Source organism: Protobothrops mucrosquamatus, unplaced genomic scaffold (genome assembly GCF_001527695.2).
Source record: "Protobothrops mucrosquamatus isolate PMUCROS unplaced genomic scaffold, P.Mucros_1.0 scaffold7, whole genome shotgun sequence".
NCBI lineage: Eukaryota > Metazoa > Chordata > Lepidosauria > Squamata > Viperidae > Protobothrops > Protobothrops mucrosquamatus.
In genome coordinates, this window is record NW_015386394.1 from 125,349 (window position 1) to 189,390 (window position 64,042).

A 64,042-nucleotide genomic window follows, 5' to 3' on the forward strand; every position below is an offset into this window, starting at 1 on the left:
TAGGGGGGGGATTGTATAGGGATTTTAATAGGGATTTTATAACTTTTCTAAAAATAACAGGCTTATTTAATATATATTTTAATTGTTTTTAGATATTTATTGTATAGTTCCGTTTTTATTGCCTGTAAGCCGCCCTGAGTCCTTCGGGAGAAGGGCGGGATATAAATTAAAGTAATAATAATAATAATAATAATAATATAATTTAAATAATGCTTGAAAGCTTTTAATTTCTTATTAGTCATTAAATTAGATTGAGATTTAAGCATGCTTAGAATATTGTGGGATTCATAATAACCTAAATATAATAAAATTCAGTCTATTGGACTAGTTTCAAACTCCCCCCCCCCCTCTTAGGAGACTCTTGTTTGTTTCTTAAAACAATATTTCCTTCATTGTATGAAGAGAAGAATTTAATCCCCCGAAGTGTAGAAGCCTTTTATACCTGGGATTAAATTTTTTGGATCCATCTGGTACTCGAATCAAATGAACTAAATTGTGATATGACCTTTGCAATTGCATTATGAGCATGATTCAATGTCCTTATTTCTAGAGAGTGGTCATTTACAGAAGTTTGGCTGCATCAAAAAAAATATGAGAGAGACAGAAAGAAACACATAGAGAGAAACACAATGCTCTTTCTCTCTCTCTCTCGCTCTCTCTCCCTCCCTCTCTCTCTCGCTCTCTCTCACACACACACACAGAGGGGGAGGGAGGGAGAGATGAATGTGTGTATGTATGCACACAGATTCTGACAGCCCAACAAGGTAGACAAGACTAAGAAACCAATGTCATACAATTCAAAATTACTTTTATAATTACAGCCTCATTAACAGAATTTTAAAAGTTTGAATATGTTTCCATCTTTATTCATTTTATCTTGTCTGACAATTACCTTGGTAGAAGCTCTTCCTCCTGTCCTTCCTGACTTTTCCTCTTCGTTTCACAAACAGACTTCTATTATTATGCCTATATGCATGCTTACATGTTTAGGAGCTTTTGTCATATTACTACTCTAGGATTTTGTTTTTATTTTGGATGTTCTAATGCTGTTAGAATTACTTTGGAGATTTTTAACCATTGTTAAACACCAGGAGTCCCTAGGATTATTCTTATACACAAAATAAAGAAATAAATTATTCTTAAAGAATGCTTCACTATTTTTGATAATGTGAGGGGGAAACCCTTCAAATCTTTTGTGCGGTCCTAGGAAGTAAAGCCTATATTATTGCAACCAAATTTAATCTATCAGACTTTGGACATTCAGATTTGGGAGTAAAGTCTTCAACTATTTAAAAGAAATATAACTTTATGCCATCAGAGGTTGTGTCCTAAATGATGTACAGACTTTTCAGAAATGCTTGTCTACTTTATGGATTAATCTTCAATTAATGTTGCTTTACAAGCTTAGCAATTAGTGATATCACAAACAGATTTTGAACTCAGATTTGGTATCAGTAGAGAGATATTTATTCATTTATGGTTAACAATATCAAAATTGTCAATGGGACACTAACAAGAACCAACAAGCTACCGGCTAGATTGGAAAATAACAAGATAATAAAATATCTTGGAAGATTGCAGTGGCAAACCAGTTGCATATTGTTGCCAAGCTGCAAGGTTTTGCTTAGGAAATCATCAGGAGTTGAACTTAACTTGAGTGGGTCTCATTTTTTTTAAATTCATGAATTACTTCCACCATATTTACTGATTCTGGGCTTAAAAATTTCTTTTCATGAGATCACATAAATTCTAAAAGTTTTTTTCAGCAGTATTCTTTATTATAACTCAAGAGTGACCCTTAATGACAGGTAATGATACCTAATGATAAAAGTATCTGCTACCTTTTAACAGTATGCCCCCTAAATATATTGTCACTTCTCCAGATTTTTTTTATCCACTTCAAGTACTGAGAATGGCGGGAACATTGTCATGTCTTTCACTAATCACTGCTGATTACTATTAAACGTTTTTTTAATTTTAATTCTCTCTTCCCAGATGCTCTACTCAAACACTTCAATGGGGTCATAAAATCATCTACTTCCAAGTGAAAAAGAGAAAGTGAGAAATTAATGTGGTCAACATGACCAAATCCTTCAGTAAATGTGAAATATTAAGTTCCTTGGTGGCCATTCTTTGAGCTGGGACTGAATTAACACTAGATTTATTAATTAAGAATGAAAGCTAAGGCAAAAATGTTTGTTCATTGTTTTCAACTACATCCATAAAAAGAGATATATTTTACTTTTGTTCTATGAATCCTTGATAGTTTCTTCCATATCAAATGATTGTTTCTTCAGCTGTTTCCTCAGGATCTAAGGAATTGGGAAAAAAACTATTTCAAAGACATAAAAAATGATGAGTTCCAATATAGAACAATATCTGAGGTTTGATGTTATCTAATTTAGCTTACAATTACTATTAATTCTACAGATTCATTTGAACTCATTCAAAAGTAATTTAAATAAATTTATTTTTGTTTCCTAATTAGGATCTCCTGAGATTTAACTCTAGAGATTAGATATTCAGCAAAGGCAATAAAATGAGAGACAAACCAAGTAGGTTAGGCACTTTTTTCTTCCTAAAAGAAACCCAAAGATCAATGAAAGAAGAATGTGACAAGTATATTAGTGTGTAATATATATGCAAAGATGCAGCAGTTGAACTCTACATAGGTTCTTTTCCTCAGTTACCTGCAATGGAGGTATTTCCTATAATTTTCAGTTATGCACATCTTATATATAGTAGATAATCTTAGCATTTTTTGAAATGTTGTGGCAGGGATGGAGAGAAAACAGTCCTAATTCCTCATTTAATCGGCCTTTGGATTATATTAAATAATTAATTATGGATAGAATAGAAGAGAGCTGGAAGGGGCCTTGGAGGTCTTCTAGTCCAGACCCCTGCTTGAGCAGGAGAATCTATACCATTTCAGACAAGTGACTGTTTAGTCTTTTCTTAAAAATCTCCAGTGATGGAGTGCCCACAATTTCTGAAGGCAAGCTGTTCCACTGGCATTGTAACAATTCTAATATAAAATGATATGTCAATCATTTTTCCCCCTTGGTAGAATAGTTCTTTCAAAATATATGGGTCATTGAATGATACTAAATGATACTGCTACTACCATTAGGAAATTAAACAAATGTTTACTTATAGGATCTCATTAAAATTGCCTGCAGTTTTAAGCATTACTGATTACTCATCCAATGGGGGGAGAGATGATACATAGATAATAGATGATAGACAGACAGACAGACAGATAAATAGACAGACAATGTATAGGTATATCTCCCATCTCTATTAAATAGATAAAATCAAACAGATTTCAGAATTCTGCAGTGGCACATGGATTGTTAAATAAATACTCTTAATATATTCAATCAGCAGGTTGTCTACTATCAAAAACAAAACAAACAGAGAAACAAAAGGAATAGCCTATATAACAAAAAAAAAGGATAGGCAATAGCAGTAGTATTAGGATAGAAAGATATTCCTTAATGTCACATTGAAAGTTGAAAGAATGAGGAAAAGAAGAGGGAAAGGGAGAGGGAGAAGGCACTTGCATATTTGAATGTAATCTCAATGTTTCAAAAATTATGGCTTGTATAATTTTACCAAATAAGATGAAATGCCAGGACAGAAATTGAAAGAGATGAGTTGATTCAAGTAATATCTCTTCTTTTAGGCAGAAGAAACTTTCGCCCAGACATGATGGCAACCTGTATAAAATACAATCCGTGACATCATACATCTCTTGGTGTATCATCTACATTTAGCTGCATCACTTGGTAAAGTCTCATTTTCTCTTCCAATCTCTGGTATCCATTCAATTTCACATTGTTTTCCTTTCCTCATTAAATAGAATGGAATATCTTTATTGCCACTGTGTATCTCACAACAAAATTAAGTGCTGTCCACAGTGCACAGTACGCACAAGTAAGAACCACAAGTAAAAACATTATATACACACATCCTTTACATTCTATTCACCATTGTGCTGTCCCTAATATTGCCTTTCAATGTTGCACTATACAGTAGTATTTAATATGGTTACAGCTCTGGGATAAAAACTATTTTTCAGCCTATTTGTCTTTGTATTTATTATCCTGTAGCATCTGTCAGATGGTAATAGTTAAAAAAAAAATGACTGGGATGAGATGAGTCTTTAAGAATGTTTTGAGCTTTCCTAAGACAGCAGGAACTGTACAGTTCATCCAGAGGGGGGGAGGAGAGGGCAGCCAATAGTCCTCTGGGCGATGGTAATGACTTTCTGGACTGCTTGCCTATCTGCTACTGTGCAGTTAGCAAACCACACACAAATGTAATGCTCTCTATGGAGCAGCAGTAAAAGGTCACCATAGAGTGTGTTTCAAAGAATTATTCCTAAATTTGTAAAAATTAAAATATATGACAATGTGGAGAAAAGAATCAAAGAAAAATATAAAGCCCAAAACTATTTAAAGTCAATTAATTTTTCAAAAGATAATTTCAAGCTTTCATGATTGTATCTATCTAGCTGAAATAGGACTTAACTGCCTTTGTGAAACCTTGGTGTTTGCAAATTCACCATCCCTCCCCCCAAAGTTTCATGAATTTATCTAAAACCAAAACAGAATTCAAAGGGGTATAATGCCAAGTTTTTTTTAAAAAAAAATGGGCCATCTTCATGTCTTCATGTTTAATTTTCTTATAAAATGTAATGAGACAAAAAATGAATTCCCCCTCCCAAAAAAAGAAAAAAACCTAGAACACCGTTGAGGTTTTCTAGTCCAACCCCCCGTTCAAGCAGACAAATAGCTGTCAAGTATCTTTTTGAAAGTCTCCAGTGATGGAACACCCACAACTTCTGAAGGCAAACTATCCCATTGATTGATTGTTCTCATTGTTAGGAAATTTCTCCTTAGTTCTAGATTGCTTCTCTCCTTATTTAGTTTCCATCGGTTGTTTCTTTTCTTGTCTTTTGGTGCTTTGGAAAATAGTTTGATATCTCCCCTTTTGTCTTTGTAAGAGTCCCTCATATATTGCTGCTATCATGTCTCTATATGTCTCTATGTCTCACTGCTATTATATCTGCTATCATGTCTGCTATAACTACTTTTAGTCAATCACATCTTTTCCAAGATATTCAGAGCACTGAATAGAAGCACACATTCTTATTTAGCCCAAGCTGAAACATAACATTTGTTAAAGTGATAAAACTGATTTAATCCAGAAATTGTGAATATTTTATTTTCAACCGGTAAAAATAATAACACTTACTGTTATTGTACATTAAAAAAAATACAAGAAAAAGAAACAATGGGGGATTTAGGGTAGAATTGGCTTTATCTGCTTCTTGTAATGTTTTAAATGTGTATGTATGCATATATGTATGTACACATGTATATAATTCTTCAATTCCTTTTCTTTAGAGTTATATAATATGTTCTTGTGCTATGAATAATTTTATGAATTAAGAACAATCCTTGTATTTCATGGTAAATATAATTAAAAAGAACACATTTAAGTTCTAAGCATATGACACAAAACTGGTTTACTTGTAATCAGCAGGTCTTTTAACAAAACTAGTAAGAAATGCAATACAATACAATACAATATAATACAGTACAGTACAGTACAGTATAATACAATACAATACAATACAATACAATACAATACAATACAATACAATACAATACAATACAATACAATACAACAAGCTACCTAATAGAGGTATAGTGGTAGGAGTTCCAAGAAATTTCCAAGTGTTTGCCATAGTGATACAAATTCATTCTATAAGATTATCTTGTTTGTTTGTTATAATTAAAAATTTAACCAACTTATTTTTAAATGCAGTACTAGTTGTTGCTAAAATAAAACAATGGTAAAACCATAAATATATATTATGTATTTATTATAAGCACATGTCTTAAGTTGAATCTGTTTTTCAGAACAGCTGATACCATCACTATTGATATATTATGAGAAAGGCAGACCAAGGAAACAGAACTGCCACCATCACTGCTTTCCTCCTTCTGGGTTTTGGAGAATTACATGGTCTTCAGATCATCTTATTCTTTGTATTCTTGGTTGTCTATATTTTGACTATTATGGCAAATTTTCTCACCATTTTTCTGATATTGACTGATCTGCATCTACACACACCCATGTATTTTTTTCTTGGGAATTTGTCCTCTTTGGAAATGATATACAGTTCTACTATCCTCCCCAAAATGTTGGCCAGTCTCTTGACAGGGGACAAATCCATCTCTCTCAAAGGATGCATGACACAACTATATTTCTTTGGTTTCTTGGCTAGCACAGAATGTTGTCTTCTCTCTGTAATGTCTTATGATCGCTTCCTAGCCATATGTAGACCTTTACATTATGCTACTTCAATGAAGGGTAGGCTTTGCATCCAATTAGCAGCTGGCTCTTGGATCAGTAGCATGGCATTAACTTCTATATACTCGGTCTTGATGTCAACACTTTGGTTTTGTGGTTCTAATGAAATAGATCACTTCTTTTGTGAATCGCTGCCATTAATAAGACTCTCATGCAGTGACACAACCCTTGTGAAATATGTCAGTGTATTTATGACTTTTATATTAACTTTTCTCCCTTTTATTTTGACTGTAATATCTTACGCATGTATCATTAATACCATTTCGAGAATCCCATCCACTACTGGAAGGCAAAAGGCATTTTCCACCTGTTCTTCTCACTTGATTGTTGTCTCTCTTTTTTATGGGACACTATTCATCACATATCTGATGCCAGAAAGCAAAGGAATGAAAAACCCCAGTAAAATATTTTCGGTTTTGTACACTGTCCTTCCACCTTTTTTCAACCCTCTGATATATAGTCTAAGAAATAGAGATGTCAAAGAATCTTTGAATAAACTATTACACCAATTTTGGAAAGATGTATTTTGACTTGAGGATAAAACATATTAAAAACTGTCATCCTCCACATGGTCAGGTATAAAAGTCCCATTCAACAGAATAATTTATGCAATAATACCATATATGCTTAATTGGTAAATTCCACTAAATTGAATAGTGCTTATTGTCATACAAATAGTGCAGACTTACAGAGTAAAAGATACTTTACAAAAATTAAAAAATTAAAAGCAACAAAAGTAAGACAAAATAAGTTTTGAAGAAACATGATTCTTTCCAATCTGATTTGGAGGAAGGAGAAGGAGAAGGAGAAAGACAAGAAAGATTTTAGGTATCAGGTTAATCCACTTTGGATTCTCATAAGCATTCTTATGTTGCTGTTGCTATTGCATAAAGATGCAATACAAATTTCCAACCTCAAAATGTTTATGAACAGTGAAGAAAGTGACAATATCACAATAATAAGTCTTTGTGTAGAAACCAGACAAGAGGTATGTAGGGAAATGTAGCAACTGTTACTAAAATGCCTCTTTACCAGGAAACACTCTAACCTCTATTTCTGTAAATAAATATTATGCTTGGGCTTTTGCATTGATTTGTAGCATGTCAGTATATGCATATATTACAAAGTTGAACACAAAGGACAGAGGACAGTGTTTGTGTGTCCACTTTAAATATCATTAAAGATGTCTCCAATTTGGTTATATATTTGGTACACTTCATTAAGAAAGTTGGCAAGTGAGAAGGCAGAATTTAAAGGCTTACTTCCATAATTTTATTTTTCTTCCAGAAATAGAAACAAGTGAGAGATTAGCTTCAAAGAGAAACTGGAAGTTACTTTAGATCCAATTGATTACTCTTGTGAAATAATTTTAAATGGCACAGATTAGTTAGCTGCAGGGAATGGAAAACTACTGAAACTACTAGCTGTATCTTGGATCCTGTTAGGAAATATTCCACTTGTACAGTTCACAATATATTGAACATAAATGGAAGAAACTCAAAAGGTTATGTGACAGTAGAGTGATTCTTGAGATTTTTTTAACAGAGTTAAACCTGCATCAATGACACTGTTTGTTCCTGTGTATAAATACCGGTTATTTTGAATGTTTTCAGTTTTCCACTAACACTAGTGGTTTTAGTACATACTATTTGTGTTTGAAGCATTTTGAATTATAATAAAGCCTATTGATTTGCTTTCCTATAGTCTCTTGGCTCAATTGATTTCCATTAAGTGATGATCCTTATATTCTAAGTATTTTTTAAAGGGAATTGGAATTCCTAGACAGTCCAAATAAAATGAACCAACTTTTTTATTTTTATTTAGAAGATTTGCCAAGATATCCAATTTCAAATAATACATATTATTAGACGAACAAATGAATTTATCCCCAACGTTCTCTTCTTCAGAGATTCCATTGAATCATGATATATTCATATACTTTTCAATCTAAATTTAGATTCACTCTAAATCCATTCACATTACTTCATATAACAATTCAAAACTAATTGCAAACATGTATTTCACAATTTGTCAAAGTCCCTTTGAGGTTGTAGTTATTTTCCTGAAGCTTAAATAATCACCAAAGGGAGACTTAAAGAAGACAAGAGATGTGAAAGGAACAGAATGGGAGAGGAATAGGTTTGCTAAGTATTTTCAAGATTGGTGAAGAAAGATATATATGCATGGAGAGATGTATCAGAGTGAAAGCACATGGAGTCATTTCAAACTTGATTTTTCCCCCCTCTATTTATAACTGAGGTATGCAGCTCTCCAATTTTCTGCACAATTTCAATTTTCAGCTATATGCATGCTATAATCAATCTACTCTTCAAGATATTAGGAGGACTGGAAAATTAATTAATTCATGATGAAACATCTTTCATCTGTCTCTAAGTTAGTCAACCAATAATTTTCCAGAACATGAACAAGGAGATGAAATTTCAGTAGCATTTTATGAATTATTTTATGCAGTTCCAAAGAGTATCTGATATCATTTTAATTTTAATCCACAATTTTCTTATAATCAAGTGTATTATAGCAATATAATATTAAGAAGTCTTATGCAATTTGCCAAACAGGATTATTTATTTAATTAATTGTTTGTTTGTTTGTTTGTTTGTTTGCTTGTAGCTATCAATGGAAAGAGACATTTTTGGTGACACCGTGAACTTAGCTTCTTAACTGCTTGTAGAATGAAATTATGATGGATATTTCTGAATTTCAAATTCCACAATTTTTACAAGTGTGTAAATTGATTTTTTCTGGATCAGTATACATGAAATGTGAAATGCAATGCTGGGCAATCAGACTGTCATCTCTCATGTCATCCTTCTGGGATTTGGGGAGCTTCATGATATGCAGATGTTCCTTTTCCAGTCCTTTTTACTTATCTACATTTTTACCATACTGGCCAATTTCCTCACTGTTCTTTTAATTCTGGTGGATCAGCATTTGCATACACCCATGTATTTCTTCCTAGGAAATTTGTCCTGTTTGGAAATGATGTACAGCTCTGCAATCTTGCCTAAGATGCTGGATAGTTTTTTAACAGGGGAAAAATCCATCTCTTTCAAAGGATGTATTACACAGCTCTATTTCTTTGCTTTCCTATGTAGTACAGAATGCTATCTCCTCTCTGTGATGTCTTATGATCGATTTTTAGCCATATGTAAACCTCTGCATTATGCTACTGCAATGAGAATTACACGCTGCATCCAGCTAGCTGCTGTGTCTTGGATCAATGGCATGGTTTTTACAATGGTATATTTGATCTTCATGTTACAGCTTTGGTTCTGTGGCCCCAATGAAATTGACCATTTCTTTTGTGAAACCTTGCCATTAATAAAGCTGTCTTGCAGCGATACCACTTTTATGAAACATGCTGTTGCATTCTTGGCTTACACATTCACTTTTCCTCCATTTACATTGACCTTTATGTCTTACATATTTATACTGAGAACCATTTTGAGAATTCCATCTAGGACTGGGAAACAAAAAGCTTTTTCCACCTGTTCCTCTCATCTGATTGTTGTCTCATTTTTTTATGGGGCAATAGCAGTTGTATACTTGATGCCAGAAACTGAAGGAAAGAAAAATCCTAGTAAATTCTTTTCTCTGTTATACACAGTCCTTCCCTCATTATTCAACCCTTTAATATACACCTTGAGAAATAAGGATGTCAAAGAAGCCCTGAAGAAGCTATTATGTAGATTTTGGAAGATAATATATTTTAATCTTCATTTAAAAGAGTAATGAACAATCTTATACTTGATGGGACCTATCTCTAAAAATGGGGGCTAGGAATGCAGCTCAATTAAAACCAATTAAGGGAGGATAAATGCTCCTTAGAAAATTTCTGTGATAAATTTCATCATTGTAAAAGTGGATAGTTCCAGTTCCTGGAATCATCAAGAATAATCTTATATTATACTTTGATTATTATAATCAAAATATAGTATAATAATTCTACTTGCTTTATATTGACTAAAAGCACTTTGATTGTTTTTTTCCCTCATGTTAATTCAATACTCTGTTAAAATTAATTTTAAAATCTTATTGTATGACATATTTGGATGGAAGATGACAATTATAGCTTGGATTAATTGATAGACTGAAATACTGAATTTTTAAGATTTTCTATTTTAAAGTATAAATATAAAGTATATAATGATAAGATATAGATATTAACTGCTAGCATATCTGTGATAGCACTTACAATATCTAATGGCAACCCAATTTGTTTTTCAGCATTTTCAGCTTCAGAGAAACTTAATTACAAACACCTAAGTGCTTCAAATAATTATTAAATTTGATACAAAAACACCAATACTTCTTGTTCAGTTTTGTAGGTCATCAATAAATTTGATATGCAAACTTTAATTCTTCAGTGGAATAAAAATACATATTTTTATTTTCTCTACATAATAAAAAGTGCTACTATCAAGATAAAAATGATCAGTTGGGCTTAGATTATGATTTGCTCAACAAAATATTTTTTGGATTTATTGAATTCTACTGTATACAAAACACTTGAATAAATCATTAGACTACGGTATTTTGAGAGTATTTAAATGTATCCTATATATGAGATGAATACTTCATTTAAATACTGTCTCATATTATTTTATTTGGAAAAGAGGTTATTACATATCTTCATGCATTTAGCAAAAAAGATGATTGTTCAATTTTTAGAAGTAAAATGCTTATTCTTCTGTGTTGGAAAGATAAATATATGGACTCAATAACTCATTTCTGTACAAAATCGATAGTATTGCCTATTAACATGGATGATATTATATCAGAATATGTTTAGTGTTCATTGGAATGTGAAAATGCAATTTGTATGAATACATCCTTATACATATACATATATGTATAGATAGATAGATACAGATATAGATATAGATACACATACACATACACATACACTACACATACACATATACAGAATCTTAGTGGGGAATCTTACTGTAAAATTCCTTTCATGCTCCTATAACAAAACAATTCTCTGTGATCTCTTCAGGAAGAACTTTTCTTGTTAAGGAAATCTCTCTCTCTCTCTCTCTCTCACACACACACACACACACACACACACAGAGAGAGAGAGAGAGAGAGAGAGAGAGAGAGAGAGAGAAACACAACACACATATTTAAAAAATCTTTCTACATTTGTCCATTGGAAATTTTTATTCATTGTTTATATCAAGATTTATACTTTTTATTTTAAAATGCATCAGAAAACAAAATAATGATTATATAATTATTTTTAAGAAACATAGAGATACTGTATTTCAGTCCTAATGATCTGTCATTAAGATCTGAATTGAATAATAAGTAATTAAAGCTGAGATGTGATGTTTCAATACCACATCATTACATATTCAAAACAACAAGAATAACCAGTGACTGGTTGTCTTGCTAGTAGATGATGCTGGGTGAAACATGGACTAATCACTAGGAATTCTTCAATCTTTTGCCTGAAATTACTCCATATTAAATTGTGTAAGAGCAGTCATCCTGTCCAGTTTGGCTGTAGGACACACAATTTATTTCAATAGATTTTCCTCCTCATATAACGGTTGAGGGAAAACACTTTGATATAGTGTGAGGAAAGCCCTATGAAAGGTCCAGAAGGAATATTAAAATACAGACAGATCAAATTAATAACAAAGATGCATATTTTCAAGGCCATGATTTTCAATTGAAAAAGATGCTTATGAAAGCTGGATCATTAGAAACACTGAATGAATAAAAATGATCCTTTTGAATTGTGATGCTCAGAATATTGTTCAGAATATCTTGTCCTCTGTAAAAAAAAGTGCTAGAATATAGATTTGTTTCCCTTCACAATGCATAGAGAATAGACACAAAGAAAGAAAATACTGAAATAGTGCCACAGAAATGTATCTTATCTTATGTCTTATCTTATTAAGATGTATAAAAATAATTGGGGAAATGATTAAGTGAAAAAATATGGATGAGAAAAAATGCATACAAGATAATATTTCTTGCAAAATAAAAAAGAGAATATGGTCATATATTGTAAATAGGATTGGATCCTAAAATATGAGAAACTATTATATTGGAGTTTATTTATAAACTTAATAAATGTGCCATATCATAAAGTTAAAAAAATAATGTTTATGGAGTGTTCACAGGTTGTTGTTTTTTTGTAGGAATGTACTTTTTTTTAATGCAGACAATGCTGTGCTTTTGCCTGAAAACCAAACAATTTGCAATAATTGTTGAGCAGGTTATATGATTCAACAAGAGCTAGGAATTTGAAAATTGAAAATTAACAAGCCAATATAGAAACCAAATAATTATGCTTGACAGGAATACAATAAGTCAATTATTTCAAGTCATATTCAAATGTTGAAATCTTTTATAGTGTCCAGGTCAGAGGAAGTGACTGTACTGCTCTATGCTACGCTGCTCAGATCACCCTTGAAATATTGTTCTGGTTGTCACAATACAGAGAAGGGGCTTAGAGCCTGAATCCCATTAAAAATGGTTACAGGATCATGACATCAGCTAGAATACAGAATAACTGAAAGAAATATGAGGGCAATTCAGAAATAAATTTCCGTTTGGTTATCAATGATAGACACTCACAGATACAGAGCTTTTATTATACACATTAGAAAACTATAACATCACATTACTTTTGACATAATCACCGTTCAAATTGAGGCATTTGTCATAACATCTTACAAGGTTTGAAATTCCTTAGTAGTAGGTCACTTGGCGCCAAATCTGGGCTATGGGATGTGTGATCAAAAACATCCCAACGGACTTGCTTCAAAAGTTCTTGGGTGTGTCTAGCAGTATGTGGATGAGCAATATCATGAACCAACACCACACCAGAAGTGGTGCCATAGAAAATCCCACCAAATGTGAAGATGCTAAAGGAGTACTTGGCTAGTGAAGTTCATGGAATGTGGTTTGACTATCAATTCAGAAGTCTACTGTGAAACATTATGAAAACTCAGACGAGCCATCCGTAACAAGTGTCAGGGCATGCTGACTTCCAGTGTGTTGTTGGTTCATGATAATGCTCACCCGCACATTGCTAGACGCACCCAAGAACTTTTGAAGCAGTTCTGTTGGGATGTTGTTGTTTTTTTGAAACACATTTTATTGGTTTTTTAATTCTTAGAAAAAAGTACTCAGGACACACCATGGTGTTTGGGTAATCAAACATTCAACAATAAAACCATATATAAGTAACTCAACTCAATACAATCAATGTCCCCTCTCTATTTCCCTCAAATAGCATAGTACATTTAAAATGTTCCATTTCTAATTTGAATTTCTATAACTGCTAAACCTGTTTTAAAACTTTTGTAAGTTTACAATTACCATAATCAAATTTGACTTTAAATCAAGAAATTATCAATTCAGGTATCCCTTTCAGATATATTCTAATTCTTAATCCCTCATATCCCTCATTTTATCACAAGTCTCATTTACATTTCTTCTTCCACTACACAATACATATCATAATTAAGATAAAAAATTAATCTACCCTATATATATATAATCCATCAATCAATCAGTCTCTTTAAAATAACAAAATAATGTTAAGCCTTAACTCATTTCAATTCATTAAACACAATTCAAATTTCATCCAATTGATTATCATGCCTTATCACATCTATGTTATCATACAAAATCATCATCATCTTACTAATTTAAAACACTCAATTAATTATTGAAATAATCCAAATCTAAAAAGCCAGCATTTTTTCCATTCCAATACACAATGATTTTCATGAAAATAAGCCTATTATTCCAAAAAGTACATTCTTAATCTATTTGAAACATGTATTCTAATAATCACCCTCCTATTTTTTTCTTACTTCTAACTCTGAATCTTAATCCTTAAAACTGTCCATATATTAACATTGCCTTTTCATCCATTACACAATTTTAAATTTCTCTTTTCAGTCTTATTCTGGCTTTTTTCTGTGCCAGGCAGGTTTCCATAACCAGGCTTCCCTTTCTGCCAGTAGATCTCTCTTTGCTTGTAGTGCCCTTTGAAATGATAGGAATCCCATCCTCTGCATTAGGCATCTATTTCTCTCATCCTCAAAGCTTCGTTGCTTTAAAGTTTCCAGTCTCAATCTTTGATTCTTCTGATCCTTAAAGTTGTAGATGGAGTTTTTATAAGATAAAGTAAGTTCCTCTTTTATCTAAGTTGTTTCCTCTTCTAATATATTTTAATTTATAGAATAGTTAGATGTAGTCTGTAAATCAGTTTGAAGGTTTGACATGAGACTTCTAGATCTTAACTCTGTAGTAAACTCTTTCATTGTAGCACATATTTCTGCAGTAGCTTCAGAAATCTTTTCCAATATAAGTTTGCAGTTTAATTGTAGATGAGCTTTCTCCATTTTGATAGTAATTAAAGAGAGTCTCTTTTTTTTCTTGTGGAGGCTGTATTTAATAAAAGTTAAGCAGTATCCACCCCCACAATTCTCACAGCTGCATCAGCTTATCTTTTCTCTTCAAAAATAATTTGAAGTTCAAGTCTATTCCATCTCCAAAGAATAACTAGAAGCTGCAGTATTAGGTTTTTGCCACTAGATGTCTTCAGTAAATTAAAAAAAATCTTTTCCAGACACCATTTTCCCCTTTTTCTTTCTTTTAAAATATAATATGAAAAAAGAAATAATATTCCAGCATAAAATTATAGTACAGCTCTTAGAAAAAAAAAACAATTTTTTTTTCTGTACCCTAAAGCATGTAAAAATAAAGTATAGTCTTTAAAATTTTATTCTATTCTTTTGTTCAACACCTTTCTTCCCAAACATGTAGAAGCTGCTTTTTCAAGCCAGGGAAATAATTCCAGCAAGGCTCTTACAGGCAAAAAAAGAGCAAGATAAAGTGAAGAAAGGAGCAAAAAAAAAAAAAAGCCTCACCTGGATTCACCATGGTGGTTCTTACAGCTTAGATGTTCTTTGACTTGCGGTTTGGAGCAGCAAGGTGATCGGCCATTTTACTCGCCGATCTTCTTCTCCGTCGGCCCTCAGAGATGGCTCGGACAGCTGGAGGAACCGCCGCTCCTCCGCAGCCGAGCAGAGCCTCTTCAACAGAAGTTGCACCCTCCAGGGTGACTTTCGACCCGCATAAGGGTCTACCGGCGGAGGGAAGCTAGCCAACGAGGAGACAAGTCTCTTCATACGGCTAGAGGTGCCGCGATCTGGAACCGGAAGTCCCGTTGGGATGTTTTTGGTCACCCCCCATAGCCCAGATTTAGTGCCGAGCAACTACTACTAAGAAATTTCAAACCTTGTAAGATGTTATGACAAGTGCCTCAATTTGAATGGTGATTATGTCAAAAAGTAATGTAATGTTGTAGTTTTCTAATGTGCATAGTAAAAGTTCTGTATCTGCGAGTGTCTGTCATTGATAACCAAATGGAGGTTTATTTCCGAATTGCCCTTGTAGTTCAAGATCAGAAGATGTGGAGAATTGCCTATAGAATTGCCAAGAATTGGACAACTGAATAAATAAAATCATCATTATTATATTTGGCTTAAAGAATAGAATGCTAAGGGAAGCCATGTCTTCCAATAAATAGAGTAGAGAAAGGAATATTTTCTCCATAGCACCAGAGGGTAAGAAAAGATGCACTGCATCTTTATAATAAGAGTTGAATTAAGGAATTGCCTGATTGTCTCAAATCAAATAAAATCAGTAAGCAAATAAACAATTTTGAATTTTTATGAAGATTCCTACATTAGGCAACGAGAATGATTTCGCACACTGAATCTAATCCCACACATATGCAAATGTGTGCATTCATCTAATCCCACACATATGCAAATGTGTGCATTCACCCACCCCTTGTGCCACCCAGTTTCCAACAAGCCACGGATTAGTAACAGTCTGAGGACCAGGGGTTGGAGACCACTGCTTTATCTAACATTACTTACCTCAGAAGAGAATAATGTGATGTGGTTATAATTTATTACTTTAATAACTTGGCATTTGTATTAGTTAAATAGTTAAAGAAAGCAATTTAACACTTAAAAATAAGGGATTAAGTTGTCACATTCTATAAAAAGAAAATACTCCAACCTGGATCTGGTCCAGTAGGTGTGAAGTAACCAGAAAAAATGCCTTTGAGATCAGTCTGCCCACCTGAGAGGCAGGGGCCAAAGTCAACTGACACTTCCAATCACAAGAGAAAAGAGCTTTAATTCCTAATTCAGTCTTCCTGCTGTATTTCAATGGAATACAATGGAACAAAGCTAATTCTTTCCCTTCCCCATTTTTGCATTCTTCCATTGCCTATGAATGGTAACCTTGAACAGGCATTTTACTTACACTTATGACACATTTTACTTACGCTTATAATTTCCTTTGCTGGTAAGTGAACTTCTATATATTAATATAACCAGAGATAAGAGGAACATCAGCTCATCTTACTGTAATACCCTCATTGTTGGAAGCTGAACTTTATCTAAAATGTCCACTAAAATATAGCACATTTCTTTGTGATAGAATACCAGGAATTCTAATGATTTCAGTGGAAAGGTTAAGGAAATCTTCAGAAATGTATAGCTGAAATTTATGTAAATTAAATTCATTTAGTCTTCTGGATATTTTGTTCATATTTTTAAAGGAAGGTTAAAAAATAATCATACCATTCCACATAGGAAGTAAACCACTGTTTAAAGACATACATTAACAATTATATATGAGCCTGTTTGAATATAGAATTAAAGTATCAAGATACTATCAAAAATGCAATAATGGTGATTATAAAATTTGATATCCACTACAGTAATATTAATTCCTTGAATGTATTTGGATTTCTATCATAAATACTTTGTAAAAATGATGCTATATAAAGACTTTATTCCAAAGTGTTTTTCAATTATAAACATGGATGTATATTTTTGAAAATTCACTAATAGGACCATCTGTGCTTTCTTTGATGTAAGAGCAATTAATATTGGCATGATTGAGCCTTAGCTAGTATTCAAATAGGTATTTAATAAAAGTGTTATATTAGCCTGAAAAACTTTCAAAGACTAAACAAAGACTTTCAATATATATCTCTTCAATATTTTTTTCCTAATTCAATGTGTTAGTGACTGATGTGCGATATATATTATTTACATGTAATATGTACTTATATTTAATAAATAAATTAATAGATTTGACAGACATTGATAGATGTTGACCATACCAACACAACAGGCACTAAGCACCAGATCCATATAAACAGCAGTCTACTCCACTACAGAGGATACAAGGTACAAATTGTGCAGAGAGACCAACACATAGTGGCAGGATCTTAAATGCAGGAAGGAAGAGCTTAAATTGAATGACATTGAATTGAATGGACTAGACTCTCCCAAGTCCAGATGGAAGATTCCACAGAAGGTCATGGAGAATAACAGAGCTAAGACCCCGTGAACTTCCAGATCCAGACAGTCAGGCTAATCAACTAGATATTGTAGTAGTTGTCAAGCTAGAGGTTAGTGATGGTGATAGATGTAGCTGTGCCAAGTTACAGCAATGTCATGAAGAAGTGTGAGAAGCTGGAAAAACTATTAGAAATTAAAGAAGGAACTAAAGAGAATGTAGAAGGTAAGGTCAAAATGATCCCAGTTGTGATAAGAATATTCAGAGCTGCAATTCCTAAACTGGGAGAATGACTCCATCAGATCCCAAAAATATCTCTGTGTGTGCACATATGTGATGTGTGTGTGTCCTATGCATGATAGCAAAAATCCCATTGACTTGGATACTAGGAGAACTACCTTTGTGGAAGAAAAATTACTGAAGCAATTACCAAGATCATGCAGTTATAGCTATACTAACTGCATTTTTAACCACTGTGATCAGAATCACCTCTGGGGAATCAAAGTTTGATTTCTAAAGCTGCCATACTTGATGTAGAAAAATATGTAATTTTTTTCTGTCTCTTAACCCAAAAGGCACCATTCAGGGGGAAAAAAATAAGTGAAAATTGAATATGGGATTTCTGAAATTTTGTTCAGACAAATCACTTATTTTCCTGGTTTTTATACAACCATTTTTATACAACTACAGTATTTGAACTATTCCTTCTCTCCTCTTTAAAGCCATGTCTTAAATCATCATATTTTATTCTGTAAAAAAAAAGCAATCCAGATATTTAGGAACCTTATTGAATCAGTAGCAGTTTATTAAAGCAATTTATACAGATCCAAAGAGTAAATGGATTCCTGTTAGTTCTAATCTACTATTTTTATATGTTCAAAAATATTTTAGTAATACAATACTTAATTTGTGCAATTTTTTAAATGGAACTTGTTTTTTTTTCATCTACAGTGTAAAACAGAGCATTTTTGGAGACAGCATGAACTGAGCTTGTTGACTGCCTGCGGAATGCAATTATTATGGATTCTTCTGAATTTCAAATGCTACAAATGTTTTCTACCACAAATATATAAACTGACTTTCTGGACAAGTATACATGTAATGTGAAATACAATGCAAGGTAACATGACTGTCGTCACTCATTTCATCCTTCTGGGATTTGGGGAGCTTCATGGTATGCAGATGTTACTGTTCATGTTATTTTTAATACTTTACATATTTACTATGATGGCCAATTTCCTTACTGTTCTTCTAATTCTGGTTGATCACCGTTTGTATACACCCATGTACTTCTTCTTAGGCAATTTGTCATGTTTGGAAATGATGTACAGCTCTACAATCTTGCCTAAGATGTTGGACAGTTTTTTAACAGGGGAAAAATACATCTCTTTCAAAGGATGTATTACACAGTTCTATTTCTTTGCTTCCCTGGGTAGCACAGAATGCTATCTCCTCTCTGTGATGGCTTATGATCGATTTTTAGCCATATGTAAACCTCTGCATTATGCTACTGCAATGAGAATTACACGCTGCATCCAGCTAGCTGCTGTGTCTTGGATCAATGGCATGGTATTTACATCGGTATATTTGATCTTCATGTTACAGCTTTGGTTCTGTGGCCCCAATGAAATTGACCATTTCTTTTGTGAATCCTTGCCATTAATAAAGCTTTCTTGCAGTGATACTACACTTGCAAAATATACTATTGCAATCCTGGCTTATACATTTACGTTTCCTCCTTTTATTTTGACTTTTATGTCTTACATATTTATACTAAGAACCATTTTGAGAATACCATCTAGAATTGGGAGACAAAAGGCCTTTTCTACCTGTTCCTCTCATCTGATCGTTGTGTCTTTTTTCTATGGGGCAATAACAGCTGTGTACCTGATGCCAGAAACTGAAGAAATGAAAAATTATACCAAATTCTTTTCTCTGTTATACACAGTGTTTCCCTCACTACTCAACCCCCTAATATATACATTGAGAAACAAGGACGTCAAAGAAGCCCTGAAGAAGCTGTTTGGTAGATTTTGGAAAAATAGGTTTCTACCTTGTATTTAAGAGGTGCAATAATGGGGCTTACCTCTAGAAAGCTTCTAGAAATACAGTTCAATATATATTTTCAATGTGCAGGTGGATAGCTCCACATTTTGAACTAGCAATTGTTATTTGAATTTCTCCTTCATGAACCCATTAAAATAATCATATATTATAGCTTTAACTAGCTGGATTTCATTAAGATCAAAATAAAGAAAACTAGTTCTTCTTAATTTTCCACCTTAATACCTTAATATTTTAGTCTTCAAAACCTGGTAGGCCATGAGGCCTAAAGAGTCCAGGGAACTGGTAAGATATTAAGGTGGTTATATGGTTATTAACATTTGCTGTTTGCCTAATGTTTGTCTTTTATAGTATGTTTTTAACAGCTTTTAAAGGTAACAACAACTATGATGATGATGATGATGATGATGATGATGATGATGATGATGATGATGATGATGATGATGATGATGATGTGTATATTATGTTTTTTTTAAGTCTTTCTGTATGCTGGCCAGGCATTCTTGTCCTCCTGAAAATTTAATGTTGCACAGTAATATGGATTTTAATTTAGTATTGATTTAAAAAGCATCCTGTTATATTAAGAATTTGGATATTAGATGAGTTATAGTTTGGATTAATTAGTAGATTAACAACCATATATATATATTAACTGTTTTGTATGCCTCAATTTCAACATTTACAATATGTGTTGTTATTATTATATTATGTTAGCTCATATTTTTAAATTATTTTACTTTGGCACTGTACATCCAGAACAACTAATTCCTGCAGGATGGGCATGGGCAATCTGAGCTAGGAAAGAGTATCCTAGGAGGCTATGTTGGACATCAGGGGAGGGGCAATTGTGTCAACATTTTTCTTTATTCTTCAAAAAAGAAATATAAATTATTTTTTCTTCAAAATAAATAAAAAAAGGTGCAAGGAAAGTGAATGTTGAAGCTGTTTTCATAGAATGCCACAGACATATGTGACCTTGTATTATTAATATGCATGAAAAGGGGGCTTGGGATATTTACTGATTGAAAGATATTAGGAATAAGAAAAATGTATATACAATAATGATTTTTGCAAATAAAAAGGAGGTTAGATATTGTAAAACAAATAACATTGAATTGGGGATGTTGGATTGTTTATTGGGGTGGCTCTCTTTCTTCCTATGGTGCGGGTACCAGTTAATGTTGATTGGGAGTGAGATGTCTCATCTGTGGATACTATTATGTGGGATTGGTACTCTTTTCACTCCTATTTAACATCATTTGTTGCCACAGGGTGAGGTATCATAAAAATGCTTGTATATCTCTGGCCCTGACAAATTAAGTGATGCTTTTAATGTTCTCTCCCAGTGCCTGGAGGCTGTGGAGAATTGGATGTAAAAAAATAATCTATATAAATAAAAATGTAAATGTTCGTTTGTTCAAAATCTTAAATCTCCGAAAGTTCTTCACCGATTGCTTTGAAATTGTGACACAACATTGCATTCGAATACGCACGTGTTTTTATATATCTACTATTATATAGATGTCACACCTGTGACAGGTAAAAACATGCTTTTTTTGAAAAACAGCACCATCTGTTGGATGTAAAAGCAACACACGCTTTTACCAGACTGAGCAACAGCAACGCGTGGCCGGATACAGCTAGTATAATGATAAATTTATAAATAATAATGTAATGATGTCATGTAAGGTAAATATGATATATTATAATATAATGTTATATTTATATTAATTTGTTGTTTGTGCATACACTGAGAGCTTATGCACTGGAGACAAATTCCTATTCTATTCTATTCTATTCTACTCTATTCTAATTTTGAACTTTAGCTGAATCTTGGAAAACTCAATGTGTTTGGGGGTTCTGCCTCTAGATGGGTTGGTGCTACCTCAGATGGTTCTGGTACCCTCTTTGAGCATCCTTCTAAACTCACAACTCTTGCTTGCGAAATAGGTCGCAGCGGCTAGAAGGCCTTTGCAGATTTTAATGTTAAGTGTCAGTTGCATTCTTTTCTGGACTATGGAGCTCTAGATCACAGTCACTCATGCTGCTATCACTTCTGGAATGTATTACTACAATGTGCTGTCCTAGGAGAATATCTGATGGCTATTGAATAATATGGCTGCACAGAGAATTATGTGTTCCCCTAGGAACCTCTGTTTATGAATTGTTTGGAGGGCCATTTATGAGTACAATCTAAAGTACTTGTTTTGATCTTTACATGGCATGTGTCTAGGTTATTTGAGGCATCCCCTTTTTCCAATCATGTATCAGATGAAGCAGGAGGTGTATATTCCAGGCCTCATCTGCTAAAAAGTTCCATTTTATGGGACCCAGATGTTCTGCTGTGCCTCCAGCCCTCTGGAAACTTATTTCCCCCAGGTGGATTAGTCTCAACATCATTAGCCTTTGGAAAAACATGAAAATGTGAAAAAAAATCCCATGATTTTGGGGATCTCATGGAGAGCATGCAAGATGGTTGTATAGAGCAAGGCTTTTCAATGGGTGGTACGCGTACCACCTGTGATACATTGGCACTTGGCAGGTGGTACATGACCATCCTAGTAGGGGAGGGAAATGAGTTGAATCGGCGGTAGCATCGCACAAGTCTGAGCGAGAGATGGCTGGAACTGCAGGGCTGTCAGGGCACAGAAGAAGCACCAGGATCAGTGCCAGGTTCCAGCTGATCGGCACTTCTTCTGATTGGTGCTTCTTCAGGGCTCAGTAGAAGTGCCAGAATCAGCACCAGATTTCAGTTCTTTCCTTCATGGAGAAGGGGGGGATGAGGCTTCCATGTTCCCCAAATCTGGGGCAAAGCAAAGCAACGGGAACTGGAAGTTGCCAATGGCCTGGCCGACAGTGGCGAGCTCAGCTGTGCTGGAAGCGCAAGGCAGAGGTGCTCTGAAAATGGACCGAAGGGAAAGCAGAGCAGAAGGGAAATCTGAAACCACCACACCCCCAAAAACAACCCAACTCCAGACAACATTTTCCCCTCCTTTCTGAATGCCCTGATGGTCCCCTGTGATGGGTGAGGGGGGCAGCAAGAGGAGGAGGCTGCAGCCTGCTACGGGGGCTTTGACCTGTATTTCATTTTGGACAAGTAAGTGGCGGGGTGTTGCGGCAGCTGTGCGGGATGAGGCTAGGCTGCATAGGGCACTTTGTTTTGGGAAGGAACACAGCAACCCTGGCAGTTTTTCAAAACTCTGCAGTAGTTTTTTCCCTTTGCTTTGGGTGCCAATTTGGACAAAAAACGCCTGGCGGATGCCGCATTCCTCTTTCCTCCAGAGGAGGTTGAAGGAAAAAGTTTGGCTCCTTCACTGTTTTTTCTTTTTGCAATTTGCTTTTTTTTTGGGGGGGGGTAGCAAAGAGTAGCTGTCAGCTGTGGCCTGTTTGGTTAGACTTACAAATGCCCATTTCCAAAGTAAATTCCTTGCTCAGCTCCCCTCATGGGATTCAATTCCCACAAAGCAGCCATTTAAGACGGGGCAGGGAACCTTGGCTCTTTTATGACTTGTGGACTTCAACTCCCAGAATTCCTGAGCCAGCCATGCTGAGGGGAAAGGAAGAGGTTTCCAAGCTGAACCATGCTGGCTCACGAATTCTGAGAGTTGAAGTCCACAAGTCATAAAAGAGCCAAGGTTCCCCACCCTGGTTTAAGATCTCTGAACTCTGGAGTCAATTTGAAACTTGCTCCATGGCAGTGATGCATTATTGATTCAATCAATAATTAGAAGTTAGTATCTCCATACCCATGAAAAAGAAATATATTTGGGAAATATTAAACAGGCAGGAACAATAGGAAAAGATGTAGAAAACCTAACCCCAGAAACCAACTATTACAAATACGAAAGGCTGCTCCAAAAGAAACATCCATTTCCCTTCTCTTAGAAAAGTCAAGCCAAAAAAATAAAAGTACCAGAGAAGAGGGGATTTTCTCTCTCTCCCTCTCCCTCTCCCCCACTCTCTCTCACTGGGGTACAAAATAACAAGTACTTGTTTAAATACCCTTAATTTGTCAGTAAACAAGGCCTCTGTCAGGGATAAGCCTGCCTTGACATCTCAGTTGCAAAAAAAAATTTCTTGAGGAATTTTTGAATGCAATGCTCAAACTATCTTTCTTCATGATTGTCATTATTGCTTTGCTTTGTATAAATGACATTTCTAACTCTAAAAGATTGAGGATACTTGTTAATGGTGCTTTTATTTTTTTAGTGGATAATTATAGTAATTATAGTAATGTACAGTATAGTAATTCTGTGAATCGTTCCTGTTTCTCTGATGTTGTAGTAAATTATCTAATGTTTTATATAAAAAAGGAGATAGTCAAAGTGGTGTTAAGATAGTCATATGCTATTAAATTAACCAATTACCTTTGTAATAAATGCACCTTATCAAGAAAAATAAATTGTCAATACAACCATAGAAGCATAAAGGCTTCAGGTATAAAGGCTTAAAACACTAGGAGATAACAGCAGTGCTGGGCAACAAGTTTGTTGAGATATAACTCTTAGCAAATTAACATAGCAGTAACTCATATTTAAACAACACATTCTTTGTCTAATCCAATAAACTATGGTGTCTATATTTCCTCATGCTATTCTCATTGACTTTTCTAATGTATTACTAAATGAAATCAAATACTTTCTTCCTTTAGCCAGTCAGATGTATATTCAGATTTGCATGAAACTATCTTGTGAGTTTGCATCCTACCTCTTTTCAGCTTTTAATTTAGCTGATTCCAGTATTGTAAATAAACAATTTATACTTCAGTGTAAGAATGTATCTCATACCAATTACTAGGAAAATGCAAAAAAAAATAAATCCTATATCATCTTGGGTATAAATGTTCTGTTGTGTAATAAGAATAGCATTCCTCTTAAGTGAATATAACCTATATAATTGTAGCATTACCCCCTCTGAAGAAGGTTGAAGGAAAAAGTTTGGCTCCTTCACTGATTTCTCTTTTTGCAATGTTGCTTTTTTTTGGGGGGGGGGGTTAGCAAAGTGATAAGCAAGTATCTGTGTCATCATATTATATAACACTTTTATGATGTGGCACTTGTGTCTATAAAATAATTAAGCATTGAAACAAATGTTAACAGACACTGTTGCTACATTCTGCATAATGGGGGGACAAGATCAATATCTCACCTTCAGCATCTCCATTTACATGATTATTTATCTTCAGAAGTGGTTTAACATTAGCATGTTGTATTCTGATTACCTTCAATCATCTTTTTAATATTTCTTTTTATATATATTTTATTTTATATTTTATTCACCACTGGAATAATTCATAATCATTTTACAATGATCAAAAGCAATTAATCTTTCAGTTCACAATACTGTAGAATTAACAATTAAAATGATTTTTATTTATCAATTTTGCTATGATTAAACTGCATTAATCAATGCCCATATTTTTAGTTGTCACCAATATGATTCTTTCAAAATAAGTATTATAATAATGAAAATGAATCATATTTGAAATTAGCATATTAATTCCAGATCCATAATGATCTGTCCATTAAGGTCTAGACAGAATATCCTACTATTTCATTAAAAAGATCACACTTGCTACATGGGGGCCTAAAGAAAGGGGGTGGGAGAAAGTCTCCAAGATGACAAGGTCCATTTTGTTCATTTGTATGACATCATTGCACTTACAGAAGCAAGGGAACTTTTTAAAGATGTTGCACATGCCCTCTTGCAGTTTTTGACATGCACATACCACAGATTCTGCCGATTTGCTGCCAGATTGTAATAACGAATGTCAGCTGCCAAAAGTATTTAATTTAGTCTATCTAAAGATCATCCTAATATACAGATGCAGGTTCCAGTAGAGGTTATAAAGCATTTTTATAGCTGACCAGTGATTCCTTTTTATTTAGAAACCATTAAATCTCATTAAATCTCATTAAAGTCACTAGTGCTTTCTTCTAGGAAACTGATACTTAAGGAGAAGGCCCACAAAAACCCCACATATACTGTTTATTTGTTTATTTGCTTACTTACTTAGTATCTTTGATAGAAACAGTATGCAATAATGCATATAAAGAAAAAAGACACTTTTTTTCAAATTATATTAAAATATACACATTTGAACCATAAGAATTACATTTTTATGGCTTACAATTTTACGTTTTACAATTTGTCGTGAAGCATTCCTTGGAATTTTAAGAATGCTATCAAAATTTGTATCTATCAGTATACTTCATTTGATTTATCCTGCTTCCTTCTAGGCCTTAGAAGTCAGTGAGAAGATGGTCTCTTCCAAGCATTTGATAGCACTCTAGCATTCTAAATATATAACTGTCGAACATTTGCTTTTATGTACACCAAAAGGATGGGAAAATACAACCATGGCTAAGTATGTTGAGAAAAAAAGTATACCACTTCCACATAGATTTATAAGTAATCTTTTCAGAGCAGAATGAAGTAGACTAGGTTCCAAGCTATTTATGAAAGGTCTCTGCATAAGTGATATAGCCTATGCGAAACTTTTATATCTTAGAATTCTCCTCAGTGCTCCTTTCACTTCATGGTTCCTCAGAGTATAGACAATGGGATTTAGCATGGGAGTAAGGACTGCATAGAACAGAGATAACATTTTTTTAACTTCTGGTGAATAGGTGGAATTGGGCCTTAGATAAACAATGCTCCCACTTCCATAGAATAATATCACCACAATTAGATGAGATGAACATGTAGAGAAGGCTTTTTGCCTGCCTACTGCGGAAGGTATTGTGATGATGGTGATGATGATACGGGTGTAGGAAATCAAAATCAGTACAAAAGGAAACATAAGGAATACAAGTGTAGAGACTATGGCTTGCATTTCAAAAAGAGAAGTATCAGCACAGACTAACTTCAGTACAGGAGGGGCATCACAGAAGAAGTGATTAATTTTTTTCATGCCACAGAATGGAAGGCTGAAGATCCAGACTGCCTGCAACAATGAGACAGGAATACCAATCAGCCAAACTCCACCAACCAACTTCTGACATAAGTTCCTGCTCATGATATTGGCATAGTTCAGTGGGTTGCAGATGGCAACATAACGGTCATAAGACATGGCAGCTAAGAGGAAACACTCAGCACATCCAAAGTAGAAGAAGCAAAACATTTGAATGGCACAACCTGTGTAGGAGATACTTTTATCTCTCAACAATAGGTTAACTAGCATTTTGGGGATTGTATCTAAAGTAAAGCATATCTCAATGAAAGATAAGTTTCTTAGGAAGAAGTACATAGGTGACTGAAGGGCTGGGTCTTTCATAACTATAAATATGATGAAGATGTTTCCAGTCATTGTAACAAAGTACATCACCAGGACTATTGGAAATAGAAGCAATTCAATATTTGGCATGCTGGAAAACCCAAGAAGGATGAACGCCATTTGAAATGTTTCATTTTTCCACTTCATTTCTTCCAGATGATTTTATAGGATTATATACTAAAAGGAAAGAGATAAGCATTCAAAATATTTTTTTAAAAAATATATAATGAATTTGCAATATATTTTCACACACTATCTGGCCAACAAACTTATTTTTGTAAGAATACTTCAATCTCTTTTTAATCTCCCATCATCCATTTTTTGTTATGTAACATTCTCACTATAATTAATTATTTTATTTACCTAAAGAGTATTTTATCATTTAAATTTCTCATGTTTGTAATGTATTGCTATAATCTCAAAATAATTTTGCAGTCTAGCATTAATATGGCATGTACAATGAATTAAGATTTTTAGAATTACTATAGAGACTTCATCTGTAAAATTGTGAAAGAGAAAACTGGAAGGTATTAAAAGTCCACCACAAAAATATTAGATTGATGCAGCTCAGCTTTTGCTACATGAAGAATTATAAAAACAAATACAAGTTTTGATTCAACATAAAAGGATTAGGGAAAAGTGTAAATATTTAAGTGTTATTTTAAAAGTAAAATATCAGTTTAGGATATTCAGTAAAATGGTACTCCCCCTTTTTTCTTGCACCCCAGACTTAGCAGTCAGAAACAACTCCATATAAACACTACCAAACAAACAAACAAAAAACTGGTGATTTTCAAGATTCTTTTTAAACCATATTAAAGATTCCATGATAAATCGAAAGGAATTCTCTTTTGCCATCTCTGATTCTCTCTTAATCCCAACCAATAAGCAAATGTGCAACATATTCTCAGTCATTACTTAGAAATATGAAGGATTACATTTATTTATATTTAAATATCAGGAATATATTTATTTTGTATAGGGTATTACAATTTATGCAGTGATATTTTTAGGCATTTGTGCAAAGAATATACTGAAATGCTTACTAAACACTTTTAAAATTATGTGAAATAATAAATACATAAAATATTTTTAAAATATAATCATTCTTGAGTTAAGTTCATCTTGATTCTGGACACATTATCCAAAATATTTAGAACAATTTTGGACACTCTAGCCAAATAATTTTCATTTGCGCTGAAAGCAATGTCAGCAATACAAAATTTGATTTTTTCCCCTCTTCTTGCTTAATTTCCTCTTCTTGCTTAATCCTCTTAATTAAGAGGATTTTTTCCCTTTTCTTGCTGGTTTAATACTTATATGGGATGTATTTTAATTTGTATTGTAGTGTATCTTCCTAGCAGTATATTGCAATTTTATAGATACTGTTTTGATTTTGAAAAAAAAAGTTTGATAAAATATACTACTGAGCCAAGAAAGTTCCAAGACTTTCATTTCTGATCATTCTCTTCCTCATTGAAGGGTGATGGTATAAAACATACCCTTAACATTATTTAATGAATTAATTAACTTCAGCATTCTCCAGGTGACTTTCAGGATGTTTGAATGAAAAAAAGAAAATCTAGTTATAAATCTTTTCCACAGTATAATTTGGTACATTAAAATAAACTTTAAGAGTTGCCTTATAGGGGATATGGGTGGCATAAAAAGGTAAATAAGTAAACAAACAAATAATTTACTTATTAAAATGTTTTACCATAGATCAGAACAATTTAGCATGACAAAATATAATAATAATAATAATAATAATAATAATAATAATAATAATAATAATAATAATAATAATAATAATAATAATAATAATAATAATAATAATAATAAAGTTGGAAGGGACCTTGGAGGTCATCTAGCCCAACCCCCTGCTCAGGCAGGAAACCCTATACCATTTCAGATAAATGGCTATCCAGTCTCTTCTTAAAAACTTCCAGTCTTGGAGCATTCACCACTTCTGGAGGCAGATTGTTCCACTGGTTAATTGTTCTAACTATCAGGAAGTTTCTCCTTAGTTCTAGGTTGCTTCTCTCCTTGATTAGTTTCTATCTGTTGCTTCTTGTCCTGCCTTCAGGTGCTTTGGAAAATAGCTTGACTCCCTCTTTCTTGTGGCAGCCCCTGAGATATTGGAACACTGCTATCATGTCCCCCCTCATCCTTCTCTTCATTACACTAGACATACCCAATTCCAGCAACCGTTCCTTATATGTTTTAGCCTCCAGTCCCCTAATCATCTTTGTTGCTCTTCTCTGTATTATTTCTAGAGTCTCAACATCTAAAAGCAAAATAGCAATACAATAAAGCAATAAAAGTGTTAGAAACAAAAAAATATGATAAGGAGGAAGAGGATGAGGATAATAGATGATAGATAGATAGATAGATAGATAGATAGATAGATAGATAGATAGATAAATAGACCACAATAAACAACATAACCTTTATTTTTAATTTTAAATAATGACAAAAATAAAAATAGCAATCTGATTACTGACAATAGGAAACATATCTGCAAGAAAATAATCACTTCAGGTCTGAGGCCTTGAATTCACCAACCATGAATAATTTGTCAATGGTCTCATTTTTTATTTATTTTTATTTATTTAAAATAATTATTTTTATTTACTTGAAACATTTATATAGCTGCCAAGATAGGCTACCAGTCAAATAAATAATGTCCTCCATTTGACCAACCCCACCAGGACAGAGACACTGTTCAAGAGATCATTTACAAAATGATCTGTTGAACAGTGATATGTTGATCTCAAGCAAAAAGCTATAACAGCACATCTGAGTGGGACACTGGCAATATTAACATGATACTGGGAGAGGCATTTATTAAAATCAATATGAATATATAGATGCTCTATGTAGTAGCATCTGTATTGGCACCCTTTTCAAGAAGCTGTTTCCTTAGTCATGTATATAAAGGTAGTAAAAGCATACTATGTCTAAGGGGGAAAATGTTTTAGACAAAAATGTTTTACATGCTCTTGTATTAATGCAGTGAGAAACTTTTATGAGTAATACAATATGGCAATGGTCTTCTGTCCATGAAATTTACTGTCTATTTGTTTTATTGGATATATGCCTAAATCTTGCAGATGCAGGGCTTTGATAGTTCACATGATCTTGTTAAAAAACAATGTAGTTTTGTAATATATTTTCTCACTCACTACATTCTGAGAGTTAGTAATATACAGCCAAATACAACTGAAAGAATATAATCTCCATTGAAACAAAATGATGAAAACATAAAACCTGAAACCCTGATGTAAAATAAAACAAAGCACTTATTTCATCACTGTATAAAACTTTTTCTATTCCTACACCATTAATGAAATTAATGCTTTAAAAATGATGATCTTATAATGAGATTCACCTCTTTTGTACCCCTTAGAAATGGGGGGGGGGGGAATCCAGAAAAATAAATATCTCTTGAGTGATTAAGAAGCCTGTAATTCTTGATTTCTTCTGTGAATGTTTAAAAAAATATATAAAAGAGCTCTATATTATAAAATATTTTTACAACATTTTAAATATGTATATGCATATGCATATATACAGGAATGTATAAACATAAATCTAGTTCTATACTGTGGTAATATAATCTCTAACAAACAGATATCCATTTTTTTCCTTACCTAGGTTTGAACTGGTCTTATTTTTTGTGAAGATATATCTATAGTTACTCGCTTCTGTGTAAATTACTTTTAAGTTATAGCATTATTATGCCTTTTTCAGTAGCAGCTAAGTAGAACTAATTGATTTTTTCCTCTCAATTTGCTTCCATACGTGACATTAGCAAAAAAAGAAAAGAAAGAAAAAAAGCATGCTCTTAATATCTTAATCCCCAAACACCAAACAACCCTAGAGAATAAAATGAATAATTGGAACTAGCATGATTAAAATCTGTCTTCTAAATCAAATATATATTTATTGTTTGAGTAGTATTCTAAAAATGTGAAGTCAAAGATGTGGGTGCTACCAAAACAAAACAAAAAGTAATTTGATTTAAATTAAGTTTACTAGAATTATTGATTACTCACAATATAGTCCATTTCCCCTTTTTAAAAATGACAACTTTTGGAGAGAATTTTGGGAATTATGTATAATATAACACTAAGGAGGGAAATGTTGATAGATGATAAGAAGAGCAAGAGGTTTTCTGTTACTTTGTTGAAACATTCTTTTGTAAAGGATACAGCTATTACTCTGAGAATCTTCTATGACTTTTTTGGATTAGAACTTTGAGCTATTTATTATATCAACTTTTGACTTTCTCAATCCAAAAGAGTATCTAGAACAGTGATGGCGAACTTTTTAGAGACCGAGTGCCCAAACTGCAACCCAAAGCCCACTTTTGCATTGTCGGGTGCCGGCTGGGTGTGGCCCATTGGCTGGGTGTGGCCAATTAGGTGGTGTGGCCCATTGGGTGGGCATAGCTGTGATGGTAATGGCAGACTGGGTGGGACTAAAAAGTTCAATCAATCAATTCCAACTTTGCAAGGTCTTTTTTTTCCCGCAAGAAGTTGAAATTGATTGATTGAACCTTTTTTTTTTTTGCACAGGCGGCAGAGGCCTAAAGCGAAAAGGTTTTATAAAACCCAGCTGAAGGCCTAAGACTGGGGCGATGGCACGCATGCCCACAGAGAGGGCTCTGAGTGCCGCCTCTGGCATCCGTGCCATAGGTTCGCCACCACTGATCTAGAACAATAGTTGTATACCTTTGCTCTATTGTGTGTCCTATTTTCATCCATGATATTAGAGAACAGAATGGAAGAGAAATAGAGCTTTCTCCAAAAAAGTTCAACTTTTGTGAAGAGAATCAAAATAATAACAGCATCCTTGATATTTCTGCTCCAGATGAATTAGTTTTTGACACACAGCTTTTGTCATGGTCTCCTCACTAAACAATGGGAGGGAGCAAAAATGAAATAGGAGGATCAAGTAAGCCACCCATTTGATGATAAATAATGTGCTGAATGTCTTTTTCCCATCAAGGAGTCATGGGCTGGACTATAGCTGCCATGCAACTATATTCAAATGATACTATCATAACTTTTCAAACATTACAACTTCAAGTAGGGCATATATTTATGGATTTATATGATGATGTCAACTTTCTCTAAGTCCTTAAGCCTATGAAAGTGTCAGAATACAGCATAGAGATTGATTGGCTTGAAGTGGACAGCTAAGTTTTTACATTCCTTCTCCTATTAATATTTTTCAATATGGCTGAAGTTGGCATGAGGAGCAGCTGTAATACAGATAGGCAATGGATACCAAAGTCATGATACAAACCAGAACCCTGGGAATAGCCAGTTAAATACTAAGCATATGGTGAGGACGGCCTCTTTAGCGTCATTGCAAATCTAGTGGCATTACTTAGATTAGCTGTTTATCAATCAGTTGGCTCTTGGTAAGTAATTTTGCAATAGCTTTCAGGAAGAACTGGTTATTACTTTTTCAATATGTCTACAGCAAGCTTTAGAATACAATTAGCTCCAAGACACACTACCTATACTGACAGTGTGATTTCCAATAAGATGGGAAATGGCCCTATCCAATTAGGGGAATCATCCTATGCCTTGAAAAGCATCAAATATCAATTCACCATCAATTTATTCATCTTAGTAGAAGATATTTTGGAGACATTTGAAGACATTTTGGACCCAACATTCCACATATCAACACAGGAAAGTAGTGTGGCTGCTCCATGTCACTGTTAGTGTGGAAACCATTTGATTTTATGTTTTATATTTATAGAAAAACTTTGATCAAAGTTTGATCAAATTAAACAGGCTTTTTATACTCCAAATTGTTATTCCATTTTCAACATTATGGTCTGAATTCTTCTGAAAATGACTTTCCCTGTTTGAGAAAGTTTTCCTTTAAAAGTTAATAGGATTTTCAAACAATTAAATCTCTGTGGAGAATAAAAGATAATGAGATTGGACTCCTCCAAGGATTTAATTTCTTAAGTGAACTATGGAAGATAATATGCTAACTATCCTATTTCATCTACACATAGAACAAGTAGATAATTGAGTTATTCATTTTTCATTTTTCTTGTTCACCACTTCTTTGGGGCTTTAGTATTACCCATTAAAGGTATTGTATTTTTTTTAACTTTTATAATTCCATTATTATTTTCATATGTGCTTGTATGTATATTATGTGAATATGTGTATTTCCAAATGGACCAACACAGCAACTGATGTATTTGTAATTTTTAAAGACCAAAACTGTGATGCACTTGTGTAGCTGAGTTAGCATAAGGCATCCATACCAAAGCATCTGGAAGGTTTTTACATGATTAGAAGATGAATAATGGTGGAGGCATTGACAAGATGCATTCTTCTTCTTGTAATGTGTACTAATAAATTCCATATAAGAATCATAACTCCTTTTCAAAAATGCAGTGTGAAGTTGGAGAATTAACATCTTGACATCATAATTCCAGCAACCAGGGATGTACTTTTGTTTTTGATTGTTAGATAAATAAATATTTATACTTTATAGATATTCAGATATTCAGTGCTTGCTTATTGGTTATATAAATGGAATATGTATGGATTCCAAGGTGGGAAGAGTTAACTTATTTCTATGCATTTTATGTAAAGGCAGTTGTTTGGGGATAGCACACAGGAATTTTCTCCAGCAAGAAGAATACTTCCAAAATAATGAGGACAAAGTTACCAAAATACATTTAATTCAACTTCCCCCCTCCTCTTCCCATTTATTCAAAATTAAATATATTTACTTTCTATACCACAATAATATTTTATGAAATGAATCATGCATATTTACAAAATAAACTTGATTTATGGATCAGGTGAATCTCTTCCAGCAAAATTTGTTGAATATATTTAGTACTCTTTTTTATAGAATTGTGCAAAGTATTTTTAAAAAGATGTTTTGCAAAGCATGTATCAGTAAAGTACTTCTTTCCAAAATGTTAAAGGAGCTATATCTTTTAGAAAGCTTTCCCCAGACGTTTGCAAATATAAATGCACATACATTTGACTTCTGCTTCAAGTAATAAGTTTGATATATATTTATATGAACATGTAGACAACTCGGAAAAGCCCCTGAAATCACACAAGCTTTTCAAAGAAAATACTACACTAACATTTCAAGGGAAAGGATTTCAACCATGTTTACATGATTTTTTTAAGATACTTTTAATTCTAGTGCACTGGTTCAATGTCTTTTTCTGGTTGTAATAAAAATGATACAGAATAATTACCCGCTGACATTTATGCATAGATCAGTTATAAAAAAAAACGTGATGGAGTAGCAAGTCTAAGCAAAGCCACAAACTTATGCATATCTACAGAAATAGGATCTTCCTGTAACTTGGCAACATTGTGATAAACAAAGCTACTTAGGAATAGTATATATAATACATATACATAATATATATAATACATATACATAGATATATATGACTATATCTGTATAATTGTAAAATACTTTGTGCACCACATGCCTGCTCAGCATTTCTTTGTATAGAAATCAATAGGGCCCTGTTTACACATAAGAAAAAAAACATTAAATATGCTTAAAATCCTTGCACCATCTAAAAAAAAGATAAAACAATAATAATAGGTCTTTGGGAAGGACTCAGTAAGTGAATAAAAATGCTGAATCCAGAATAAACATCTGGCTGATAGCAACAAATCATCATTAAAAAAGGAAAGCAAAATATGCTGTAATTTATAAGCTAAAAAGGATATGTCTTTAAAATTTGAGCTGTCCCCAAATTTCAATTTAAAAAAAAATATTTAAATTTATATAAATTTATATAAATTCAATGTCCTGATGAACCTAGTTCCTTCTATTGAACATAAACAAACTGTGAATAAGATTAAGGAAAATGTAAACCCACTACAAGGAGAAACTTCCTGACAGTTAGAACAATTAACCAGTGGAATAACCTGCTTCCAGAAGCGGTGAATGCTCCAACACTGAAAATTTTTAAGAAGAAACTGGACAGCCATTTGTCCAAAATGGTATAGGGTTACCTGCCTGACCAGGGGGTTGGACTTGATGACCACCAAGGTACCTTCCAACTTTATTATTATTATTATTATTATTATTATTATTATTATTATTATTATTATTATTATTATTATTATTATTAATATTATTATTATTATTATTATTATTATTATTATTATTATTATTATTATTATTATTATTACATCAGAAAGGACTATATTGGGCAGAACTGAGAAGCAGCAAATTAGAAAGTAACATAAATGTTTGTGAGATTAGAAGCAATGTCTTTTTGTGTAAGAAGATGAGTGGGTGGTGGTAGGGGACGGAAGATTTGAATAGGAAATTGGACCCAAGACTTCTTCTTAAACTGTATGATATAATAGCAACTTCATCATGAATAGGAAGCTGGCTGAAATAAGAGTTTCCTATTGACTTATTTAGTTTTATTTTTCCAGGTGCCAAGTAAAGAAGATGTGGGGCTCAAATAGAACCACAGTGAATGAATTTATTCTTCTTGGCTTTACCAATCATCCTACATTGCAGCGTCTTTTCATTGTGATGTGTCTTGTCATGGCTCTGGCCACAGTAATTGGAAATAGTCTCATTATCTTCCTGGTTTGGAGTCACTCCCACCTCCACACAGCTATGTATTTTTTTATTGGTAATCTCTCTTTGCTAGACATACTTTTCACAATAATCACTGTCCCTCAGATGCTTGTACACATAGCTTCTGTGGTCAATAAAATTTCATTCAATAGATGCATGGCCCAACTTAACCTGAGTCTTTCCTGTGGAATGACTGAGTGCTTCATTCTGGCTTTCATGGCCTATGACCGTTATGTGGCAATTTGTCAGCCTCTAAGATACCCCACCATCATGGGAATGCGTGTATGCATGAAGATGGCAGGGATCTGCTGGGTCACAGCATTTTTTAATGCTTCTTTACTGACAGCCATCACTACCAGTTTTCCTTTCTGTGGACCCAATCAGATTAATCATTTCTATTGTGAGTTACCTGCAATGCTTCAACTGACCTGTATGGATACATATATGGCAGAGGCACTTATCTTTGCCCTGAGTGTGATTGTACTCATGCTACCTTTTACCTTCATAATGGTTTCTTATGGCCACATTGCCAGAGTAGTGCTCAGCATGCACTCAACTAAAGGTCATCAAAGAGCCTTCTCCACTTGTGCTACCCACCTTACTGTTGTTACATTGTTTTACACTACCATTGGCTTCACTTACTTAAAGCCCAGATCTCATTATGTAGCAGACCAGGAGAAAAAGGCCTCAGTCTTCTATGCTTTGGTCTCTCCCATGCTAAATCCCATCATCTATAGCCTGAGAAACAAAGATGTTAAGGAAGCTTTGGTCAAAACAATGGGGAAAGTCAGCTAAGTTACACATGTTTTTTTAAAAAAATTTGAACTGGAAATATTAATTTAAAAATAGAAGCTTTCTTCCTCCATTCAAGGAATGTTTACATTGTGTTTTCTTCTAAGTGCCACAGATGCTGAACATTGGAATTATGTGTCTATGTGGACTAAGCATAAGGATTTTGGAAGTCCATAATATATCTGAAAAAATGTTTAAAATGTTGCTTTTATATTCACTTCCTAAAATTCTGCTTTAATACAAAAGTATCACACTAATAGCATAGGAATGTACTTTATAATGGATAGAAGACAAAGTGAATGTATTAGGAGTACAACAAAAATTGTACAGCTATCTTGTTACATTCTTGAGGACTATAAAAATTGTTATCTGTCTTAATGATGTACAGAAGTTAAATTATAGTTTTATATTTATTCTACTTCTGTTAAGTTTAAATATTTCTATAAAATAGTTTTTATCATATCTTTAATGCAGCAATGGGCTTTGCCAAAATTAAAACTCCATCATCTGTGCTAATAAAATGATCCATGTGGTATAGCTGAATGCTATAGTGAAACTAATACATAGAAACAATGTCTTGTATGCACTAGGTACGGCAGTAATATTTATTGTTTATTATATAATGATTATAATCATCCTGAAGTTATGAATTTAAATCCAGTGTCATATTTAATTCATATTGCTTGTTTTTAGTGCTTCATTTTGAACTGATAGCATCTTTGAATGCAGTATAAGTTATTCCTGGATTTGTTCTCCATATGTGAAATCTATTGAAATACCAAACATTATGAATTTTTCACTTATGAAGATTGGCTAAAATTATTATTATTATTATTATATAATAGTAAAGAGGAGTTTAAGTTTAATGTAGTGGTTAAAAAAAACAGCCCTAGAAATTGGGCAACAACAAGTTCTAGTCTACATCAGGCACAGTTTTGGGCAATTTGGGGCCAGTCACTTTCTTTTAGTCCTTGGAAGAGAGCAACGACAAGCCTCTTTTGAAAATGTTGCCAAGAAATTTTCAGGAACTTGCAGGCGGTCATCAAGACAATTAGATACACATCTAGACAAAAAGAGATATAGGAGGAGAAACATCTAGATGCAAAAATCTCTGTGACAATAAATTGTAGATATGTGCTGTTTGCCAACACTGATTTAAGGTGATTTTTTTTTCTTTTTCATAAAGGGGCAAAGATGACAACTTTCAAACAATATGGCCAAAGTTTTGGAGATGTTTTCTTTAGAATATTTCCTGCGTCCCCACATCCTTCCCTTTTTGTATTCATTTTAAAATTGTATTGATCCTCTAATGATATTAGATTAATTTGTATATTTTAATTAGTTTAATTAGTTTACATAATAAATTATATCAATAAAAATAAAAAAATATGGAGAACCTTCCTAGAGATATAAATGTTTCACATTCAAGCTCAATTACAAATAGATTCCAACTAAACTTTGCTGTGAGAAAATAAGCCCTAACTATATTAATAATAATAATAATAATAATAATAATAACAACAACAACAACAACAACAACAACAACAATAATAATAATAATAATAATAATAATAATAATAATAATAATAATAATAATAATAATAATAATAAAGTTGGAAGGGACCTTGGATGTCATCAAGTCCAACCCCCCTGCTCAGGCAGGTAACCCTATACCATTTCGGACAAATGGCTGTCCAGTTTCTTCTTAAAAACTTCCAATGTTGGAGCATTCACAGCTTCTGGAGGCAGGTTGTTCTACTGGTTAATTGTTCTAACTGTCAGGAAGTTTCTCCTTAGTTCTAGGTTGCTTCTCTCTTTGGTTAGTTTCCACCCGTTGCTTCTTGTCTTGCCTTCAGGCGCTTTGGAGAATAGCTTGACTCCCTCTTCTTTGTGGCAGCCCCTGAGGTATTGGAACACTGCTATCATGTCCCCCCTCGTCCTTCTCTTCATTAAACTAGACATACCCAATTCCAGCAACCATTCCTTATATGTTTTAGCCTCCAGTCCCCTAAACATCTTTGTTGCTCTTCTCTGTACTCTTTCTAGAGTCTCAACATTTTTTTTACATCGTGGTGACCAAAACTGGATGCAGTATTCCAAGTGTGGCCTTACCAAGGCATATTAGGGACATATTGTCATAGGGATTGCTGCATGACAAGTTGCATTACACACCATGAAGATCTTTATATAAGACTTTCAGAGCAATTTTTTATAGCTTTCACTGTGACGAGCCAAAGTCTATGTGTATCAGTGGTACATCATCATGATGATCTCATGATATTGCTAAAAATCACTAGGTAGAAATGTAACATCACGATTTCAATACATCTTGTATGTTATTGATTTTCTGGAACATATTTTTAACGTTAAAGATGTTTTTCTCCCATTGTCACTCCTCAAGTCTTGCTATGCTTGAAATGTGGTTTGTTGTGAGTCTTTCAGAGTTGTGCTACGAAAGATAGGGAATCATATACTGTAAGTATTTTAAACAATTAAATATAAATAAAGATGCAGTTGATTGATGCCATAAATATGTCTCTTTTTGTTATGAATATCTGTGTCTGTCTATGTGTATGAAGGGGGAGAAAGATAATCATTGGATTATATAGCTCAGTTAGATGGTATATGTACTCTTAAACGTAATTTTTCACTTTATATTTTCATATTTATCTGATATATTTAATTTAAACTTGAAAATTAGCCATGAGCTAACTGAAATTACAGAAGCAGGTCTGCAACCTAAGATTATCATATCCATGATAGCAAAATTTCATGGTATCAAACTCACATGTTTAGCTGCCAGTCACAAAGTATCAGATACAGAGAGCTCTTCAAATAAATCAAAGTGCTAATTTTTATTGCTACTGTTCATTACCACAGGTCAAAGAACATAATAAATTTCATGTCAAATAGCTTTTAAATTGAAAATGAAATTAAATTAAAATAGAATCTGGGATGTCATTTGAAAAGAGAACGCAACAGAAAAGGAGTTTTGAGATTTCAGATGACTAAATATTTTTGTTCCTCTGATTACCATTACCACCATCTGTGACAAGATAGCTTACTATTAATAATTTGGCAGCACTGTTGAATGACAGATTCCATACATGGCTAAGTAATACAATAATTGCTTTCAAGTAATACTACAATTATTTTAACACATTATGCTTTCCTATACTGACAGGTGCATCAATCCAGATGCTCTCATTGTGAAGAGTCTTAAAGAAATGTACACATTAATCAAATATATTCTCAGTTTTCTATAATCAACACTATATAATTAATGCTTATACATAGTTTAATGATTCTTACAACATCAGAACAATGTGGAATTTTTTGAACATTTGCCTGAACATGAGAAGCTGGTGCAGAAGAGAAAGACACTACACATAGTATATTTTTGTCTTCACTGCTCCCAACTTTTTTTATTTTAAACACAAAAACATTTTAATCTAAAAGGTCATAAAAGTGTCTCTATGGTCGCTTTCATCAAATAGGGTATTCATTCATATGGATTACTCTTAATGTGTTCATATTAATACATCTAGAAGTTTGCATTAGATTATCTAAACACATTAAAACTATGGAATTTGTGTGACTATAGAGGGAATAGTGATAGAGACAGGAGGAATGAATCGAATACCCCATGATTTCTTTGCATTTTCACCTCTGTATCATGAGATACTGTAATTGTCTAAACTGCTTTTGGGAGTTCAAATCTGGAATACAAAATTCAGAAATGATTCATTAGCTTTATGTAGAAATGTGTTTCCTGCTATTTTACCCAAGACTCCTTTTACTTCTTCATTCTTATGTTATATATGTAGGACTTATCATGGGAGTAATTACTCCTTAGAAGAATATAAAAGTCTTATTCTGTTTGAGAGATGTCTTGGCTTTGAGATTCATCTGAGCAAAGACTGTTGTGTCATAGCAGAGGCTGACCACTCAAGTGAGAGATACCTAGAACTAGTGGAGTAGAACTAATATCCCAATAATTTCTTTCTCGTATAACCATGAAAATACCTGAGTTAGTATTGTATTTTTATAACATTGTACATAACTTTACAGTACGCAAATGATTTATTCAGAAATATGTTTCCCTGATATTTTACTCAGAGCTCCTTTTATTTCTTTGTTTCTTAGGCTATATATGAGGGGGTTGGACATTGGCGTAACCACCGCATAGAAGAAAGCAAGGATCTTATCCTGATTTGAAAATTTGCTACTTTTGGGGTTCATATAAGCAAAGGCTGCTGTGCCATAGCAGAGGGTAACCACCATCAGGTGAGAAGTACATGTGGAGAAGGCTTTATAGCGACCTTGAGAAGAATGAATTGCCAAAATTGCATGGATTATATAGATGTAGGAAAGAATTACCACAATGCAGGGAATTAGGAGGATAATGAATCCTGCCACCATCAGAGAGATTTCATTAACAAACAAGTCTGAACAAGCTAATTTTATAACAGCAAGGACTTCACAAGCAAAATGATTGATGGTGTTGAATGAGCAGAACTCAAGATGCATGGTGAACCCAGTCTGTATCACAGCATTAAGAAATCCACCAGCCCAGGAAGCCAGTACCAGCTGGATGCACACTTTCTTTCTCATGATGACCTCATAGTGCAAGGGAAAGCAGACAGCTACATATCTATCATATGCCATGGCTGCCAATAGAATGAATTCAGTGCTGCCAAAAGTTAAAGAGATGCAAAGCTGAATCATACATCTGCTGAAAGAGATAGTTTTGTGACTAGTTAGGAAATGAACCAGCAGCTGAGGCACCACACTGGTTGTAAAACATATATCCAAAAAAGACAAATTGCCTAAGAAGAAGTACATTGGTGTGTTCAGTCGTGCTTCAATGTGGATAGCTATGATGATAAGTGAATTACCCACAAGAGTAATAAGGTACATGGAGAGGACAATCACAAACAAGCATTGATTAATTCCTTGTTCTCTGGAGAATCCCACGAATATAAACTCTTTGACAACTGACTGATTGGTTTGTCCCATCATTCAGACGTAACCGGACTGAAAAAATGATAGAAATATGATATGTTATTTATATTTGCATTTGAGATATAATTATCTCTTTTATATATAACACTGATTAATAAAAGTATGGCATTTAGGGAACAATAGGGATACTGTGAAACATATTCTTGATACTTAAGAGACATTCACTTTTTCTGGCTATGGGAAGCCTATAAAAACTTTCTGCTAGAATTACCAGTTAAGCAAAATATTTTTTTTGCTTTGCTTAATATTGCCCATGAAAACTATCTCAACCAATAGAAAATATTTGACCCTGAGTTATCTTCTTTTTTCATCACAGATGTTAAATTTAAATTTACCGACAAAGAATTAAAGGGAGACTAGTATAGCTATTTTGAGCTATTTAGCTGTCATCAGCTAGCTCAAAAATTGCTGTACTAGTCTGCCTTTAATTCTTTGTCAGTAAATTTAAATTTAACACAGAAATAGTTTGTCACAGAAGTGACTGCCTGTGAAGGCTCCTAGATTGGGGCTGAAAGGCGAAAGTGGAAGCAGTATGCTCTGTCTCATATTTGGGTAGACCAGGTTGTTCTGATAGACTGGTTTCACCAGAAAAAAACACTTAACTTTTCATCACGGATGTTTTCCTTTTTCATAAATGGAATAAAAAGGCAAATGGTAGAGATAATAATAATAATAATAATAATAATAATAATAATAATAATAATAATAATAATAATAATAATAATAATAATAATAATAATAATAATAATAATAATAATAATAATAATAATAATAAAGTTGGAAGGGACTTTGGAGGTCATCGAGTCCAACCCCCTGTTCAGGCAGGAAACCCTACACCATTTCAGACAAATGGCTGTCCAGTCTCTTCTTAAAAACTTCCAGTGTTGGAGCATTGGTTAACTGTTATAACTGTCAGGAGGTTTCTCCTTAATTCTAGGTTGCTTCTCTCTTTGGTTAGTTTCCATCTGTTGTTTCTTGTCCTGCCTTCAGGCGCTTTGGAGAATAGCTTGACTCCCTCTTCTTTGTGGCAGCCCCTGAGATATTAAAACCCTGCTATTATGTCCCCTCTCGTCCTTCTCTTTGTTAAACTAGACATACCCAATTCCAGCAACTGTTTCTCATATGTTTTAGCCTCCAGTCCCCTAATCATCTTTGTTGCTCTTCTCTGTACTCTTTCTAGAGTCGCAAAATCTTTTTTACATCGTGGTGACCAAAACTGGATGCAGTATTCCAAGTGTGGCCTTACCAAGGCATTGTAAAGTGGTATTAATACTTCATGTGATCTTGATTCTATCCCTCTGTTAATGCAGCCCAGCACTGAGTTGGCTTTTTTGGCAGCTGCAGCACACTGCTGACTCATATTTAAGTGATTGTCCACTAGGACTCTGAGATCCCTCTCACAGTTACTACTATTGAGCAAGGTATCCCCTATACTATACCTGTACATTTGGTTTTTCTTGCCTAAATGTAGAACCTTACTTTTTTCACCATTGAATTTCATTTTGTTAGATAGCACCCTGTGTTCAAGTCTGTCCAGGTCGTCCTGTATCTTAAGCCTGTCTTCTGGAGTGTTGGCTATTCTTGCCAGCTTGGTGTCATCCGCAAATTTGATGAGTTCCTCATCTATCCCCTTGTCCAAATTGTTGATGAAGATGTTGAAGAACACTGGTCCTAGAACAGAGCCCTGGGGCACCCCACTACACACTTCCCTCCATGTAGATGCAGTTCCATTGAGAACAACATGCTGAGTATGGCCGGTCAGCCAGCTACGAATGCATCTGGTGGTGATGGTCTCTAACCCACATTTTTCTATCTTATTGAGTAGTAGGTTGTGATCTACTTTATCAAATGCCTTACTGAAGTCCAAGTAAATTATATTCACAGCATTCCTCTGATCCACTAATTTTGTCACTTGGTCAAAGAATGCAATAAGGTTTGTCTGGCATGATCTGTTTTTGACATACCCATGTTGGCTTTTAGTAGTGATTTTGTTTGCCTCTAGGTGTTCGTTGATTCATTGTTTGATTATCTTTTCCAGAATCTTCCCAGGTATTGAGGTCAGGCTGATAGGTCTGTAATTTCCTGGATCCATTTTTTTCCTTTTTTGAAGTTGGGAACTACATCAGCTCTTTTCCAGTCCTCTGGTAGTTCCCTAGTGCTCCAAGATCTTTGAAAAATATAATTCAGTGGTTCTGAGATCACATCTGCCAGTTCCTTGAGAACCTTGGGGTGTAATCCATCTAGTCCTGGTGATTTGAACTCATCTAGGCTGGACAGGTGCTCACTTATTATTTTATTGCCTATCTTAACTTGTATTTCTATACTGTTTTTTATGGCACTATTTTTGATAGGTTGGTCTGTTTTTTCCCTTTGTGTAAAGACAGATGCAAAAAGCAAGTTAAATAGTTCTGCTTTCTCCCTATTGCTTGTCACCTTCTTGCCACTTTCACCCACTAAAGGACCAATCGTTTCCTTCACTTTTTTCTTGTTTTTTACATGTTGAAAGAAGCTTTTTTGTTATTTTTTACTTTGGTCGCAAGCCTTAGTTCATTATGAGCCTTAGCTTTCCTCACTTCATCTTTGCAGGCTCAGGCTATTTGTTGATATTCTGATTTAGTTATGTGCCCTTCTTTCCACTTTCTATACTTGTCGTTTTTATCTTTCAATTTATCAGAGAGTTTTTTATGCAGCCATGCTGGTTTCTTTTGGGAGCTGTTATTTTTCCTCTTTGTTGGTATTGTGCTAGATTGGGCTCCTATTATCTCGCTTTTCAGAATTTCTCAAGCTTCTTGAGTTGTTTTCCCCTGGAGGATTCTCATCCATGGAATCCTTCCCAAGCCTTCTCTAAGTTTATTGAAATTAGCTCTCTTGAAGTCCAAGACTCTACTTTGACTATGTTCTATTGCTTGTGTTTCCATAATGTTGATTTCCAATATTGCATGATCACTATCTCCCAAGGTTCCTGTGGTTTCAGCACATTCTATCATTTCATCTCTGTTAGTGAGAATTAGATCCAAAATGGCTAATCCCCTAGTTCTCTTCTCTACTTTTTGGGAGACAAAGTTGTCTGCTAGGTTTGTCAGGAATCTGATCTTCCACTTGGTGCAGAGTTTGTCTCCCAGTTGATGTCAGGGTAGTTAAAGTCCCCCATTACTATTGTGATTTGCTTCCTACATACCTTAGTTAGCTGACTAGCAAAAAGTTCATCTATTTCCTCTGTTTGGTTGGGTGGCCTATAGTATACACCTATGGCAATGTCATTTATTCTCCCTTTTATATTGACCCAAATGCATTCAAGACAGTTTTCATCATTGTTGTGCTCTATTTCTGTAGAGATGTAGTTATTTCTTATATAGAGAGCACCTCCACCTCCTCTTTTATTTGGTCTGTTTCTTTTAAATAATTTAAATCCCTCTAGCTGTGTGTTCCATTTGTGGGTTTCATCCCACCATGTTTCTGTAATGGCAACAATATCATATCTTCCCTCATTAACCTGAATTTCTAGTTCACCCTGTTTGCTGTTCATACTCTGTGCATTGGTGTATAGACATTTGAGTCCTTTATGATCGACCCTGTGTTTACTTTATACATAACCTGTGTGGTACCTGAGTTCCCCTATTGTCTTACCACCTATTTGGTTAGTGCATTTTGTGTGGCACTCGTTATTGAAAGTTTGATTTTGCTTGACAGCAAGGTTGTATTCTTGTCCATGCAGACATCTATGTTACATGCACTGATAGCCCTATTGTTTTTAGATTGCCGGGGACAGGGATGTTCTGTAACAATTAACTCACTGTCCCCGCTGTTTAGTTTAAATATTCCTCCAGAAAATCTGTGAATTTGTAGCCGAGTAACTCAGTCCCTTTCTTTGATGGATGCAAACTATCTCTTTTGTACATTTTTTTCATTGGACCAGCTACTGACATCGTGACTAATATATCCAAACCCTTCTTCTTTACACCACTCCTTTAGCCACATATTGAATTGTGCTATACACTGGCCTTTTCCATTTTGCTCTTTATACACTGGTAAAACCTCTGAAAAAGTTAGCCTACAGCCTATTTTGCTAAGTTCCTGCCCCAAGCTCTGGAAATCATTCTGCACAGAGAGTACATCTTTTTGGGACAGATCGTTAGTACCAAGATGTACAATTGCCTCCACATCGCAGTCCTTGCTGGCAGTCTTGATTATTTTAGAAATATGCTTCTTGTCCCTACTGGCAGTAGCACCTGGGAGACATCTGACCTCTTTTGAAACCTCTGTGTCCTTTCCTAAATTTACATCCCTTATAATTGAATCACCAACAGAAGGTGGCTTCTCTTTTTGGGTGCCTTTCTGTTCTTGCATGACTGATGTGTAATAACTGATTCACACGTCTCCCTGTCGAAAACAAGTTCTTCATCTCGGTCCACGATCCCTTGCTCATTTGAGTTATCATCACAAATACCTTTACCTGTCTCCTTAATGTCCCTATTAAGGTCAGCAAGGGCACTGTATCTGTTGTGCAGGGACACAGCAAAAGCTTTGTGTTTGTGGTTCACAGCTCTCACCCTGCCAGATCCCAAGATTGTCCACACTGCCTTTCTCCTGCAGGATCTTTGTGGTAGAGGGGGCTGATAGTGCGGAGGCTCAATAGAATAGAAGGGCTGAACTGGACACTAATTTCTGCCTGAAGAGCAAAGATTACAGACCCTAGATAGATAATCTGTCCTTGTAGACAGTGATTTGTTTACAGATAGGACAGTTTCCGAGTTTGAAGAGGGTACTGCGAAAAACAGCTGCAAAGCAAGTGTTGCACTGTACTAAGCCAGGCATTCTTAGATACAAGCTATCTCAGACGCACTTGCCCTGAATGTACTGCTGCTGTTCAACTCACAGTTTATAGCAATTCCAAGAAAGAAATTCCCAGCAAGAAAGAAATTCCCAGCAAACTCTGGGCAGTTTTAAATTGATTGAAATATCCAATCAGTAGGTCCTCCCCCCTTCTTTTCAACTCACAGTTTATAGCAATTCCAAGAAAGAAATTCCCAGAAAGCAAGAAATTCCCAGAATGATAATAGTAACATGTACAAAATATTAAACTATCATATCTTGTTCTATGAATAAGTATGAATGATTATGAAAGGAATAATATATAGAGAAAAGCATGATGGTATGTGACTATAGATATAAAAAATAGAAATCTATGGAAATTCTCAGTCATTGAGGTCACAGTTATCCCAAAGGTGCTTTTTCATGAGCACCTTTCAGACAAAAATACAGAAATAATCATGAAATAATGAATATAAGATAGACCAAAATTAAGTGGAAATGTGTAATATGCACCCCAAAGTCTACTCTGTGTTTGAGGAAAAAGAACATTAAGAAGATTCAACTGGGTTAAAGAAACAGTTATTATTATGTCTTAGTATGTGAGTCATAATCATTTCTAAAATTGTGCAATTTCCAATGAATGCTAATGAAAATTAAGATGTCATCTTTTAATTTAAAATACAGCTATTGATATTTATAATTGTAAGATGTATTACACTGTTGCCTTACTCCCCACAACTACATAAGTCAATATACTGTAGATAAATATGTTAAGATGAAATATAACATTTCCTACAACAAATAGCAAAACAAACTATAGTGAGATACCTAAAGGCATCTGTTGAATTATATACAGCAATAAAATATAATAAAGAATTATGAGAATTAAATCTATGAATCATAAGATTAAATAATTAAACCTAAAAGGAACCTGTTATCCTAAGATGCCAAAATGAATGGCTATGCTAAAATGCAACAAAAGATTAACAATCAAATATGAATATGTTGTTACAATTGTGACCAACAGAATGAAAAACAATTGATACAATCATGCAATTATTCTCTATCAATTTCTATCATCAATATGATAGTATTTAGCAGTATTCAGATACGTTGTATCAATTATATCAGGCAATAAAAACCAGAGATAAAATAAATTTGAGTGGTCTTGATTACCTGATATTAATTTTCTCAATTTAGATGTAAGTGCACATTTGTATGTATAAAATTGTGCCAAAACAAATATGATTTATGTATTAGAAAAATTACTTCCAAAGAAATAATTGGGTAAACGTGCAAGCCAGAAAAACATGATTCCATAAAAGTATCACTGAATCTAACTTTGCAATAAATTCTGAGAACCGGTATGAATATGAAATTAGCACAAGAAAAAGAATCACAGCACTTCCTAATAACTGTCTAAAAGGAGGATTCCTCAAAGTGGAATCTGCCTAACTTACCTGCACAGGTGGGTAGACAAAAGAAAATGAAATGTTCTAATCTAAGAACCTTAAGAGCTTTTGAGTTCCCATTATATAGACTTTCATTAAATTTAACTACAAAGTATATTGCACAACAGAATATGCCCCTTTAGGCAATTAAGTTACCATGTATGACTTAATTAAAATAAGTTTTAAAAACCGTATCAAGCCACTTGGGTTTTAAGTTAAAAAAAATGCAGCTTATTAATATTTGTCTTCTCTCTCTGTGTGTGTCTCTGTCTCCCCCCCCATCTCTCTCTCTCTCTGTGTGTGTGTGTGTGTGTGTGTGTGTGCGTGCACATATGCACACACATGCCTTCATGTCACTCCTGACTCTTGGCAACTGCCTATCCAAGCAGTTTTCTTGACCTCATTTTTGGAAGTGGTTTGCCATTGCTTTTCCTAGAGGTGAGAAAGACTGACTGGTCTTAAATCACCCAGTTGGCTTTGTGCCTAAGATGGGACTAGAATTCAAATTCTATTTGTGATTATTCTCAATTATTAATACATAGATGGTTGCATTCAGATCTAGGAACATCTAAGGAATAAAAAGTGGGATAAAAATAAATCAATCAAACAAACAAACAAACAAACAAACAAAAATAAATAAATAAATAAATAAATAAATAATATTAATGATTTATCTATATATAATGGACTCAGTAATATGCTACTGCAAAAAGGCTGGCAAGCTGTATCTTCATCTACAAATTTTTACTAAAGAAGCAGGCTAGAAGAATGAAAAGTCTCTCCTGCCCTGCCTTTTCCCCTTCTTTCTTCCTGTAGATTATTACTATTTATCAGCATGTAGATGCAGAATTATCCATCCATCTATACAATTTTTATATTGCCCCACTCCCAATGATTCTATCAATAGCATTTTACAGATGCAAAGAAAACTGCAAAGCAGCAAGTGGGAATGGACTCAAATGTAGTGTCAAGTTACAAAGTGTCTGAGTACAAATGGAGCTGCAGAACAAGCTAACGCAATACTGGAACAGTACCTGCATTGCTATGTAAAACTATCAACAAACAAACTAGGCAGATCTTTTGCCATTTGCAGAGGTAGTGTATAACAATGCAGTATCGCCCCATTTAAGCTAGCCACAGGAGTGGCATTTGTGCCAATACCAGAGTGCCCACAGGAGTCTCCTCCTCAAGCAGCCTGAGTGAGTGGGTGGGTTCATTCCAACATGTTTGGAGCAATAGGAAAAAAAAATGTAGATAAGAAGAGAACTCCCCAGGAGGCACTCCATGTAGGAGATAAAGTGTATCTGTCTACTAAGTATCTTAAGTTGAGACAAACTGTCAAGAAGTTAGGGCCAAAGTACATAGGTCTTTACCTCATCATAAAAGTCATGAATCCAGTGAGAGTAGAGCTTAAACTATCAAGGATATTGGATAAACTGCACCCAGTATTCCATTGCAGCTTACTGAAGCCATACTGGGGATCATCAATAAACCAGTAGGGAAGGCAGCCCCAGCCCCAATAATAGTAGAGGGGAAAATGCATTATGAGGTCAAATGAATCCTCAATTTCAGAATCCAAAAAAGAAAATTGCAGTACTTAATCCAATGTGAGGGTTATCCAATGTCAGAAGCTAAATGGGTAAAAGCTCCTCAAGTAAAAGTGGATTGTTTGGTAAAGCAATTCAACACTAAGTACCCCCGGAAGCCAGGACCAGTACAAGAAATAATAATAATAATAATAATAATAATAATAATAATAATAATAATAATAATAATAATAATAATAATAATAATAATAACAACAACAACAACAACAACAATAATAATAATAATAATAATCAATAATGTGTATTCCTTTTTGTTTTCCAGGTTCACTCATCTCAGTGTGAGAGCCAAAGCTACCGAAGAAATATTTTGATGAACCAAAGTTTCTTCTCATAACAATTGCTTGGAGATTAATTGGATGATGTGACCTGAACCATCAGAGAGGGAAGGTAAGTTTTAATCTTTTAATTATCTGTTTCCCGCCATATTGCCAGAGCTAGCTTTCCTTCTATCATACCAGTATTCTATGCCTAATAAAGTTTATATTAGAGATCGCCATGTCTCCGGTGTTTTACTTTGTTGGGCTTTTTAGCCAGAACTTGGTATGTAGTTTTTTAAAAGAAAGGGAATAAAAATGACAGGTCCAAGCTCCTTCCCTTCGTTGGTTAAAATTTATTTGGAGGTAGGAGCTTCGTGTTGTTGCTGTTATTGTTAAACCTGCTTAAAGTTTGTGATTAATGGAAAAAATTGGTATCTATCATTTTATTAAACTGAAAAAGAGTACAATTAATATTCATCTTAACTCTTTAATTAGTTCATAACACTGTATGAACAAACAAAATAGCTAACCTAATAGAGAACAGGTGGAAAAGGAAAAATAATTATAGACACTTGCTGATGCTATAGATAGGAAACACATAGAGTAAAACACAGTACAAGTTAATATAGAATTCATAGAAATATAGGGAGAGATGTAATTCATATTATTACAGATAAACAGAAGTTTTAGAAAATATATGAGTATTCCTCATTTTCTTTCAGAAGAAATTGTTACTTTGTAAATTTTAAATAAAGTTTTCTGAGAAAAATCCTTTTCATCGCATTCTTAATGTCCTTGTTTCTAAATGTATAAATCAAAGGGTTTAACATGGGAGTGATAATGCTATAAAACACAAAATGAGTCGGTCTTTCTCTAATGAGTATGTTGATATTGGCCGGACAAAGGTGAAAATGGAGCTTCCGTAATACAATATGACAATAGTTAGGTGTGAGGTGCAAGTGGAGAATGCTTTGATCCTCCCTTCATTGGATTGTATCTTCATGATAGTGGAGATGATATAAATGTAAGAAAGAAGAATGCAAACAAATGGAGTCCATCCTATGAAGATCCCAACCACAAATAAGATGATCTCATTTAAAGTTTTGTCTCCACATGAAAGCATTAGAAGGGGAGGAATATCACAGAAGAAATAATTGATGTGATTGGCCCCACAGAATGGTAGACAGAATGTGAAATAAGTGTGAAGAGCTGAATTGAGAAAGCCACTTGCCCAGCAGGCACCAGACAATTGGAGACAAAAGGCTCTTCTCATAATGGAAGTGTAGTTCAAAGGTTGGCAGGTAGCTGCAAAGCGATCATAGGCCATTGTAGCTAGTAGGATGCATTCAGTGCCCACAAAAGACAGAAAAAAATAGAACTGAGTTACACATCCAGCATAGGTGATACTCTTCTTTTGTGCCATGAGGTGTACAAGTATCTGAGGAACATTAGTGATGGTATAACAGATATCCGGAAAAGAGAGATTTCCTAAGAAGAAGTACATGGGAGTATGAAGCTGTGGGTCCAGGCAAGCAACAGTGAGAATGGAGATATTCCCTACCAGAGTAAGATATATGTGGCAAGAAAGATAAAGAAAAGCATCAGCTGTAGTTTCTGGAGACCAGAGAAGCCCAAGATAAGGAATTCATTTGGAACAGATTCATTCATCATTGTGTCAGAAGTTAGTCTTTTATTTTTTTTAATCAGAATAAGAATGCTCACCTGATGATCAGAAAATCTACCAAGCTGTCACCATTCAATACATAGAATCTCACATCTCTCCAGTCACATAATGTAATCTGCATCCTCACTTTTTACTTGCTTTATCAAAAAAAATCATCTTACAATGCTATCACAATGTGCTTGTTCATGTTCATATGCTTATTTTGCAACAAATAGGAAAAGCAGTTTGACATCACTTAATCCATTGTATCACAATAATTCACATTGTTTTTTTAATTGTGGTCTGTTGAATAAGCTACATTTCACAATCAGCACACAGCATTCTAAATTAAAAGTTGTGAAGTTACTTTATCTTTTAATGAAGTGACTGCAGGTCCCGGTGCTCTGTTCAGTTTTTTTAGACATCCTTCTTTTTCTCTTTCCTCTCTTTCTTTCTTTTTCCTCTCTCTCTCTCTCTTTCTTTCCTCTCTCTTTCTCTTTCCTCTCTCTCTTTCCTCTCTCTTTCTCTGTCTCCTTCCTCTCCCTCTCTCTTTCTCTTTCCTCTCACTCTCTTTCTCTCTTTCCTTTCCCTCTCTCTCTTTCCCTCTCTCTCTCTTCCCTCTCTCTCTTTCCTCTCCCTCTGTTTCTCTCTTTCTTCCTCTCTCTTTCTCTCTCTCTTTCTCTTTCCTCTAACTTCCTTTCTCTCTTTCCTTTCCCCCCTCTCTTTCCTCTCCCCCCTCTCTTTCTCTCTCTCTTTCCTCTCTCTCTCTCTCTCTCTCTCTCTCTCTCTCTCTCTCTCTCTCTCTCTCTCTCTCTCTCTCTCTCTCCTCTCTCTCTTTCTATCTTTCCTCTCCCTTCAAGATCTCTGGTTGCCCCTTTCAGTGACTCTGGGTAGCTTACAGTTTAGAAAGAATTTGGGCAAGCGGTGTTTTGAAGGTCAGGCCGGGGCTCAGTCGGGCCCTCGCGGGGCGCAATAAGGGGTGGCTCCGCACAGTCCCGGGTATCTGACTCATAGAGGAAGCCAGTGGGGGCCCAACAATTAGTGGGCCCACCAGGAGGCGGCTGACATGGACACCCCTGCGGCGGTCAGGCAGCCCCCGAGCTCCCCGCTGAGCTGGACGGGATTCCTGCCCAGCCGTCCACGGGGTGGAGCGGCTCCCTTGCCAGAGCCGCTTGGCCTCACTGGCCGGCCGGCCTACACAAGGGTGAGCTGTTCCAGTCTAGGCAGCAGGAAAGGAAGCACGCTGCGATTTGCACAGCCCCAGTCCCGGTCCAGAGGACCGCCCTTGCCCCAGTGATTGGGGGCTGTGAGGGGAAAGCCCCTTTCGATGCCCGGAAAGCAGTGGTTCCTCACCTGCTCTGAGTGTGGGAAAATTGGCAGAGGTCCCGGGAAGGCCAAGCGTAGGTGGGCAAGAGGCAGCAAAAGGTGCCCGGGGCAACATGGACTGGCCCAGAGAGACACATGGCCGGCTCGGCTGCCAGGGAATGGCCCAGGGACGGCCCAGGGAGCGATGGCCCCGATGGCCACTGCCCCAGCCTGGACTGCCGCCTGGCCCGGCACGGGGAGACACGTGGCTAGCTTGACTGCCTGGGGACAGCCCAGGGAGCAATGCCCCCACAGGGACTGCCACCTGGCCCAGCCCCGGGAAACACATGGCCAGCTTGGCTGCCCAGGGAGAGGCCGGGGGACAGCCCGGCCCGGGGACACACATGGCTGACTCGGCTGCCTAGGGATGGCCCAGGGAGCGATGCCCTCGCCAGCAACCGGCCCAGCTGGGACTGCCTTCTGGCCCGGCCCATGGAGATGCATGGCCGGCTTGGCTGCTGAGGGAGTGGCCCGGAGTGGCCTAGGGATCAATGCCCCCACTGGTCACCACCCCAGCCGGGACTGCTGCCCGGCCTGGCCCGGGGAAATGTGTGCCTGGCTTGGCTGCTGAGGGAGTGGCCCGGGGATGGCCCAGGGATTGATAGCCCCACCGGCCGCAACCCCAGCTGGGAATGCTGCCAGGCCTGGCCCGGGGAAATGCGTGGCTGGCTTGGCTACTGAGGGATTGGCCCGGGGATGGCCCAGGGATTGATGCCCCCACCGGCCGCCACCCCAGCTGGGACTGCCACCTGGCCTGGCCCGGGGAAATGCATGGGCGGCTCGGCTGCCCAGGGAGACACGTGGCAAGCTTGCTGCCCAGGGAGCGGCCCAGGGACAGCCCAGGGAGCGATGCCCCCACCGGACGCCACCCCATCTGGGACTGCTGCCTGGCCTGGCCCAGGGAAACATGTGGATGGCTTAGCTGCTGAGAGAATGGCCTGGGGGCAGCCCAAGGATTGATGCCCCCACCGGCCGCCGCCCCAGTCTGGCCCAGGGAGACACGGCTGCTGAGGGATTGGCCCGGGGATGGCCCAGGGATTGATGCCCCCACCGGCCGCCGCCCCAGTCTGGCCCAGGGAGACACGGCTGCTGAGGGAGTGGCCTGGGGATGGCCCAGGGATCGATGCCCCCACCGACTGCCGGCCCAGCCGGGACTGTCGCTAGCCCGACCCGGGGAAATGTGTGGCCGGTTTGGCTGCCTGGGGATGGCCAAGGGATCGATGCCCCCGCCGGTCGCCACCCCAGCTGGAACTGCCATCCGGCCTGGCCCGGGGTGACACATGGTGGCTAGGCTGCTGAGGGAGTGGCCTGTGGATGGCCCAGTGATTGATGCCAGCCGCCAGCCATGCTGGCCAGAGCCCCAGCCAGGACTGCCACCCAGCCCGGCCCGAGGAGAAGCGTGTCTGCCTTGGCTGCTGAGGGAGTAGCCCTGGGACAGCCCAGGGAGCGACGACCCTGCCGGTTGCTGGCCCAGCTGGAACTGCCACTCGGCCTGGCCCGGGGAGACACGTGGCCAGCTTGCTGCCCAGGGAGCGGCCCAGGGACAGCCCAGGGAGTGATGCCCCTGCCGGCCACTGCCCCAGCCAGGACTGCCACCCGGCCCAGGCCGGGCACACACGTGGCTGGCTCGGCTGCCTGGGGATGGCCCAGGGAGCGATGCACTCTCCGGCCACTGGCCCTGCCGGGACTGCCTTCTGGCATGGCCCGTGGAGATGTGTGGCCGGCTCGGCTGCTGAGGGAGCAGCCCGAGGCATCCCAGGAATCAGTGCCCCCACCTGTCACTGGCTGCCGCCCCAGTCAAGACTGCTGCCCAGCCTGGCCCAGGGAAACACGTGACCGGCTCGGCTGCTGAGGGAGTGGCCTGGGGACGGCCCAGGGATCGATGCCCCTGCCGGCCGCTGGCCCTGCCAGGACTGCCACCCAGCCCGACCTGGGGCAACATGTGGCCAGTTTGGCTGCCTGGGGATGGCCAAGGGATCGATGCCCCCACAGGTCACTGCCCCAGCTGGGACTGCCACCCAGCCTGGCCCGGGGAGACACATGGCTGGCTAGGCTTCTGAGGGAGTGGCCCATGGATGGCCCAGGGATCGATGCCCCTGCCGGCTGCCAGCCACACTGGCCGCCGCCCCAGCCAGAACTGCCGCCCGGCCCAGCCCGAGGAGACGTGTGTCTGGCTTGGCTGCTGAGGGAGTGGCCTGGGGACAGCCCAGGGAGCGATGCCCCTGCCGGCTGCCAGCCCAGCTGGGTCTACCACCCGGCCCGGCCCAGGGAGACACGTGGCTGGCTTGGCTGCCGGGATATGCCCCAGTGAGTGATGCTCCCGCCGGCCATCAGCCCAGCTGGGACTGCCACCTGTCCTGGCCCGGGGAGACTCATGGCTGGCTCGGCTGCTGAGGGAGTGGCCCGGGGACAGCCCAGGGATTGATTTCCCCATCAGCTGCCACCCAGCTGGGACTGCCACCCAGCGTGTGGCCAGTTCGGCTGCCTGGGGACTGCCCTGGGATCGATACACCCACTGGCCACCAGTCCATCCAAGACTACCACTCGACCTGGCCCGGGGAGACACATGGCCGGCTTGGCTGCTGAGGGAGTGGCCCTTGGACGGCCCAGGGATCAAAGACCCTGCTGGCCGCTGGCCCCACCGGCTGCTGGCCCAGCCGGGAGTGCCGCCCAGCTCGGCCTGAAGAGATGCGTGGCTGGCTCAGCTACTCAGTGAGTGGCCCGGGGACAGCCCAGGGAGCAATGCACCAGCCGAGACTGCCACCTGCTACAGGTAAGCCAGGGGGCATGCTATCTGCCCCACGGCCACTTTGTGGCAGTGCTCCACGTACTCTGAGCCCCCTCCCCCCACCACTGACCCTTTGTCTCTGGTTCTGCTTGGCCAACGGTCACGCAGGCTGGGCATCACAGGGGCTGCTCTCCCTTGGGGCTGTGGCTTGCGGGAAGGCTGGCCCGGTCAGTGGAGGCTCTGACGGCCGCTCTTAGCAGGGATCCTGGGGCTTCCCCACGTGGCTCCCCAGCCATGTGCGCCTCGGACAGGGCTTGCCTGGGAAAGGGACTTCCTGGCTGCCTTTCTCCCAGGGGGCGGGGCACCCGGGCACAGGGCCAATCAGGAGCCCTGCGTGGGGTTAACTCTGCATGAGAGAGAGAGGGGGGAAAGCACAAGTGCCCCCCCTCTCTCCTTTCTCTCTCTGCAAATGGCGGAGGAGGCTCCAGAGCCGCAGGGGATGGTAAGAAATATCTGACAGTTCCTGTTTAAAATGAGCTGTTAAGTTTTTATTTTCATGCCAGCTTTAATTCTTTAATATTCCATTCTTATTGCATTCAAAGACCAACCTTCCATGCAAAGTAATCCACAATTTAAATATATTTATTTAATCATACAGAATAACAACAACAACACTATTGGAAGGGACCTTTGAGGTCATCTAGTCCAATCCCCTTCTAGTCCAAAGCCAGTCTCTGCTTAAAAACTTCCAGTGTTGGAGCATTCACAACTTCTGGAGGCAGGTTCTTCCACTGATTAATTGTTCTAACTGTCAGGAAATTTCTACTTAGTTCTAGGTTGCTTCTCTCTTTAGTTAGTTTCCAGCTGTTGCTTCTTGTCCTGTCTTCAGATGCTTTGGAGAATAGCTTGACTCCCTCTTCTTTGGGGCAGCCCCTGAGATATTGGAACATTGCTATCATGTCACCCCTCCTCCTTCTCTTCATTAAACTAGACATACCCAATTCCAGCAACCGTTCCTTATATGTTTCAGCCTCCAGACTCCTAATCATCTTTGTTGCTCTTCTCTATACTTTTTCTAGAGCCTCAACATCTTTTTTACATCGTGGTAAACAAAACTGGATGAAATATTTTTCATACTTCTCATCATTGTAACTCCATACATTTCTGTGAAAATATGCAATATTTCTTTTCAGTCTCTTTCAAGCAGATTCTGTATAATCTTCCTTATATCTACTTTATTTACATTCTCATGGCAGATCAATATACTTGGGCACACTTTTTCATATAAGACTCATATTTTCTATTCCTGCAGTCATTCTACTTTGCTCTAATTTCTGTCATTTCTTCACTATTCATCCATTTTCATTGTTTTACAAGATCCACTCTAAAGCTTTCAAGACACCCCTGCCCCATAATAGAAAATAGTGTTAACTATTATGTGAATTTTAGTGTGCAGGTTTAAGATAATCCCAACATAGTCACATGTTCTGATAATTGATCCAATGGGAAATAAATTCCCAATCGAAATAATACTTAATTCTGTTTTATTTTGAAAATACCAACTCTCTTAAGTAATAATTGTTCTGGTGTTTTCCCCACGAAGGTACTTCTTTTTTCCTCTCTCTGTTTCTCACTCTCTCTCTCATCAATCCTTTTTTTTTAAAAAAAATATTCCCTCTATATGTACAAATAATATTTATTTCTACAAAGCTGAGCCCATGCTAGTCCAAAAAGAGAATGATGAAGTAGGTAAGGATAAGATTTGTCTGTTTTCTATTATGATTCAAAGTACAAAAACAACTGCATTTCTTATAGAATGTTACCTTTTTAACCAATATAGCATCATTCTGAGTTTTAAAATATTATTCCATTTGTCTGAAATGGTATAGGGTTTCCTGTCTGAGCTGGGGGTTGGACTAGATGACCTCCAAAGTCACTCCCAACTACTACTACTACTACTACTACTACTACTACTACTACTACTGCTGCTGCTGCTGCTGCTGCTGCTGCTGCTACTACTACTACTACTAATTATTATTATTATTATTATTATTATTATTATTATTATTATTATTATTATTATTATTATTATTATTATTATTTTCAGGTAGAGGTGTAAATTGCAGGAGCATTCATATGACACTTGTTTTGCACTCCTTGAAGAGAATCCTGGAAAAGGCACATTGGGTTTAAGAAGTTGCAGACAGTTTCTATGCTGCATTCAAATACAATCACACTGACTGATTGAACAAGATTAAAATGATAATACTAGTTCAAGCTAAAAGTGTCAGTAGTCCATTTCTAAAAAAAATCTGAAAGAAGCTTATAATGCAAGTAGTACCATGCCTTGTACTCCATACTTTACAAGAAAAAAAAAAAGATACAGGGAATCATTTCTCCACTAAAATATCTAAGAAAATCTGTAGGCAACCATATACAGTATATTTAAATACAACTTTGAATATTAGCTTTAGCCTAACTTTATGCCAAATTAGCTTCTTTTCAATTCAATTCCACATGTGTTCATTTATAGATCAATTTATCCTATTACTTCATATTTGTGAAATTGTGAAAATGTATTTAAATATACATTTAACGATATATTTTTTACATTGTCAAAACATACAAACTATATTTTTCTAAGCATAAAGTAAAAGCTCTTTGGAATCAAGATTAGATTCTGAATTCATGGACACATCCATGTAGTTCTGTAGGTAATAATATGGATACAATTTGCCATACCTTTCCCCTGGGATGCTTTTTGATTTTCTGGTCTATCCTATAGTTCCAGTGGGTAGTCTCCCAATCAAGTAATAACCTGAATCTGCTTAGCTTCCCAGCCTATACAAAATTGGTCAAATGCTCCTTATTTTTAAAAACTTGTCTCTCAAAAATGACATATTGTGACATATCGTGACTTTTTCCCCATAGCCAGCAATAGGGTGGGTGCGTTTTTGGCATGACGGCCGGCAGTTTGACACCCCTGCTTTAGAAGGTAAACTTAAGCATTACAACCTTGTAATCTAATGCCAGTTAAATAGAAATATAAGTTGTTAACAAAAGTGGCCTCATTTGCAGTGTGCAGCCTAGTTTTATTTTGCAGCAAAACCAGTTTGTGTTCATGAAATTAAAATTGTTCCATTAGCCTAATGAGCTGTGGAGGTGGAGTGGATAGACTGCAATACTGTAGACTACTTCTGCTGACTGCCAGTTACCAGCAGTTCAGCAATTCAATTCCCACTCACTCAAGGTTGACTCAGCCTTCCCTGCCTCCGAGGTTGGTAAAATGAGGATCCAATTTTTTTTTTTTTTGGGGGGGGGGGCAATATTCTGACTCTGTAAACTGCTTAGAGAGGGCTGTAAAGCACTGTGGAGTAGTATATAAGTCTAAGTGCTATTGCTTCTCTCTCTCTCTCTCTCTCTCTCTGATTTTGATTTTGATTTTGATTTTATTAAATTTATACCCCGCCCTTCTCCCGGAGGACTCAGGGCGGCTTACAGCCAGTTTAAAACAATGATATAATACAATACAAAATTTAAAAAGATTAAAAATAACTATTTAAATTTGGCCGCTTCTACTAAAAATTTAATTTAAAACCCCTTTAAAATACCCCTAGGCCAGTCCTGCCTGCTGAAATAACCAGGTCTTAAGGGCGCGGCGGAAGGAGGGGAGATCCGGGATCACCGGGATCTCTCTCTCTCTCTCTCATCTATTTATCATCTATCTATCTCTAGCAAGCTACCTATTTAAAAATTTTTTTTTAAAAAATCAATAAACTTTTTTTTCAGATTACCATCTCATTGAGGCAAGATGGATGAACTTACAATAGTTATAGGAGCACAGTTGGAACACGTAAAGATCAAGCTGGAAACAAAGATTCATGGACAAAAGCTAACTATGTGATTGCTAGGACTTGGTGCCACATAATCAATTAATTAATGTCACTTAGAAATGTTCCATGGAAAACAAAACTGCTATGACTGAATTTCTTCTGTTGGGATTCTCTGGTGATCCAACATTCCAAGTTTTCTTGTTCCTGGTTTTTTTATCAATCTACTTAATAACTTTAGTAGGTAATATGGTAATCATATTGGTAATAAGGGCTGACCCTCAACTACACATTCCAATGTATTTCTTTCTTGTTAACTTATCTTTTATAGACATCTGCTATTCTTCTGTAACAGTTCCCAAAATCCTACAGAATCTCCTGGCTACTAAAAAGACAATTACTGTCTGTGGCTGCATAGCTCAGATCTTTTTCTTTATTTTCATGGTTGGAACAGAGATCTTCTTACTTTCAGCAATGGCATATGATCGTTATGCTGCTATATGTAATCCACTGAGATACAGCACCATTATCAACCACCGCTTATGTATCCAAATGGTACTGTTTGCATGGCTGTCAGGTTTCCTGGATTCTCTTGTCAATACCCTTTTTTTAACTGACTTACACTTCTGTGGTCCCAATAACATTACCCATTTCAGCTGTGAGTTACCTCTGCTATTGCAGCTGTCTTGCACTAGTACTTTTGCCAATGAAATGGTCATTCTTACCTTTAGCATGCCACTAGGATTTGCTGCCCTTCTTCTAATTATAGCTTCCTATGTTCATATTGTTGGTTCCATTCTCAAGATAAATTCTGCAGAAGGAAGGCAGAAGCTATTCTCTACTTGTGCTTCCCACCTCACAGTAGTTTTCCTGTTTTGTGGGACTGCTTTAATTAGATACATGAAACCTGCCTCTGGCTATTCAGACACCGTGGACAAGTTAGCATCAATCCAGTACAGTATCCTAACCCCCATGTTAAACCCCATTATATACGGTCTGAAAAACAAAGATGTAAAAAATGCTCTGAAGAAGCTTTTTAGAAAGTGACTTCAAAAAGGCCCTTGAACTTACTGAATTTTGAGATTACCTGCATGAAGAAAGAGAATGCATTAAGGCAGAAATAACAAGATTGGCGACTACGATATGGGATGCCTCATTAAATTACTAACTGAAGTTGTCACTTTCGTCTACAATTTTATCCATACCCTTTAAATTACAGGATGGAGTTCAACCTGTTTGAAACAGATTGTACTCCTAGGACTTTCATCTCGTCACTTACTGTTTATGACTTCAACCAAATAATAGTGATATTCAAGCAGAGCTTATTTGATATAGAATGCCATATTCATTAATACCATATGTGTTAAGACTTCATGGCTGATAGTTTAAGATACATCATAACTCCAATTGCATTTCTTTTGGAGCTGGATGAGTCAGAGAAAGGCATTCTCACCTAACACAAGGTTCTTTGGTACTCCCATATATATATGGAATTTTACAATCTGACCTGTTAGCAGACCTGAGCCATTATAGCTAGCATGCTAATCAGCTTTTCTGCTTTTAGCAGAGTACAAGCTATAGAGAATGTCATCCTCGATTGTCAATTTTATAGGACCTCTGCAGAACCCTATTGACTCTGCTTGACTTATATGATTTAATACCCAACAGTATGAAAAGTTTCTGATATCTGATCCAGAATCCTGTAACAATGCATAACATGGCCATGTGCTGTACACCTGCTTATCAAAAACGGCATTGACAAAGTGTTGCAGCGATATTTACAACAAACTCTTATGAACTTTGGAAATGATGTGCAATTGTTGGGAAAGTTCCCAATTAAAAACCTAAGAAAAGATTTCATTATTAATAACAAAATCAGGATATTTGACCCTGGACTCAAAAATAATAATTGGGGTGATTTGTGATAAAAAAGAAACCGTGTAGACTTTCTATGAATAAATTACAATAATAAACTGTTAACAAAGTGCTTTGAATTTTTACTTTGCTGTTGTTGAACCTGTTAACTTTTTTTCCCACATATATAATATCTGACAGGTCAATTGGGCTGCAAATAGATGTACAATTTTATAAATTTTAGACTTGCTCTGCAAGGGGAGAAGCTATAACTGTTGCAATAGTTTTGTCAGTGTTCAACTAGGAGGGATAATATGTGTTTATGTCCTTTGTTTATTTCTTTTTTTAAAAAATCATACATTTTTTCAATATTTTTGTTTAGTTTTGTTTTCTCTCTGTTTTAATTTTTTTTCTTTTTGGATTTTGGGTTTTAATCTGTTGAATAAAATAAAATTGTATTTTTTAAAAAATGAATTCCTTCGGTTCAGTTTCATCCCAAGTAATTGCATAATGCTTATTTTTAAAATTAATTTTAGTCTGGTGGAGACTTTTTGTTTAGTTCTCTTCATTATTATTATTATTATTACTTTCAATAATATCTTTGCATTTTATTTTTCTTTTTTAATCTCAGGAACTTGATTTCTTTGACTACATTCTACAGCGATCTTCATATTTGTGAAATTATGAAAATGTATTTCAGTATACATTTAATGATGTATTTTTAGATTATCAAAACATACAAACTATATTTGTTCTCAGCATAAAGTAAAAGCTCTTTGGAATCAAGATTAGATTCTGAATTCATGGACATATCCATGCAGTTCTTTAGGCAATAATATGGATGCAATTTTCCATAGCTTTCCCCTGGGATGCTTTTTGACTTTCTGGTCTATCCTATAGTTCCAGTGATTTCTGACAGTCTCTTAGTCAAGTAAAAACAAGTCCTGAATCTGCTTAGCTTCCCAGCCTATAGAAAGTTACTCAGATGCTCCTACTTATTCTTTAAAACTTGTGTCTAAAAATGACATATCTTAATGCTACTGTGGAATATTTTTAATTGAAAATTGTGGTTCAAATTGCAGAAAGTGAAAAATATGATTAAAGGAAAGATCTGAGTGTTTTGAAATGAAGATCTCTCTCTCTCTCTCTGTGTTTGTGTGTCTCTTTCATGTACCTATCTCTATCTTTTTAAAATGAATAACTATAATACATAATTCATGTTTAGAGAATCAATTGATATTTTGCCAGATTGCCATTCCATTGAGCCAAGATGGATGGATTTAATTACAATGATTACACTAGTCTACAAATTTTGGGAAATTATCGATCTGCGAGATAAAACGTGTTAATGTTTACATATTTTGATTAGATGAATTAGAAAACAGGTGATAAAAGTGTTGGTTGGCTAAAGTTTTCAAGATATTTCACAATAAAGATTTATACACAGGAAAGTATATTTGCCTACAAGAGAGGGAGGTGTACAATGATCATGATGCCTCGTAACCTCTCAACAAAGCACGGTAGAACAATGAAAATGGTACCACATGGAAGTGTATAAATTTATCTTCACTTTGAGACTAAAAATTATTACCTAACTGTAATTTATTGTTCTTTTATTCCAAGGTACATTTGTCTTGGCCAGTTCTACACATCATATAGTTACATCTGGTGGCTTGTGAAAGTGTTATTGCCTAACATTTCCAAGGAACAGTTGTGTGATATTTTTCCTTGGAAGCCAATGTGCCACAAAACTGGGTAAACAGTGCAGATTACTTCTGCTACATCTGTGGCAAGGTTACATTTGCATCTCAAAAGTGAAGTATGACAGCAGTGGTTTAAAAGGCATACCATGTATATTTTGGATGCAAAATAGGGGATCAGGACAAGAGTTCGACCTCTCATTATTGTTGCATTACATGTGCAACTTATCTGCATCATTGGCTAAACAAGAAAAAAAAAGTCCATGCCTTTTGCAGTCCCAATGGTGTGGAGGGAACCCACCAGTCATAGTAGCAACTGCTCTTTTCACATGGTTCCCCCAGTTGCAAAAGGGATCTCAAGAAATAAGAAGTGGACCATGGAATATCTAAACATTCAATCTGTACTGCGTCCTGTATCCCTTATGGTGAAGACTTGCCAATTCCAGATACACCTAGACCCAGATGATGATTAAGATGATGAGCAGGATGCAGCTGATCCAGGGTATCTATGTCAGTGGTGTTGTGTTCTTTTGTATTCCCCCCCTTAATCCCCTATGCGCATCCTGATCACCCATTAAGGGTGATTGCCCTTCTCCATCTGCATACAGTTTCATGCCCATTGCTGGTTGGCTAACTCGCAACGGGGTCTTACCAGCCAATGGAATTGTGTGATTACGAGCCAGGGGAATCCCATAAAAGAGGGCTCCCCTGGTCCAGATGCCAGTCCGGATTTACTTTATGCCTTGCCAATAAACCGAGAGCTGACTGTCACTCGACTCGTATCTTACTGCCTGCGCGATCTAACACTGGCGACGAAGGTAGGATACTGTAAGACTGCACGACAAGGGTAACCTCGTGGCAAGCAACCTACTTCGAAGCAGGAGCTCCTCCACGCAGCCTTCCGAAGCAAGAAACTATCTGCGACTCCAAGATGGCTACCACCTCAAAATTCTCATCTTCCCTACCAGCATTCAACCCAGAAACAAACGACTGGGCCGCATACGTGGGAAGATTCGAGCTACACCTGGCCAGGAATGGGCAACAAGGCATTCCCGGGGATCAGAAGAAGGCCTTATTCCTTGCGAACTGCGGAGACGAGGTCTACCACGTGGCCCGCTCCTTGGTTGCTCCAGCCAGCATCGAGGACACTCCTTGGGCAGATATCCAACGTCTGCTGGCTGGTCAGTACGGGATCTCCGAAGGGTTCCTAGTCGCAAGGAACCGCTTCTA

At 36.4% G+C, this 64,042-nt stretch overlaps 6 protein-coding genes and 1 pseudogene across 6 annotated transcripts; 4 read left to right on the top strand and 3 right to left on the bottom strand.

Annotated features, from left to right (window-relative positions):
- Positions 1-5,960: 5,960 nt before the first annotated feature.
- LOC107282315 (olfactory receptor 10A7-like) lies at positions 5,961-6,914 on the top strand. Its single transcript, XM_015810087.1, has one exon. It carries the CDS (start codon positions 5,961-5,963, stop codon positions 6,912-6,914), a length of 954 nt encoding a protein of 317 aa, XP_015665573.1.
- A 2,263-nt stretch (positions 6,915-9,177) lies between these two features.
- Positions 9,178-10,137, top strand: LOC107282316 (olfactory receptor 10A7-like). The gene has a single exon (XM_015810088.1). The coding sequence runs from the start codon at positions 9,178-9,180 to the stop codon at positions 10,135-10,137; it is 960 nt and encodes a 319-aa protein (XP_015665574.1).
- An 8,742-nt stretch (positions 10,138-18,879) lies between these two features.
- LOC107282317 (olfactory receptor 10A7-like) lies at positions 18,880-19,830 on the top strand. The gene has a single exon (XM_015810089.2). The coding sequence runs from the start codon at positions 18,880-18,882 to the stop codon at positions 19,828-19,830; it is 951 nt and encodes a 316-aa protein (XP_015665575.2).
- Positions 19,831-22,284: 2,454 nt separating this feature from the next.
- LOC107282318 (olfactory receptor 10A7) lies at positions 22,285-27,253 on the bottom strand. The gene is made up of 2 exons (XM_015810090.2): positions 26,345-27,253; positions 22,285-22,341 (listed from the first exon to the last, which is right to left on the bottom strand). The coding sequence occupies exons 1-2, from the start codon at positions 27,251-27,253 to the stop codon at positions 22,285-22,287; spliced, it is 966 nt and encodes a 321-aa protein (XP_015665576.2).
- Positions 27,254-40,603: 13,350 nt separating this feature from the next.
- On the bottom strand, positions 40,604-41,539 carry LOC107282320 (olfactory receptor 2F1-like). Its single transcript, XM_015810092.1, has one exon. The coding sequence runs from the start codon at positions 41,537-41,539 to the stop codon at positions 40,604-40,606; it is 936 nt and encodes a 311-aa protein (XP_015665578.1).
- An 8,864-nt stretch (positions 41,540-50,403) lies between these two features.
- Positions 50,404-51,343, bottom strand: LOC107282322 (annotated as a pseudogene).
- An 8,044-nt stretch (positions 51,344-59,387) lies between these two features.
- On the top strand, positions 59,388-60,305 carry LOC107282425 (olfactory receptor 5V1-like). The gene has a single exon (XM_015810203.1). It carries the CDS (start codon positions 59,388-59,390, stop codon positions 60,303-60,305), a length of 918 nt encoding a protein of 305 aa, XP_015665689.1.
- Positions 60,306-64,042: the final 3,737 nt, after the last annotated feature.

Excerpts from the sequence above, each read along its gene's own strand:
- LOC107282317 (XM_015810089.2), top strand. The coding sequence starts at position 18,880 with ATGCAAGGTAACATGACTGTCGTCACTCATTTCATCCTTCTGGGATTT.
- LOC107282425 (XM_015810203.1), top strand. The coding sequence starts at position 59,388 with ATGGAAAACAAAACTGCTATGACTGAATTTCTTCTGTTGGGATTCTCT.
- LOC107282320 (XM_015810092.1), bottom strand. The coding sequence starts at position 41,539 with ATGGGACAAACCAATCAGTCAGTTGTCAAAGAGTTTATATTCGTGGGA.
- LOC107282316 (XM_015810088.1), top strand. The coding sequence starts at position 9,178 with ATGCTGGGCAATCAGACTGTCATCTCTCATGTCATCCTTCTGGGATTT.
- LOC107282318 (XM_015810090.2), bottom strand. The coding sequence starts at position 27,253 with ATGAAGTGGAAAAATGAAACATTTCAAATGGCGTTCATCCTTCTTGGG. Across the intron at positions 22,342-26,344 it reads TGAAAGGAGCACTGAGGAGA|GCGTACCACCCATTGAAAAG; the intron begins ATTCTAAGATAT and ends CACAGGTGGTAC.
- LOC107282315 (XM_015810087.1), top strand. The coding sequence starts at position 5,961 with ATGAGAAAGGCAGACCAAGGAAACAGAACTGCCACCATCACTGCTTTC.